Raw genomic sequence first — 72,089 nt, 5'->3', positions numbered from 1 at the left:
TGCCTGTCCATGGAGCCCCATAATCAGAACCCTGTTGCCACCATGAGGGACCTGTGCTGAGCCAGAACCTCTCCGTGTGTTGCTGGGGAGGTGCTGGCTGACATCTGATCTACTGATCTACTCTCATTCTCCCACATCCCCCTGCCCATTTAAACCAGAACCAACAGTGGGGGTTATGATGCCTCCATCCAGTTCATTCTGGATTTTGGGGGACAGATGGCAACAGGGTAGCCAAGGGCTGTCAGGAATGGTGACCCAGATGTCTTACTAGTATGCTAATATGGCTACAAATCAATCATTCTACTCCATAAATAGCAGACAGCCCAGAGCCCTTGAGCTCTCCAGCACGGCAGTGGGCTGCATGCCAGGATCTCCCCTTGAGTAAGGACATCTTTGAAGGTTACTCCTCGAGGTTGAGATGTTCCTTGCTGCAGCAGATCTTGGTAATGATTGTGTGCTAAACTTTGGAATATTAGCTGAGTGATGCAAGGATTTATCGTGTGCATATAATAATTTTGAAGTAAACCGTTGACCAAATGTAGGACTGGAACTGGATCCAGTTACACCTAAACTCCTCTCTGAGACAGAATTAAGAACAAAAGGAAGTCCTTTCTGAACATCATGACTCAACAGGAAGCTCTTCCTCCTTTATCCAACCCTGTCCCCTATGCAGATATCAATCTAGTCTATCTTGTCATGGAATCCTGTTAAACCACTATCACATTTACCAATGAATTTTGATAGCTCACTGTTTTATATCAATAAAGTACATTGCTGTTTTTCTATTAGGATTGAAGTGCATCGCTCCATTCATGACACGAGGACCTATTCTGCCAACTGTCTTGGGTGACCTCAGCTCCTGGTGCTCTTAAGAAGCATCTAGCCATTTCTACTTCCTAAAAAATTATTTTGGATGAAATATGCATTACTTTTGCCCTAACACACACCTGAGTGTTCAGAATTAATACTGAAATACTGAAACAAGGATGGAGCTGTATCTTCAAACAGTAAAGCAAATTGTTTTTTAGAAGTAGAGTGTCTAAATTAAAAGTTCCTTCTAATTTCTGCATAATACCACTTCTTTCTTGGTTTAAACATATCTGAAATGCAAGACTCAGGAAAATATTATAAAGCAACTTAGGCACGTTGTTCTCTTTTTAAATAAAAAAAAAAGAATAAATTGACTGTTTACTTGCATCCTGAAGTACTCCGATTTGGAAGTAAATGCATCTTGCTTATATTGGTAAATATATTTAAAATATTTTAAATATTTTTTCCTCTTTTTTTGCACCTTAGTGTATTTTAACATCAAATAAATATTGTCCTAAAATATTCTGTATTTTGGAGAATCTAAATGAAGTTTTGTCACAACCAATACAGAGAACACCATACAGTTTTATTAGAATTTGATACATTAGAAGTTATGCTGGTTTTTTTTTAGCTATGGTACTGAACCTGTCCTGAACCTTTTCTGGGCTATGAGATGTCAAGAAAGGAATCAGCATTTTATCAGCTCACAAGTACCTTCAGTGCTTGAGAGACACTGCCAACAAGAAAATGTTAATTGTTACAGTACATTCAGATAATCCAAAATACTTTGTTTATTGAAATGCTACTGTTGATTTCTGTGATCATCCCTCACAGGTCTTTCTTTCCATTCTTGAGCAATATCAATGTACAAGAAATTCTGCCTTTTTATTAGGGAAAAAAGAAATCCAAAGAATAGTATTTTTTCAATTGAAATCTATGCTCTTCCATTATCCCTGTGGAGCTATTTGAGTTTTAAAATTCAATAGGAAAGAAATCATCTATATAAAGATTTTAGGAGTTCTTGGAACATCAAATCATCAGTTTGATGGCTGTTCAGATAGTTTCTTATTCCAGTGCTAATCAAAACAGGATATACTGAACGCTTATTAGATTTGATCATAATCTTTTGAATTAAAATCTTTCCCCTAGGAAATAGTGTTTTGTCAAAATTAAACATTGTATCAGTAATGTTAAATTCTTTTGCTTTAAAAAACAAATAAAATAAGATGAGAAAGCAACAAAATAGATCCTTCACACTTATATGAGACAATTTTACAGTGATTAAACATAGTCTGGGATGAAGCCAACTTCTGGGACTCCTCCTTGCATAATACTGCAGTGATAGCTGGAACGTGGGAAATACTGATTAGATATTTAAGAAAAAACACCACAACGATGCTCAAATATTGGAACAGGTTACTCAGAGAAATTTTAGGATGTCTATTCTTAAAGGTATTCAAGATTCAACTTCCACAGACCACAGTATCTTGATTAAATTAGGTGTATTTTGAGAAGAGAGAGGGCTGAGTACCTCCAATTTTTTTTTCTAACCTAAATTATGATTTTTCAGTTCTAAAAGTGATGTAATTTCTGGCCAAAGCTAGTGTTACTTATCAATTACAGTAGAACTATGAGCCCTGTATTTAGGACTACTGCCTAGAACACCTATATCAAAGTCTCTTCCCTGACTTTGGGCTTTTTGGAAACTTGATCTACAATATTTTAGATCTTAATGCTGTGTAGTACCAGAATCTAGTTTTTGTCTGATACCATTTTATTTCATGAAGCATGGAAAATTTTTTCTAAACCTAAATATGAGTGGGATGAGACCACCATTTCTTGCTTCCATTTTTCTTTACTTTAGGAATTGTTAGCAAACATGAAAACCAAAGTATTCCCCAGGGACTGATGTATTCTCAAGGTCTAAGGAAACAGGAAGCTATTTTTGTAAATCTACTTGTAATAAACCTGTTCCATATAGTATTTTAAAAAATCATATTATACAGTTTCTCCTCTTTTAATCTGGTTGGCTTATATCTATTGTCTAGGGTTTGTTTTATATGTTTTAACTTTATTAAATTTATATTTGTTCTTTCTTTAAGGATTATATCTTATCTTTGCTTCAACCCTCTTTTTCTAATACCCTTTGTCCTTTTTTAATACACAATCTGGAATTCTATCTTTGTCAACCTTCTGATCTTTCAGCTGGATTTAAATTTAACTCTTTTTGTTAATGTTCCTGATATATCTGGTAATTCTGCAAAACTATTGATATTTCTAGGTAACACAGGCTGTGTCTTGACTACCAGATGTTTGTTAGAACATGTTCACTGTGAGGAACTTCTCCTTTATATCCAGGACAAATATTATCAACAGTCTGAAACAAAACAAGGTTTAGCAAGAAATACAGCTCAGCTAGTTTTCACATGCATAGAAGAGCTCATCCTGAGGGAACCTGCAATATGCAAACTGCTGCAGTGCTATCCCTGACTGGAAGAGACTCAATGGATGCAAAAAAGACACCTGGGTTATCGGTTACCCATGAGTTCACTTTACAATACAGATTGGTTTTGAAAGAAAAAAAAAACAAGAACATTTGGCTGTACTATAGAATACAGAGATCACTTTCTGATTGTAACCTTTAAAATAAGGTCAACAAGAAATCAGAAAATACAGTCTTAACCCAGTAAAATCAGAAAATGGCACTGAGGTTTGATACTAATCACTATACTGCTCATCATTTCTAATACCCTGAGAGAGCCCATCATACTCAGGTGCATCTTGTCCTGACTGTACTGTTATCCAGTGAGAGCATCTCTCACTCCTATTCTCGTTATACTGAAATTTGAGCTGTATTTTCGGAAAACTATAATTTTATGTCCTAGGACCTCCAGTTTTTGTTTCTCATGATGTGCTTGTATTTTTGATTATTTATGGTCTTTTCTGAAAATATAAATAAAAGACTGATGAAATGTGCCTGGAGCTGAAAATCATATTATTATAGTAATTTTTATTTCTAGGTTCAGCTTCATTAAATGAGTTATACTGTATGTAATGTGAACTCTCATGTCTTAACAGAAACAGCAAGATTTTTCATAGGAATTTTTCTCTTCTTCAAATAAATTCATAACCTGCTTAGGCTGTTTGTTTGGGGTTATTATTTGTTTGTTTCAATAAGGAAGTATAATTTATTTAACTCTTTATTTTCAAAAGCTGAATTACTATGGCGCATTTCCATATACGTAGTCTATTAATAACACACATGAGCAGGTTTTCTTCTGGAGTGATTATACAGTAATCCTGCAGCCACAGCTTGTAATTGGCTTGGCAATTCATTCAGTGTGCAGCTTTCAAATTCCTCTATTCTCACAACCTCTTCAATTCTAGTAAAATGATAACTTTAAAGATAATAGGTCCATAGGCAAATGGTACACGTAGAGACCTGAAGGCTCTATCAGCTATTTGTTAGGGAGCAGAAAATCAGTGCCAGTCAGTAGAGAAGGTGCTGGGGAAGAGTAATTTCTCCTACCATAATAATTTGAAATTTGTCTTTAATGTTTAAGATCTTGGGTCTTGGTTCATCTTTATTCAATGAAAAGTGAATTCTTAAAGGACAATGCATTTTATCATAAAATATGTGCCCAAGGACATATGAATTTCTATTTTGATACACTTATTTCTCTTTCAAATATTAAAATAAAATTTATGTATCTAATTTTTCAGATGTTTAAATTTAAATTACTCCCACTTACCCATGCAAGTCTATGCTTTCTCTCTGTCATGCAAAATAAAAGAACACAGAAATAAGTCAATAAGTCTGTCTGTAGATAAAATCTTCTCAGAGAAGGATGGGGAAAAATAATCTCTTGGACTAGCTCATTCTTCCTCTTTTATTTTTCCTCCACAGATAAGGAACTACATATGCTGCAGGATTCAAATCATTTCAAGATCATAACTGTGGCATCAGTGGAAGTTTCATAGTGAAATCAGCACAATTTAAAGAAAATTGTATGGCACTATTTGCCTTTGGAGTTTAAGACCTTCCTATACCACTGCAAGAAAATATAAAGCATTTCAAGATCTGTTTAATTTAATCAGTAGACATAACCTATGGCATACCATCATAGCTTGTGGTATACAGGTTACCAGAGAGAGTCTTGTCTACTGAACTGAAATTTCAGAAGTTTATTTAGGGAAAAAAAAAATACCCTTGTTCACACACAAACACAGATTTGGACAAAAGACTGAAAATAGGAATTTTTTTTTTTCTTGCAAAGCAAGATTGCATAAACAGTCACACACTTTGATCCATAGTCTATTTGAGACTTATGTGAAGTGAAATGAATTGCCTACTGTTACACAAAGAAGCAAATGTTGCGTATTCTGCCAAACATATCCCAGCAAGCATGTTTTCAATCCAAAATGCCTCTCCAAGCGGCCACTCAGTCTGTTTACACAAGTATTACATCGCAGTTAACATGGTCTCTTTTCTTTAAAGCACACTTTTATCAGCTGGCATTCCAACAGTCCTTTACAGTTCCATATTCACATGTCCAGCCATCAGCTGGCATGTGAACAAAATATTAACTACAAAATATAGACTAAAAGTTTTAAAGTTGATGTTTTTTGAAGTAACAAAAATACTCCAAGGATTCTAAGACAAGCTTCAAACAAGAAACTGAAATGCTTTCCTCCCTTTGACAATCCACAAGTCTCCTTTATATTTTCTGTTCCTAAGGGTAAATTGAGTCACTTTCATGGAAAATGTGTCATCAGGCCCTTAGCTGAAACATCTAAGAACCTAATCAGCCTAAGGTCATTCTAAAAATGAATCAGGAAAAAAGAAAAGTCTGTAATCCCTATGCTTCCACCAACTATACAGGAAGTTGTATGAGTGTTTGGTGTAGTTAAATACATTTAATCTCAATGTGTTTTAAAAATATTTAAAATTTCTGGGAGAAAATCAAGGCACATTTGAAACCAAACTTGAAAAAACCCAGTAATTCCACTGCAGCACGATTTTCAGTCCTTGAGTTGCTTACAGAGAAAATATTTGCTAAGAACCACATTTACCAACGACTTAACAATATTACTTGTCTAGCTCCTCTCAGAAAAATCTGCAACCAACAAATAGAAAGAAAAAGAAAAGACAACCCCAAAAGCTCAAGATTGTAATTCTTCATTACTTTTAGTATTTTGTTGCTTGAGCACACTTCGTATAATTACTTGGAAGTAATTGTCAAACTATTACAGTTTACATTAAACATACAAGCAAGAAAATCTACACTTTGACTCCATCTCAAATCCACAAGCTTTAAAAATGAAACATGAAAATAAAACAATGTGCAAAAGATCTTAAAACTACTATTTGTCAAGTTCCTGCGCTTTTCCATTTTTCAGTTCTATCATAAGTATGTAAGACATCTGCATCTTAGAAAATGAAGATAATTTGCAATTCAAACTCTAAGCTATCAATCAAACTCCCTGTCTTTCAGACCATTTAATATATGAGTATTATAAAATGTCTTTAGAACTGGCTGCAATACAGGTTCCTGACTGGGATCTTTTCATTGCAACCCTTGAGTAAGACTAAAACTGTAAAAGCAAAATTATAAATCTGTGACAAATCATTGAATGCAACTGAAAAAATCTGGGCCAGCTGCAGTCATGAGTTTAATTAAAGCTATCTGGAAACTACCAAGTCCACACATATTTCAAATTTTGCATGTCCCATCCTGTATGGCTGTGTGATTTACAATGCACAACAAGCATTCCTTTTATGATGGTCTCAATTTTTAGCAATGTGAATAGTCTTTTACTTGTGCTCTGATACCTTCTGGGTTTTTCTGATGGTCACAGCTAACAGGTCATAATTTCCTGCAACACCTGCTCTCAGGAGTGTTGCTTGGCAGTGACCATTCAAATAAAATTAGTATCACTGAGGGACTGGAGGCTATATCACTCATCTAGGAGGCAATCTATACAGTAATACCAGCTTACTTTGTGGTTTCAGGCAGGTTCTTTTATTTTTCCATCTGTAAAATGAAAATAGCAGTGGTTCATCTCCTTTTCTTGGGTGTCAGAAAAAATAGATCTGCTCTAGTTGAACAAGTAAAGGTAAGGCAATGAATTACATAAAGACAAACTAAGGAATAGAAAAAAAAGATTACATATAAAACACAAGACAGAAGAAAAATGTTAAACTTGAAAATAGAATAGAAGGGTGAAGTCAAGGTAATCAGTTCCATCAAGAAGAATATCTAGTTGGGCACTGGGAATGGAACTCACAAGCCTCAAGGTATATTAATCAGTATCTCACTGCCTAAATTTTAGCCTCTGATTTGGCTAAAGAATTCAGTAAACTTATGATTATGCCATAAAAGAAGGGGATTATGGAGAAAAAATATGGCATTTTGATCATAACTCTAAGCAAATCAAGAGGATAGTGTAAATATGTAAACTACTTAGGTGTATTTTTTCTGAATTGGATTCAATGTGTTTCATGTAATTCTGACTCATAAACGTTGGTGTTATAGCTGTAAAATTTCTTTCATCACTTTTTGATATTATGCTGAAATTTGGAGTATTTTAGTTCAATCTAAATTTGCTTTCCAAACAGGCAGAAATCATTCTTTCTCTTCCAGGGGCTGGTATGTACAAAGAATAACTAAGTATATTCATATTCTACAAGTAGAATGAGACAACAAATGTTTCATAGAACAAAAAAGGTCAGCTGGACCAAATAACTCTTCATTTTTGTTGCATTTCAATGGATGTAAAAGTGGAGAGTGCTTTTAAAGGAAGTGTTTTGCAATGTATGTTTCTAGGTCACAGGTATTCAGCTTGATTCTTTTCCACCAGTTTTGTGTCTGGATAATATAATAGAATCACAGTGAGGATTTCTGGTAAAAGAAATGGGGTATTAGTCCATGACAACATATTTATTCGATATTGTAAATATTTTAAAGGCTCAACTATTTTTTGCAAGTTGGTACATTTGATAGTTACAGCTGTTCCTAAAGGATATAGTAGGAGCAATGGCTTAAACATAAGCAATGGCTTAAATCCTGACATTATTTGTGACAAAAAATAAACATTTAACCTGTGTACAGTGTTCCTGTATATGTATATGTATCCCCCTGAAAAATACATATGTCTGCATATCTCTGTGTCATGTCATAAGTAAAAGACTGTATAAAGTGAGTAGATTCCTTTAAAACAGAAAGAGATGGCAAAGAAAGGCTAATTATCTTCTGCAGGCCTTTATAATCCTGTGTTTCTTAGTAGACAGAAAAGCTAAAGTGCTGTGGTCTGGCACTCTCTGTCTTCTGTCCCTGCTGTGATAGGTCAGCACCCAGTAGAAAAGAGGATCTGCACACTCCCTGATACCAAATCCTAGAGTGTAAAATTAGTGCCATAAATTTTATGCTATTATGCCCCTATCATTCTGGACTTCTTTAGAGGCTTGACATTACTCCAGACACTCAGACTTGAGAAGGAAAGAGGAGAATAACATCTCTTCCAACAAAGATGATGTTTTAGATCCTCAAGGGCATCAAGGCATGATGTCAGAGGAGATCAGGGAAAGGTACAGTGAATGGAAAAACAGACTGATTTAGAAGACAGCATTTCTAGGAAGGGTGGATGAAAAGCACAGTACGTGTCTTAGGTACATTTATGATTTCTTCTTGAAAGCAGATGAATCCTTACAAAATGTTTCCGTTTTCAGGATACAGGCTACATATAAAAAGTATAAAGCCATTGAACATTTGGTGATTAACATGAGGTAGAGCACAATTTTAACAGTCACCTTTTTATTGATGTTAATTCTCTTCACAAGGAAGGGGAAATGACTATCACCTGTACAGACTTTGCTGCTGTTAAAGCATTTCTTTATTGAAAACCACTCAAACAAGATCAAATTAGCTGGTGATAAAAATCTCAGAGATCTAGTGTGTGAGATATATATGGTTTAAAGGTAAGCAATATTTAATGCGTTTTTCATTCAAGCCTTTTTTTTTCCTACTAGCCTATCTTTGCTTTTACTTTTTCACTATGTTTAAAGTACTTTTCTGAGTGCTTGAAACTCTATACACTTTCTCTTGGGTAAATTAGAAGTAAAGGGGTTTTGCTGTTGTGCCTGAATCACGATTCAAAGGTAAGTGCCTGATGATTTGCCGTGTAGAGCAATTACATTTCAAATACAAGTTTGTCAGAAATTAGGTCAAGCCAGTTGTGTGAGGTAAATGCAGTGAAACAATACAAAACATTTCATATAATCTATTCAGTATATTCCAGTTTCTAAGCCTCATACAAATATATGAATTGCGGTTTTTTCTTAGATTATATTTACTTATGGCAATCATGTTTAACATGCCTGCTTATAATCCAATAGATTTTATTTGAAGGTGTTTTCTCATCCAAGACATCAAGACTAAGTTTGATATGTTGCCAGGTATTTTAATTTAAGAAATTCAATAACCAAGCTTCAGATGTTCCTCAGAGACAGTAAACACATTATTTTGCTTTGTGCATTGTTGTAATAAGAATTTAAACAATAAATTTTGCAGTAGTTGATATAAACTATATCCCTGCATTTCATTGTATTGTTACATACCAAACAGCATATCATATAGCTATAATTTCTATTCAAGACAAGTTATCTAATATTTGTAAGTTTAATTTCTACTTTTGGAAAGTTGTATTAAATCCTAGTTTTCTTTTAAAATACAATGTTTCAATAATTTTCTACAAAAAACTGAGCACAAACTTGACCGTGTAATACAGATACATTTATGATTTTCTCCAGAACCCTTGATTGTTGTATTCCCTTCCATACCTAGGACCAACTTCAATGGAAGAAGTAGAAATACTCCATAGTTAATCTAGCTGGTGGTTTTACAGTAAATGTACCTGGTTTAATGTTGAAATTTTGGATCTGGAACTGGTTTCTTTCTTCATGAATGAACACTTCGTTTTCATGTAATTCATTCAAATGCTTCAAACATCTCCAGTGTTTACAAAGGGTGTGTATGGCCAGATCCCCTGCATCAGGTCCATTGGAGAAGCTAGGTAACACTCTTAGTTTCTGGAAATAGATGCTGAGTTCTTTTGGTTTGACTGGCTTTGTCATGCATAGAAGATCCATGTGCATATTTAAACTCTCACACTGAAAAAGTAAGATGTTTTACACTTTAATTTTGAATTTGGGTTTTTGTCGCAGTTCAAATAACATTTAGTTTATGGAATTTTCATATCTTCTGTTCACTATAATTATGATTTAATAGGAAATATTTTCTGACTCTTCTATCCAGAAATTCTATAATTAGAATAAATATTTTAAAAATAGCTTTTATTTTAAAAAAATCTTCAGCTAAAAATACAGCTTTTTTTTTTTTCTCCAGAAATACACTACTACACAAGTGAAGTTCTGCCTTTTTACTATGCAGGTTTATTACTTCCCATGTGCCATTGCCATTTATAGTGAAGTTACCAAAACTGACCACAAAAAAATCTCAACAAGAGTCTTTGTAAAAAGTGAACTGTTGAGAGTCATATGAGCCTGAATAATGATAGCAGTGTACAAATTTCTTTAGCTGATAAGTGTGAAATAATATATGACAATTTCAAGTGACAAAATATTTCAAGTGACAAATTAATTTCCTATTAATTTATGAAAGAAAATGGATATTTCCTCCTTATTCATGTTCCAGTTCTTTACCGTAAAAAGATAACTGAGACGCAGAAGCTTTAGTTTATTTTCAGTGCTAAACTGCAAGTGTGAAGTAAGGCTAACTGCAGAACTCTGTCAGAATGCCTAATGTTTCCATTCTGAATAGATTTCAGGTCCAGCTAAAAAACTATGTTTCACCAGGCAACTAGAATAAAATGTAAAAAAACCCTCAAACAAACCAAACCAACAAACAAACTCCAAACCAAACACAAAACCCCCCTCATGATTAAGGAATAAAGTTCAAGGTATCTGAATTGACTACAAGCAAGTTTGTTATAATCAAAATGCTTGTCATTATATGTCTGAGGTGAAACCATCTATTAAAATTGTGATTATATGTTAAGGTTTAAATTCTCATTTTCATACCCTTATGCTCCACACCATGCTCCTTAGAAGAGCCTGAAGTGAAGCCTTGCAATAGGTTAAATAAAACTTCCCTGGGGGCAGCATGTCTTCCAGAAAACAGGCAGAGAGCTAGGACTTGCTAAATCTCCTGTCTTCAAACCTTGACACAGAGGTGAAGATGCAGCATGTAGTTTGACACAGAAACTGATTGCCGTGATAGATCACATGGCATCTCAAAGAAACAGTTATGTTTAACAGAACTCCTTTGTGCCCTCCTGTCACTGTCGTATTTTCTGAAAAATCCCTTGCCCAGGATTCTTCTCCCGGGAAGCTGAGAAGCCTCAGAGAAAAAGGAAAACAATATCATCTCAGTTGCTTCTCCTGTGTTTTGCTGCTTTGGAATGGGGTTTGGAGATTGTTTATCCAACAGGTGGTTGTTTGATTGGTTTTGTGTGAATAGTTTTAACTTAATGACCAATCACAGACAGGCTGTGTTGGGACTCTGGAAGGAGTAATGAGTTTTTCATTATTATCTCGTTAAGCCTTTTGTCTGTATCCTTTCTCTATCCTTTAGTATAGTTTTAGTATAGCATAATATCATATATCATATCATATCATATATATCAGCCTTCTAAAAATATGGAGTCAGATTCATCTTTCCTCCCCACGATGGGGGACCTCAAAAATACCACACCCTCTATCCAAAACATATGAAAGGAGTGAGATTTAAAAATAAACAGTTGCTTCAACTCACTGATCTTGCAATGATTTTTATGCTGCACTTCTCTGTCTCCACAGGATCTCTGCTAGGTGGTGAGCAAGGATTACACCTTGAATTAACAGTCCATTTCAATATATGATAGGTTTTTTCTTTTTCTTCAAATGCTTGATTTGGGACATGAGAAAACAAAGTTTAATCCTTGTACCCTTACATAAAGGCTAGATAGCCTACAAGTGATGATGGAGATAGGGGGAGTACGTAGCAGTAGCAGTCACATACAGAGATCCCGGGATCAGGGTCTCACTCTTGGAGGAAGGCAACTCTCTTCTGACCAAAGCACATAGAAGTTTTCTGTGCAAAGCCAATGTCGTGGACTAATCTTTTGGTAATACCTATTTGTAAAGAGTTGTTACTTAATTGAAAAACTCTAATTAGCCATGATTGTATTACACAGACAATATATTTTTTGTTTCTTAAGTCTTAGAGAGAATAGTTTTCTTTCTTGGGAGAAGAAAGGAAAAGAGAGCATTATTTAAAGCTGTCACACTAATTTATTTTTCTTTTTTTAAATGTTTTCTCCTCATACAAGCTAATCTGAACTTGACTATGAAATGCAGCTTTGAGTTGGCAGGCCTGAAGCCTGATTGAACTGCTGAAGAAAAAATACAGCCCTTTATACAACAAATAATGAAAGAAAGCTAGTTTAACGTTTCTGCAGTAGACTGGCATAAGGAATTATTAACTAAACTAGGTTTCTGGATTCATTATTTCTTGACAAAGTCATCACTGCACTCAGAATTCATTGAAATTTCAGTCTCCTGTTTAGTGTATTACACCACCAAATTACCTGCATGCCCTCATTTTCATAACTTCTATCATAATAGATGAAAAAAAGAAAGTGAGTCATTGCAATGGTGTTGTTATTTGTTCTGAAGTTGAGACAAGGCACAGTACTACTCCCTTCAGTAACTTCTAAGGATTTTGACAGATGATTCATGACTTTTAAAAGACCTGTCCCCATTGTATTTCAGAAATTAGGTATGAGCAAACTTGAACAAACTGTATAAACATGTTTAGATCTCCAAAGGAATCTGAGGGTTCTGTAATCCAGTGCTCAGAACTGAAGAAAAGTCTAAACATTTTCTCAGGAAACCTTTACATGTGAACACAAGGAGTCAAATTATCTTGATGCTTAAGGAAAGTGCATACAGTGCAGCAAATTATTTTTCTCCCTGGTAAGGCAAGATAAACCTCATTTCAGTCAAGGAAGTAGAGCAGATGGTAACATTAAGTAACATAAATACAAGAACAGATTCAAAAAATAATTGTAAAATAAGATTTGGATGGCTAAATCAATCTAGTATTTCTTAATGAAGTGTTAGCAAATATTTGAAGTTTTACTTACATACATAAGTAACACTTTTGTAGTTTTTAGAAAATAAAAGACTTGTAAGATTTAGTTACTGTAACTTTTCTTTTTGTGTTACTGGTAGAAGAAAAAACATTAGGATTTGCATTTTACCTAGTTTCTAAAAAAAATTGATTAACCCACATAGGTAAGCAAATCGACTGGGCTAAAATCATTTCAGGAATTCAGGCAGCCAAGGAGCAATGCAAAACCTTCTAGGCATGAGGGGAATAAGCTGCCAAGTAGACTGAAAGCCATGTAAAGGAGAAATGTCTTGTACATGGTGAAATCCATGTCTGTCATATGATTTTCATGCTATGATTCAAAATCTGTCAGCACTGAGAATATGCAAAGGATTTACATTTCATTATGATTCTTCAATGGAGTACAAAGAACTGTCAGAGGAAGGAAATTTGATGTGGAATTTATCTAGGCAAGCATTAACTCTGTGGGATTCAACCAATGAAGGTTGAGCACATCTATAGCACATATCTCAGTAATGGCACATATCAGAAGAGATGGAGAGTCTTTCAGTGAAGAGCAAGGAAATGTCTAAAGCTATGATTATCTCTGCATGTGATGTCAGCTTGGATTTGAATCCAAACTTGAGTTCAAACCTCTTTGTTCAAGTGCTGATGTTTTTCTGCGGTCTGATGCTGAACAAAGCATCTGGCTCCCAGTTGGGGAAACTCAGATCTGAGGCAGGGGAGGAGCTGGGTTTTGTGTGATGGAATGATGTGACTCTGTGTCTTATATTCAGATTTTGGCATTAGTTTTCCAGACTCTTAGATTTGCTGAGATTAATAATTAATTTAGATAAGATCCTGAATACTGTCCTCAAGCTCATTTCATTTGATGCATGATACTGTGATGCCTCTGTGGGTGAGTTAATTTTGTCTGTGCTTTCTTGCCATGATTTTTTTTTTTTTTTTTAAAGATGTGTATGACTTTTTATTTTTACTTTTTTTTAATCATCAGGAACATTTCTCAGTAATCATGGGTCTTTGAATATAAAGAATAGTCCTGTCATGATTCTATTTACCTCCCTCAGGGTATTTAGATGCTTTGATGTCTTCATACTGACTCTGGTGTGTCAAAATTTGGTGTGTGTGATTTCTTAGTTTCTCTCTGCTGGGCCTAATTCCTACAGACTGCTACCAGGTTTAGGGACCTGGTGAGCCTCAGAGCAAACCTTGTCAGTAAAACTGAGACAGAAGTTGCTTTAAGTCTTTTCTGCATCATTTATCACTAGATCCTTTGCCTATTGAAAAGTGAGATTACATTTTTGTCTGCCTTCCTTTTGCTGCATGTGTACCTACAGAAGTCTCACTTGTTGCCTTTTGCATTTATTTCTATTTCCAACTCCAGTTTCAACTTCTGGCTGTCATTTTAAACCTGTATGTTTGAGCAATATTCTCTTTAGTTCTCTCAGGTCACTGCTTCCCACTTCTACCTTCTGTTTATTTCATTTTTGCATTTAAGCTCCATCACATGTTCCCTATTCTTCTATGCTGGCCATCTCCCATGATTACTAGACTGTCTGCACATTGGAAAAGACTGTTGTCCTTGAAGATGAGCCAGCTTTCCTAGGCTATATAGGGCTGGTTTTTCATGTGCCCCCACCAATCAGATTCCAGAAGAAGCTAAATCTGTTATGTTTAAAGTCCAGATCTGTACCTCTGCTATTCAGCTGATTTTTAATTTTTAGAAGAAGGCTTTGTGAGGCTTTAGGCTTGTGGATCAGGTGGTCTGTAGCAGATGTTCACTTTGACATCACCCATGTTGGTTTGTCCTTGACCAGCTTGCTCTTTGCTCCAAGGTAAAGTTCTATGCATGTTTACTGCTCCATTGCACTAAATTCAGCCCCTCCTGTTTGTCTTCCTGTCCCCTCCATACTAAAGGGCCTGTACCCATCTGTTGTACCACTCCATTCATGAATCATACCCCATTATATATCTGTGATTCTAATGAGACTACAGCTCTGGAACGGTTCATAGGCAGTCTCTAATTTCTCCAGCTTGTTTCCCATGCAGTGTGCAGACACTTGCAATGAGTCTCAAGTCATGCAGCTTCCATAGCAGTAATGAGGGGGCCTCCACCTGTATGGATTTCTCTATGCACCACTTCATACCCCTCAGGTATATTTCCCCTTCACTCCTCTTCAGGTATTTTCAGTTTTCCCAACAGCCTTGTTTAAAGCCCACCTCAGTGAAGTAGCAGACCACTTTGCAAAGAGGTGCTTTCCTGGCTTTGTCAAATGGCTTGTGTCACTCCTCAGGCAGTTTATGGCAGCAGCAGTGTGAAGGTGGGGCAGCACCAGCCTCAGAGCTGTGGTAAAGCTGTGCCTTGGATTGTAAGTTCTCATTAGCTGTGAAAACTATGCTGACATGCATTCCACAGTATCTTCATTTGTCTGCACTGGTTTCTAAGCTTGCTCTAGTCAAGCTAATTAGGGCTGAAAAATGAATTTTCTTTGTTTTTACCAAATGGGTACTCAGGGTAGCCCTATTTTGATGCTACAAGAAGAGAAAGAAAGATTTTGTGCATTTATGAAATTGGAGGTTGGAATTCTGAACTCTGCATAGGCTGATGGTTTCTGTCTGGCAGAAGCAAAATGCCAGCTCAGTATCCCTGTGAAGGAGCTTCTCTGTGTAAGAAAACTCAGCTGTAACTGTGAGCCAGTGGGCCAACTGTGAGCCCTTTCCTTGATAGGGAAACTGAGTACTGTTGTCTCCTAAGGAGTTTAGAATTCAGTAAATGCCATAGAACCCCTGGGTGGTTTTTTAGAAGTCAGCAGCTCATAAGCCATGGTGCTACCTCGTGTTTTCTCTGTAGTGTTCAGTGACAGATCAAGAAGGAAGAGGTGCAAGTTGAAACACAGGAAATTCTACTTGAATGATAGAAAACATGTTTTTAATGTAAGCATGGTCAGATAGTGGAACAGGTTACCCAGAGATGTTGCAAAGTTCCTGTCCTTGGTGCCATTCAAAGTCCAACTGTACATACACAGCCTTGATCAGCCTGTTGTAGCCAACTTTGCTTTGAGTAGGTGGCTTGGAATAAACAATGCACGGAGGTCGCTCCCAGTTTCAAAGGCTCTGTGATACTCATTATTATCAGCTAAAAAATTGTATTTGTTCAAGATGGTGAAGTCTTCTGAATACCTTGCAAGCATTCCAGCCTTTTGATTTAATAAGCTTTGTTATGATAATTTTGGAAAGCATAGATAGGTGAAACATAGTGACACATTCTACTCAGAGTGACTGCTAAGAAGATCTGTTCTGTCTTTCCATAAATCCATCTAAGAAACCACCAATCAGAATTTAAATACTCTTATGTGTTGGTTGCAGTTAAATTTGTATTTATTTATTTATTTATTTCCTTTATCTGAGCTCTGGATTAAGGTCAAAAGAAGAAATGGTTAGTAAGCAGAATCATACTAGAGTGAGTCATCAATGATTTTATGGTGTTGATGCCATTCTTAGTATTTTAGACATAAGCATCAATGTCAATGTTCAAAATTAGTTCTATTGTTAAAACAGAGTCACTTTTTGAGGTAAGCATTTGTTTCATGACATTTCCACCATGAAAATCCTATGGGCCATTTAAAATATCAACATTTTTATGCATACATTTTTCTTGACCCATATTTTCTTAAAACCCATGGTTTATCTAATGACTTTTGTTACTGTTTTCCAGCATTTCTGAGCATAACATTCTTATGTAGGAGGAAAGAATACTCTTACTTTGGAGTATTCTTCCACTTCCTTTTTTTTCATCAGCCATGCTGACATTTTAAACACACATTTCATGGAAGGTAATAACTGAACAAATTGATTATATTCTTTTAATTGATGCTTTTTTTTTTAATATTGAGTACAATACCAATATTGCTTTTCTGCCTGAAGTAAAGCAATCCTTTTGGAGTCTGTGCATTACACAAGATTAGGACTCTTGTCATGTCTATTTATGCTTACCTTTAGTCATCTTAGAATATTTGGTCTGTCTTTTTCATCATCATCATGATCTTTACATTTCAATTCAACCTATAGTCATGAATTATTATTATTGTTCTTTACCTTCTCCTTCCCTTTTTGGATGTAAGGTATGTAAAAATAAAGATGATACTCTAAAGCCAAATTGAATAGACAAAATAAACAATATATCAGAGAAGGGCATCTATTATCCAACAGAGAAAGTATATTGATAGTTTGTTAACATTGTGGTAGCACCCTAATTTTCCTTCTCGATCCCCACTGAATGTGTGTGGATGTGGTTTCTTAGTTTCTATTGCCTATAAGAAAATCAAAAAGCCAACATAAATTCTTCTGGATAGGGAAGTATTGAGTGATGGTTGTGCTTTTGATAAAGGAATTAAGGAGAAGTAAGGAGATAAGCCTGATTACATCTGTGAATTGGCTCAAGTGAAAATTACAAAAAGGACTTTGTGAGAAAGCTGAAGGTCAGTGACAAAAGGAGGAGAAAAAAATTTCAGAATTGTACTGAGAAAGCAGCCTGACATGATCAGTTGCTGATATTCCTGGCTGAAGCCACTTCTTGTTTTTGTTTCTCTAAGTCTGAATTTCTTTTTGGCATTTATCCAGTACAAATAAAGTCAACAATGAGTCTTTTGAGCTCTCAGTCTGTTTTCATGATTTTTTTTCTGTTCTCTTTGATTGTTTTCCTCTCCTTTCTATCTCTGTTGAAATGTGTTTCCTTCTAGTTTGCCAGTGCCAGTTAGGTTATCACTGTATATTGTTTTTTGGCTTATTGGGAAAGTAAATCTTGGCAAGTTAACTTGAGAGTTCTGTCAAAAAACTTGGGAGTCATTGAGTCATCTCACCAAAATCCACTAGCTCTGTCACAAAGTTGAATAACTGTGTAACATTATGTAAACAGAAGCAAATGCTTATAAAAATGTTATCACTTCAATGAATTAGAGGTGCTGTCAAATACATCAGATTGTCTTTCCAATGGTATTTAAAACTAAAGAATATCTGCAGAAATTTCACTCAGCTGCCTTTACAATGAAACAAGTGATCTGATACTGGAAAAGGGTTGCCTATGAAGCTGATGCCTTTAAATTCACAATACTCTGAAGAAATTCAGTGCTATTTTTCAGAGATATATCTAGAAGACTTTATTATACATTGTTAGACTACTGGCTTCTGAAGCAAGTCACAAAGTCCACCAGGTCAGATCAAGATCATAGTATGTACCTTAAAAAAAATTTATCCAAGATATAAGCAGTCAACTTTTGATATTCCTTTTGATCAACATTCTGTTTAACAAAATCACAAGTTCTTTACATGCATTATTAATTTTTACACTGAAGAAATTGTAATTGCTGTGGAAAGAACCCAAAGCTAATCAGTACAAGATGTTTTCTTCTCCTACAGTTTCCCAAGAACCCATCTAGCTGGAATAAGCACATGGCATTGTGAAATCAGTGTTTATTCATGGGGACAAAAACCAAAGTGAATTACCACTTTCATTGAACAGACTGGAGAAATCCCCTTTAAGGACCTGAAATTCTCAGGGAAACTCAAGGCACAACGTGCCTGCAGAAGCAGGACCTTGTCTCAACAAAACTTTTTTAAACTTAGGTGGGCAAAACTTGGTGGCATTCAAAGTGCCCCATCCCTCCCCTCTAATGCAGAAAATATGGGAAGTTGGTGGTTATTCCCTGAGTTCCTGGTTCAGGTGCTTAAGCTAGAGCTCAGCCATAATGAAAGCAGTGAGCCGCAGCGGCCCGTCGGAACTCAGCACAAAGCCGCGGCTAAATTGTCAGTGGAGCGCTGCACTGTGCCACGCTGAATGAAACACTGTGGTTGCTCTGCAAATGAGGCATTTTTTTAAACTCATATTTATTGTTTATGAACAGCATTTTCTGACAGTCTTGGAAAAGCCTCCAAGATTTTTATAATGTCCTGCTTTTATGTTCCTCCCTGTAATGGGTAAACTGGCAAGGATATAAGCATCAGCAAAGGCATGTTGCTAAATGAGTATCAGTAGACATGGTCCTCAGCATATCATCCCTGTACTTTGTGAATATAATTCATCCTTATAATAAAATATTATCTCACAGCAAGCCACAGTGGGGCTGGAGCACCACACACTAATCAGTCTGTGGTGATTGCTTGTATCAGCCTGAGCCTGCTTGTTCTGCAGCAGAAACAACAAATCTTCTATCATCTCTGGCAATTCTGGTTTATGAGTACAATTATATGTAATAGGGCCTAATGGTATTAATATAAATAAAAGTAGAAAGTTTAAACAAATCCATGCAATGAGAACTTTAATTACTCAGCAGTACAAAAATTTGTTAGCCTGTTAATAGTATTGTGAACTGAGAACTACATAAATTGTTCATGGTATTTTTCTTCCTGCCTTGATTTCTTAAGAATTTGCAAAATGTTTAAGTAATGTTAAAGGCATAGCAACTTGCAACACACAATTTATTTTGTTGGAAGATTTATAGATTTACTTATGTTAATTAGAGTTTTGTTAAATTAAATAAATAAATTATGTTAATTTTCACAACAAATTCCTCCACTATGCAGAGTTCTCTAATAATGATGTTGAGGACTTTAGTTTAATTAGTGATCTTTTGGTTTTATGAGTGTTTAATTTTAAATTAGCTATTTTGTGATGCACACTCATGTTATCCTGTGGTAGACTGACAATGTCTGGCTGCCAAACACCCATATGCCACTCTCATTCCACCTCTTCAGCATGACGAGGGAAAGTATAAGATGAAAAAAATTGGTGAATCAAGTTAAGGACAGGGAGATCACTCACCAGTTACTTTCAGAGGCAAAACAGCCTTATCTCAGGGAAGATGAATTTATTGCCAACTCAAAAAATAGAACAGGATAGAAACAAAGAACTAAAACTAAATCTGCCTTGTTTCTTCCTAAGCATAGCTTTAATTTGCCATTCATGATTAATCTGCTTTCTCCCTTCTCCAGGCAATGCAAGGAGATGGGGAATATGGACATACCAATTATTTTACCATTTACCAGGGACTATCATTTAAATCCCATTTTACGCATCCATTTTTTTTTTATCTTGATTTTTATTTTTTTTTATCAAACAATAAAACCATAAATGCCTACATCATCCAAATCATTTATCATCATCATATTTTTAACTAACCTACCTCTATATTTCCTGCTAACAAAAAAGACAACCAACCACCATCACTAACCACATAAAATTAACCCCTAAACCAGCCCCTTTTCAAAAACCAAACAAAAATACAAACCACAATAACAAACCATCAATCACACCCCAAACCCCATGTCCTTGTAGCTTATAAAAAGCATGACACTGAAGATGTCAAGATGGCTGCCACATACATCCAAGGACAAAAGACTTAGTCCTAACCTTACTGTTAGTTTTTGCTAGGTATATACATGCAAGTATTCGCGTTCTGGTGTAGATGCCCTGGACACCTTAACTAGGTAGATAGGAGCGGGTATCAGGCTCACCACAATCGTAGCCCAAAACGCCTTGCAATTGCCACACCCCCACGGGTAATCAGCAGTAGTTAATATTAAGCAATGAGTGTAACTTGACTTAGCCATAGCAAACCTAGGGTTGGTAAATCCTGTGCCAGCCACCGCGGTCATACAGGAGACCCAAATTAACGTTATAATGGCGTAAAGAGTGGTCACATAGAAGTCGGTTCATAGTACTTCCTCTTTGCAACTCATTGCTACTTGCACTCTTCCTCTGCTCCCCTTCCCACAGGCTGCATTTTTCCATGGACTGCTCCATCATGCTTTACTTCCATGGGATGCAGTCTTTCAGGAACAGATTGCTCTAGTGTGGGTTCCCCAGAGGGTCACAGGCTTGACCAGAAAACCTACTGCAGCATGGATCTGCTTCCCACAGATCTACAGATGCTGTCAGGATCCTGCTTCAGTGCTCTCCATGGCACGCAGCTTCTTTCAGGGCATGTCCACCTGCTCCACTGTGGGGCTCTCCATAAGCTGTTGAATATCTGCTTTGCTGTCCTCCTCCATGGGCTGCAAGGTGACAGCCTGCCTCACCAAGGTCTTCCCTCCATGGGCTGCAGGGGAATCTCTCCTAGTGCCTGGAGCACCTCCTCCCCCTCCATCTTCACTGACCTTAGTGTCTACAGAGTTGTCACTGATTGACTCAGCTTTGGACAGCAGTGGCCCCATCTTGGAGCCAGCTGGAACTGTCTCGGTCCAGTGTTGGGGCATTCCTTGGCTTCTTTGCACAGAAACCATCCCTGCAGTCTCCACAGCCTCCCATCAAAATCTTGTCACATAAATCCAATACACATCCTCATGAAATTTTTAAAGGATTGAAATATTTGTAGGTTACAATATGTGCAATGACTGAAACAGCAGGTTTGTAACATGTTCACAATGTGAACACATGAATCCTGTGTCAAATACATGGAGCAATAGTAAGCATGAGAACTTGCATTAGGCACATAACAGATGTGGGTTTTTTTTTCTCTAGTGAAATACAGTGAGGATAAAGGATGGAAAAAAGTCATTGACACTGATGTGCCTGTGGAGCACAGAGATCCTTGAGCTAATCTTCACTGAGCTGAAAAATCCATGCAGAAAAGCAAAGAGCCATGTGGCTGCACCAGCTGGTGTCCACAAATGTCTTATCCACACATACATGCCCCACATCGAAACAACCAGGATTTGCCAGCTTTCCTGGCTTATGCTGGGCCAGTTTGCTGACAGCATCCCAGGAGGCCTCACAGGCTGAGCACATCCCGTAGTGACTGAGAGTTGATGGTGCAGCTGGGCAAGTGTGACACGATTCATACCCCGCCTTTTGGAGGGAAAATCACGCTGCTCATAGAAAAAATTCATATGGAAAAGACCCTCAATTTCAAGTCCAGCTGCAAACCTAACACTTCCACTTGTCCCAAAGTGCCACATCTACACATCTTTTACATATCTCCAGGACTGATGACTCAACCACATCCCTGGACACCCTGTTCCAATACTTGACAAAACTTTTGGTGTAGAAAATTTTCCTGAATATCCAATCTTAACTTCCCCTGGTGCAGTTTGAGGCAACTTCTTCTCACTCCTATTACTTCTGGTATTGATTTTTGAAACTGCAATGTGCCTGACAGAGTGGTTTTGGTTTTTTTTTTAAGTTGAGGTGTCTACTCTTGAAAACTCCCGGAATTGTGCAGCATATTCAGATACATTTTGGAATTAAAAATATTTTATTGAATTGCATGAGAAAAAGTACACTGTACCCTTGTTAAATTAGTTTGATGAATCCCAAGTTCATTTGATGTTGTGAACTTCCCATAGCTTCAGTTCTCCGAGTATTTTCACATCCAGCAGTACACTTGCCTATTACATTGTCATTACATTGCCCATGTTTCATTGATGAGCTTTTTTTTCAGAGGAACAGCATGCTCTGGCAGATAATCACATATTTGTCTACTCTGTCTTGTTTGCACCAGGATTTCAGATTAATCTCCAGGTGCCTCAAACTATCATTTTAATGTGAGCATCTTAGAACAGAGTTCTGTGACAAGAGGCAAATTTAGGTAAATTTACAAGGAAATTCTAATACAGAAACTAAATTCTGTAACAGCAAACTCACAAAATCTCCTTACAGAGCTCTGGAGCTCTGTGTAGAATATAGTAGAGATTTTATCCCTTGTTTTTTTTTTTGTAAGGTCACGTCTGGTGAAAGTCTCCTCATGCCTTTAACTGTACATCTGTACTTCCCACAGCATTAAAAAAGTGCTACTTCAGCCTCTTCAGTCAGATGCTTTTGGGAGTAAATGGAGGCAAACATCTCAAAAAAATACCATCTTCAGCAACATACTAACTTTGTATTGGATATTGGATTTTCATAAGGAAGATGCTAAAAGTCAATGAATTAGTCACACAGATATCTTTTCATTTCTTCATTATTATTTGGAATATTTCTAATTCCTTTAATAATCAGCTTTGGGGAGGATAAAAGCCTGCTTTAAAGCAGCAGATGGGAGAACATCAGGGATGGTTTTAGTATACCTACTGCCTTTGTAAACATGATTCTTTGATCTAATTTTAAGTTACATCACATTCCCAGAAAGTCCAATCCCAGTGTTTTCTTCTCTTTTCTTTACATTAAATTAAACTGTTTACAGATAAATCTATATTATTCACAGTGTATGAATAGATTGAGAGAAAAAAACCCATCACAATCTTTGTCTGCTGCCTGTCTATCCTTAAATGTAGCTCAGAAATATGAGTTATAGACTATAAAATAGTTGCCGCTTCTTGAAGAAAAGGAAGATTTTGCTAGGATGATCTCTGGAAAATGCATAATCATGGAAAAGTGAGTGTTTCCATTTCCTTCTGGACATGTGTGACACAGTTTAACTTAATCTTCAGACAATGGAAATATTTTAAAAAAATAGAATCATATACAGTGGTTTTTTTTGTTTCATTTACCATTTGAAGACTCACTCAATTTCACCTGCAGTTAGATCACATCTGATTTGATATTACCATCCCTTTGAAAAAAAGACTGAGGAAGACATGGTGCTCATTGTAGAAAAATTATCAATATTTTGTAGTATGAAAATGATTCAAAAGGTAAGTTCCTTTTTAAGCCCTCCATTGAAAATATGTAAACTTTAGATTTCAATTTTTTAGCCAAAGCACTATTCAGCTTGTTGGTGTGTCTCAGTTTTAAATCAAATTTAAGGGAAGATATTCTGGAATGAGTAGTCTCCTTGGAAGAATTTCAGTATTACCCTTATAAAAATAGGAAAATTGATGTTAATAGAGAAAAGGGAAAAAACCCAACAGTTTAACAATGGAATGCTCACTGGGCTCACCCCCTGCCCCACGTAGACACACACACACACAAAGACCCAAAAATGCCTGGAGAATTTGGGTTTGGAGACCCAAACACTTGCCTGGAGCAAGTGTTGAAGAAATACCCCTTCCCGACACGAGCTGTGAAATGGTGCGGACTCTCACACTGAGGGGAGTGGAGCTTCCATGAAGGAGTTCCAGCAGGACACAAAAGTTCATGGCTCTCTGGTGTCAACCTCTTCTCCATGGCAGACAAAACAGCCAGGTTGGGGCCTCTTGAATGCTTTCTCTCCTTAGCTTGGCTCCTCAAGGCTTGAGGCTGGAAGAGCGTGACACTGCTCCTGCTGGTCCTGCTTCTCTGGTCCTGGAACAGCAGCTGTTCAGTTCATCTCAAGGCAGCTCAAAAGTTGCTGCTACAGCTCCTTCAAGCCAGAGAAGGCAAAAGCTTTCTTGCCTGGGCCAACAAAACTAAGCTAAGCCAAGCAAAGCTGAACTGCACAGCACCATGGAATGCTTGGGCAGGGAGGCTTTGAAAAATGCCCATGAAAGAGCTCAAAACTTCCCTCTCCCTGGTGCCACACACACCTGGCCCTGGGCCTTAAAAACACAGCAGCCATTTTTTGGGCATTAAGGGGAGGATCATGGAGGAGATTATCATAATATGTCACTTCAAGACATGGTGCCACTTCGCAAGTGTGAACATGCTGAAGCAGTCAACAGATAAAGCTATTAGAGCAGCAGTTAATGTGGAGGGCTACAAAGATGAGGGTAACACCCCATCCAAGAACACCTGTGGTGGGTTGACCTTGGCTGGATGCCAGGTGCATGCCAAGCCACTATATTATTTTTATCACTTCCCTCCACAGCTGTACAGGGGAAGGGAAGATGGAAAACACCAAAACAAAACAAGCAAGCAAAAAATCATTATGGGCTGAGATATAGGCAGTTTACTAAAGGAAAAGTGAAGGTTGTGCACATGAAAGGAAAGGATGAAAAAATCCCCAACAATGAATATTTTATTCCCCACTACCTATCAACAGGTGATGTCCACCCACTTCCTGGGAAGCAGGGCTTTTGCACACACAGCAGTTGCTTGAGAAGGCAGACATTATAAATAATGAATGTCTCCCTTCCTCCTCCTTCCTCTTAGCTTTTATGTCTGAACAGATATAATATTGTATGGAATATCCTTTGTTCTGTTGGGGTCAGCTGCCCTGTGTGTCCCCACCCAAGATCTTGTGTACCCCCGGCCTGCTGGTGAGGGTGTAAGCTGGTTGGAGGGACAGAGCTGAGGCTGTGCCATCCCTGCTCAGCAGGAACCAAAACAGTGGTGTGCTAGAAACACCTTTCCAGCTACCAGTGCAGAGCGCAGCACTGGGAGGGCTGCTGTGAGGAAAATGAACTTGTCTCAGCCAGACCAAATCTAGCCCTACACACATCCTCAGCTGTGGTGATGACATAAGGCATGATCCCCAGCAGCCAGTGGAGCAACAGCTCCTGAGATATTGAAGACTTGACCCAGTTGAAGATTCAGAAGGAGGCTGCAGCCCTATAAGGCTCAAGCTGCAGGAAGCTGTGGGGTTTCTCTGAGGCCAGGGAAGATTAATTTGCCTCCAGGATGTCTGCAGCTGTTGAGGAGTTGTGCTGCCTAGTGAAGGAGCTCCAGGTGGAGAGCAGCAGTCTGTGTCTCATCAGGGAAGATGAGAGAGATATCACTCAGTTCTTCTTAGAGACCCTACTGTTTCAAGAACCCAAACTGCAGACTGTTGCAGAAGAGTCTGTGCCTGTCAGGTTGGAAAGAAGAAATTCCTTTAATAGCAAAGACTGTAAGCTTTGGTGACTTCAGACACCAGGAGGAAGACTCCTACTAGAGCTTAAAATTTGCAGTTACACAGTAGATTGACTGCTCTCTGGGCTGATGAGCAGGGAGTGTTGACCAGTGAAGCACTCTGAGCCATGCAGCAGAACCAAGAGGAAATGGTGAATGACAGCAGTGGGAGACTCCCTGGGGAGAACAGCAGAGGTCCCCATCTGCTGACCTGATCTGTCATCTAGGAAAGTTTACTACTTTCCATATCTGTCTTTCAGACAGATTTGTGGAAGTGCTGCCAAGGTTTGTCTGTCACTCAGGCCTGCTGCTCTTTTGTGTGGGTGCTGACAGAACTGTCAGAGGAAACCTGGATAGTATGGAGCATGACTCCATGGCTCTGGAGAGGGGGATAAAGAGCAGGTCTCCTTCATCCTTTTAGTGGGGGGGAAGGAACCCTCTTTCTGGAGGACTGATGGCTGCTTGGAGGAAACCAAGATAACAAGATTTTCACATGGAAAGGAATAACCCTATGTCCCAGTATAGGCCAGAGCCAGCCACATTGAAATATCTTTTCCCAGACATTCTATGGTTTGGTGAATAACATGCTGACCAAATGTCAAAGCACCCTTGCAGCAAAGAAGGTCAATGGCATTTTGTGAATACTGGAATATTTTAAATACCTGTGCCAGCAGGTTGAGGGACACGATCCCTCATCTCTACTTAGCATTGGTGAAACCACATCCGGAGTGCTGTGCCCAGTTCTGGGCTCACCATTATAAAAAAGATAAAGAGGAGCAAGTCCAGTGAAAGGCAACAAAGATTATTAAAGAACTGGAGCAGCTGTCATATTGGGAGGGGCAGAGAGCTCTTGACTATTGAGCCTGGAGAATTGCAAAGTTAGAATTATTTTAGCAATGTGTATAAACCCCTGATAGAAGAAATTTAAAAAAAAAAAAGAGATGGAATCTTCTCACTAGTTCTCAAGAAGAGAATATGAGACAATAGACACTACCTAAATGTGGGAAATTCCATCTGCACATAATTTTTTTTTCTGTGAATAAATTGTTAAAATTATGAATTTTTCAGAGACGAGTGAATAATACACTGAGTGAATAAGTTGTGCCAGAATCTGATTTTACTGTAGAATGGACCTATCAAGAGACAATTTAATAAAAAAGTCTTATACCAGAAAAATTTCCTTTCAACAACTAAATTTTGGTACTTTTCTCTTCCCAGTGAGTCCAGTATAAATCTGGAGGGAGCATAATGAAGATAAAGATATTATTTTATATTGATACAGGCATAAGGGAAAATGCAATGCTGTCAGTATGCAGCATTTGATTCTGGCTTCCTTACTTGGTTGCAGAGTGTGGATCTGAAAGGTCTCTGCCTCTGGGTTGTCTGGCTCCTCTAAGCAGAACTTTTTTCCTTTCATCCTTTTACACTATAACTTTTTGCGACAAGAATGAGTTGAGAATGTCAGGGGTGTAAATGGCAACTCAGAAAGAAGTGTAAATATTGATCTGATCCTTGGCATATGAATGTGGCTCAGAGATGCAGAATTTCTTTTATGCTTTCTCACAGTTCTTGTTCACACTGGTCAGATCTGCAAGCAATGCAGTGGAATTTCTCATATAGTATAAGGGCTAAGGATATAGCCTGTCATATCTCATGAAATTTTCTTCAAATTTTGATTATTAGGGCTTTATACAGTTTGTAAAAATTTTTGAAATATTTGTCAGTACTGCTAGATGGCATCAACAGTGACACTTGCAACTTAGTCGGACCTGGCTGATTTTAATAACTTAAAAAAAAAAGAAGTATGGTATGTTTTTCCTACCTATGCATATTGGACTCTAGCAACATTCACAGCCAGGTATAAAAAACAATGGTGCACAATAACAGGAAAATAAAAGATGTTGAGTCATTGACTCATTCAGTCACCATATGTGTCCCTTATAGAAAAATAAATTTCTTTGACTCAATTTCTCATTGCACTACCCTCATATCCCTAGTTCATCTGGAGTGTTTTTTCCTGGGAGATTGTTCCACTGGACATTTACATAGATGTACATTCACATTCTATGATGAACTATTTGGTAATAGTGGAGAAAGTTCATTCCATCAGTGTTCAAAAAATAGATTTCTGATGGTAAAACCTATAGGACTCGTAATTATTGCAGGTTGGCTGACTGTTTAAGGAGTCATTTTGGTTCCTTGGAGACTCACAAAATGCCAACACTAACTGCATCCAACCATAAAGCAAATAATCATTTGATTCACTCATACACATATGTGAAATCAGCTGTTGTTTTCATTGAAGATTTATTTAGACTGTCAACCAAACAACATGAAGTTCTGAGACTGGCAGAAGGAAAAGTCAGAGAAGAAGAATATAAATAAGCATTTAGGAAAAAAACTGAATGTGATAAAAAAGGTTAAAAATAAAAAAATTAGAGCCATTGACAAATATTGCAGTATGATAGTACAACAGAGGGAAGTAAAGATCCATTTATGAGTCAGGATTGGAAATATTAGCAAAACCTGGAAGTTGCAGAACAGTGTTAGAATATATTTTTGAAGACGTCCCTCAGCAAAGCAGAGATGCCTTAGGGACTCTTTTCTGCTGAGGATGTCAATGAAATATCTGATAATAAATTCCCTATTCTTCATCCCATTCTCACTGTATTAGAAACACATAGGTATGGAAAGGTATGCACACGTAGGTATTCATGTACTTTTATTAATGTTTACACAGAGAGACACACACACACAGACACACACACGCTAGCAACAACTGTCAAAGAAGCAAACAAGAATTTATTACCTAATTTTAATCACAAGTGGAGGCCTAGCTTCCTTAAATTTCTTTGAATAAAATCTCAAATAGCATTATCATATTGGCAAAATACAAAATAATTGTCTACATGACAAAATAATTGACTGGATTTTTTAATCAAAAAAGAAGTTTTGGCAATTCCCAGTTCCTCTTAACTTATGTAGTTTTTCTATAGGAAATGTGTCAAATTAAATTTAGTTTCTAAAGTCACCAGTGTGTAAATTTACCTGCATATTTTCTTGTGTCATTACTTTTAATGAGAACTCACCTGTTACTTCTGAAAGATAAAACATCATACATGTGACACAATTTAAAATACCAGGTTGGAAGTTATTGTTACATTGATGGGAGGTGGTGTACCTGAGATGGGGATATGCTTTTTACTGTTTATGAACAAACCTGCTGTGTGAGAACAGCTTTTTGAAGATGCTGTTTCTAATTTGTCATAACTTTTGAGCAGATTCACAGGATAGCATATCCCAGGGGCTGAGAGATAGAGTTAATAATAAATCTTACAAGCATTTAGACAAATATTCTTTCTGAACTGGTTGTCTGTGTAACTCATTGGCAGAAAATTCATGCAATTTACTATTTACAAGGTAATGTGCTCTTCCATCACTGCTCAGCATCTGCTGTTTTAAGGATCCTTGAAGTCATGATGTGAAGGCTGCATTAGGTGAAAAAACATTTTACAACTGGATGTTGCAAAGAATGTTTTTGTCAGACTTCGTTGTGAACTGCTGCCTCACAGAGTAGGCAGTTATAAATGACATCAGTAAATAAGTGGAGTAAAATGCAACACATGAATAAGTGTTTAGCACTTCTTAGAATTATGATCAGTTTCCTACTACTGAAGAAATAAAAGAAGTATTTGACAGATCATTTCTTGAGAAAGAAGAATCATATTATAGAATAGCACTGTACCACAAATACATTCTGGAATATCTTTTAATTTTTTACTTTTCTTTTTTATGAAAGGTGGCAAGTCTTTCAGTATTTTCTTCTATCCACTGAATGTGTAGTGAATATTGAATACAATACTGGATGAGATTTCTTACTTTTGTCTGCATATGTTTAAACCTTAGATATCTGAAGTGAGATGAAAAGATCCCTCTATTATCAAATCAGAAGTTATGGACATGCCTAACAAAGATCCATTTAACTGGAATCCTTGCCCTCCTTCACAAGAATAGAACCATGTTCTAGAGGGGATTTCTATCCATTAACTTAAGGACAGGATAGGATGAAAAGTTCTGACTTTCAATCATCTACAAAAAAGGCAGGCAAATCTGACAGGTTATTTCAAATCTAGCTGATTTAAAAGACCAATTCTTAACAGTATTGTGCGTGATTCAGCAAGAGTCTTAATATATTATGGAATTCTGAAACTTCTGGAAAAATAAAAAACCTTCTGCATAAGAAGCTTCTTAAAGGTTTCTTTTGTTTGTTTGGTTGGTTTGGTTTCTTTAGGTTTTTGGGGGTTTGTTTAATGTTTATGTACCAAAGAAATTAATGTTGATGGATTGGATGGAGATGGTGAGTGGATACAAGATCTTGCTTTAATTTGTTGTCTTCAAAAATAAATCCAGAATTTTAACTGAAAACAAAAATAACAATTTTTAAAAATGCATGAGGAGGAAAGATAGTTTCATCAAATAGTTTGAGAGACTTTGTAATTGTAATTGCTGCAGGACATGAGGAGATCAGAAAGATGAAATACTAATAGTTACTACTTTTACTCAACTAGAACAGGATCAGGCAGACATTTTAACTAAATAAATTTCAGCTGATATATTTTCCTCAATCCATTCAAGATAAATAATAAAAGTATTGGGGTCCTCTCAGGCTACAGGCTCTACTCACACCAACATTGTTTCAAAAGAAGGTGTTTTGTAAATTAAATTTGCAGGCTATTTGGTCAAGATTCAAGCAAGTGAGATTTCTACATCTCTTTTTGGAGCTATGAATACAAACATGTTTGTGCAGACAGATCTTAGACACTCAAAAGTCCATCATTTTCCATAGAGTGGGATTATTTTGCATAATAGGAACTGATGTTTATTCACTGGAAGTTGTTATTTTGCAATAGAAAATTATTTGAAAGAAAAGAGGGATTTTAGGGCTCTTCAGACAGACAACCATTTCTTTTTTTTGTCCTTATGTCAACCTTTTTCTCCTCTTTGCATTTTTCTGTTTTGGTTTGTTTGTTTGTTTGTATGTATGTTTGTTTTTCACCTCTTGTTCAGGATCAGAAAAAAGGGGTGGACAATTCAGCAAAGGACAGCACATTGTATACTTACAGGGCAAGAAGGAGTGGAAGGACCGATGAGGATGTTTAGACAGCATCCTTGACAATGTTAGTTACAAAACCTGAATACTAAATCACTCTGAGAAATTGGAAATGTTTTATCTTCAAAGCATGAACTTTTGATATCTAATTGCTAGCTGCATAATTGCCAAGGTTACAAGACAACATTCTTAAGTTAAAAATATTTCCTTTACTGTATAAGGTGTTTCATTTCTGATCTCAGCGGAATTATACATTATATCCATAGTTAGTTATGATTTTGCTTATGAACCTTAAAGCCTCACAACATTGCCTCTATTCTGCAAGCAGTATCTTTAAGTGGGTTGTGTTAATTGTGTCTTGAGGCCTGATAAGCAGATGTGTGTTACATTGCAGCCAGTGAAGAGAATTTTGCATTCTTACCCAACTGTGTTTGGCTCATACTAAAGCAAAATTACTGAAAGTTGCATTTCCAACAGGTGCATGTCCTACCTGTGCTGGGGACCCCGGAGCTGGATGCAGTACTCCAGGTGGGGTCCCATGAGAGCAGAGCAGATGGGCAGAACCATGTCCTGTAACCTGTTGGCCGCTCTTTGGATGTGGTCCAGGATGTGTTTTTTTTTTCTGGGCTGCAAGTGCATATTGCTGGCTCATGTCCAGTTTTTCATGCACCAAAACCTCTGAGTCCTTCTCATTAGGGCTACTCTCAATCTGTTTATCTGTTGTATTGAGAACAGGGTTCCTGCTCTGACCCAGGTGCATCACCTTGCACTTGGCCGTGTTGAACCTCATGAATTTCCCATGGGCCCCATTCTGCAGGCTTTTCCAGGTCCCTCTGGATAGCATTCCATCCTTGAGGTGTGTCAACTGCACTACTCAGCTTGGTGCTGTCTGAAAATTTGCTGAGGGTCCTCCACTGTATGTTACTCCAAGGAATGTAATAAACAGAGCAGGTCCCAGTCCTGACCTGCTGACACAACTCGTCACTGGTTGCCATCTAGACATGGACCATAACCCTTTGCATGTGACCATCCAACCAATTTCTTATCCACCCATCAAAGGCATCTCTCTGCAGTTTGAGAGAAGGCTGGTGTGGGGGACCATATCAAAGGCTCTACAGATGTACAGAAAAATGACTCCTGCAGCCCTTCCCTCATCCACTGATGCAGTCATTCCATCATAGAAGGCCACTGTGTTGGTCAGGCAGGACGTGACCTTGATAAAACCATGCTGGCTCTCTTGAATCATAGCAAAGCTTCTAAAAGGCTGTAAAGAAGGTTCCATGATCTTACCCAGCACAGAGGTGAGGCAGAGAGGTCAGTAGTTCTCAGTTGGCCTAAGTATAGAGAAAAAGAAATTTGGATCCCATCTATGCATTTCTAGTTTTCCTTCCTTTTAAAATAGCCCCTGTAAAATCTGGTTTTCAGATTTTTTTTCTGTGTTTAGTAGTTTTGTCAATTAATTTAACAGTAATACTTCTTTATTTGTGTTTATTATCTTTTTACTTTGTCATGCACAGTCAGATTAAGTTAGTTTGTAGGAATATATTGTCCTTTTCTTCACTTAAAAGCTACACTACAGACTGAATGGAATGATTTCACTTGACTGTAATGCTTGAACTACTTTACACTCCTGTGCTTAATACAGCTCTTGATTTGTATGATTCCTTTCAGAATTTTGTGGCAGCTTGACTTTGAATGTGGCTGAGAAGTCAGATTTATTTTCACTGCAACAATCTGCCACAGCATTTTGTGTATGTTTTTCTTTTGCCAAGTACACAGCTTTCATGTTTCCCCCCCCAACCCCCCTTAAAGGAATGGCTTTGAAAACAACTGGCAGTTTGCAGCTCTGCTATTCAGTGTTTCAGTTCTGGAATTTTAAGCTGTTTATATATCAGAATGTTCTCTTTTATGCTTAGAGCTACTGTACAGTTTAAAACATAAGCTGTAGCAGTCAGTGAGCTCTATTTTCAGTAAACAAAAAATTAAAAACAGAGGAGAAACAGGAAGAATGAAATGTAAATTTCCAGTTTTTTCAGCTACTTTTACTATTGGTTTCACATTCCTGAACCATACTAGGTCTCTTTTTTGAAGACAGTGATCTTTAAGATTTGGAAAGTCACACAAACCCTGAAAGGATTTATTAATTTTTAATTCTGAAAGAGGATTACAGGGAAATTGGCCTGTTAATGGAAAAGCAGAGAAGCAGTAGCATGTAACAAGAAATTTTTGCAATGATTTTGAATACGCTTGTTGCTTGTACATGATTTTTTTTAAGCAGCTGGAAGATTGACACCTTCATTCATCATGTGCAAGCATGTGATAGCAGTTATGGGGATGAAAGCATTCCTTATTTAGTTCTATCCCACTGTCAGCTCCAGGATCCTTTCCTTATTTTCTATATTTTTTTCTCTTTTTATTTAAAGCAAAGAACAGTAAATATTTTATTCCTAGCTTGTTTTACACAAAATCAATGTGAAAGTCAATATTTCTATATAGTTAAATATGTATATAATTTTCAAGTCAACACTTTTAATGGAGGCCATTTAAATGTTAACAGCTAAACATATCTGGGAATAGCATGGGAATGTTTCTGTGATTGAGATTAGTTTTCTGTGCTGCAAATTCTTCCTGCCTCTCTTTTAGCAGCAGCATGATAAGCCTCCAAAAGCAAAGGTGTTAATAGAAGCTGTTGCTCAGGGAAGACCTCAGCTCTTGGAAAGGTAATTTTGTACAATCGTATGAATGGTTTTGTTAAACTAATAGGGAAACAGATAATTGAGATATAGAATTCATCAGTTTCGGTTCTAACATGATTCGTTTTCAAGTCTAGTCCTTTTTATCTACTAAGTTCTAGACATAATAATAGGAGTAGGAATGTGGCCCTAATTTCCAGTCTCTTTCATTTGCTTTGTAAAGGCAAGTGTATGTGTGTGAAACCAGATGATGATGACAGCTGTGAAATATTATCAGTCTTTGAGTGTATTATCATCCTATCAGTATTATCATCCTTTGAGTGTACTGTCAGGAAAAAAAGGGAAAATAAATATTCTCAAGTTTCAAGGGACATGGAACACAGTTTGATGTGAGTCTTGCCACTGAAACTGTAGATGACTTGATATAAAATATGTTTACTGAATGCAGTAATGAAAATCCTTGTCAACTCAATTCAAAGGATTAAAGATTAATCATCTCACATTAGAATAAGAGTAGCTTTAATTTCCCTCTCACTTTGCTCTTGAGTTTTCAAAGTGTCTTATGTGAACAAAGCCAAATAGTATATGTAATCCAGACTATAACTTCTGTTTCTTCCACCTATCAAAAATTTTGCAGAAAACAAAAAAAACAAACACAAAGAAATCCAAACAGTAAAATATTTTGTCAGTCAATCAAAAACCTAGTGAAATAAGAATAAAGAACTAGCTTTTTTGGTTTTTTGCTTTTTTTTTAGGAAAAAAATTCAAAACAGGTTGGGATTTTTTTTTCTTTGAATATTCCTTTTGAAAAAAAAATGAACTAATTAAGTTTGGATGTGTTATTTAAAAGCAAAATATAGGTAGAAAAGAAAACTTAATTTTTTTCATTAATATATGGACTTCCTTATGATTGAATTATAGACAGTAATAGATAGGTTCTACTTCTACTTCTTTCAACAACTTATCTCAAATGTGGGATTTGAAGCTTTATCTTACTTGCCTTTTTCAAAAAAACTCTCAGTTAAAAAAGTTATGAAAAGTTTTCTTCAAGGATCTTTGGCTCCACCTTGTGTCCTTCGTGGTTTCCTAAAGAAGCTGGTATGTCATGACAAAATGTGAAAGAAAAATATGGATGAAGTTTTCTGCTTAAACTTAGAGGGAAGTTTCATGTTGGATTGTGTCATGTGGATTTGACCTCATTTTCCACTAAGGAGCAATGAAACTCAGAAAGTAGTGTGTTTTCCATTTTTTAATAATTACAGTATTTAAAAGACAGTAACATTTCAAACTGAGAGATACATAAACCACTCAGAAATATTTTCTATGTATACTAGCAAACACATTATTTACTGGAATAAATCTTCAATTGATGTAAGAGAATTATTGAATTTAAGTGGAGTTTGACTAGAGAGGTAGGGAAAGTAAAGTCTCAATAGCAATGTGCTCTGCTCGTTTAGGGTTGTGCTTGAAGAACCCAGTTTTACAAATTACCATTTCAGATTCAGCTTTATAAGTCAGCTGAAGTCAGTTTTATGGGTTTTTTAAAAACCCACTTTTCCCTTTTTTTTTATTGTACAGAGATTCTTTCTCCACAAAAGGATCATATGAAGGAGAAGTGTCTGGCCTAACATTAGACAAATGTTTTTCAGAGAAGTCACGCATAGAATTTCACGTATCCTAACCTGAAATCTGTATCCTAACTTGTTATGTCTTTCTGCTTCTCTTTAAAGTTATACTGACAATTATGTGCTGACTAATAACTGCTAGAAGAGCAAGTAACGAACGGGAATATTTCATAGAGTTATCTTTCTAAAATCAGTGTTTCCCTCTTCCTTTTTAGGTACTGACACTGGGAAGCAGTTTGGGGTGGGAGGATGGGAGGATTACCCTGTTAGAAGTGAGTATTACACTTTGTCCTTTCATTTATGTGCCTTGTCTTATGATGCACATCAGATCATCCAGAGTCCTCCAATGAATATCAGAGATACCGGATAAGAGTTTGGGCTTTTGGAAACTTCTCTCATGAACTTTTTAGAAGCTTCACTAAATGAAATGTGTGTCCCAGAGGAGCCAGTAATGACGTCAGGAAAGAGGAGTATCTCAGTCTTCTAACTTACCCAGTATATTCTAAGTGTAATAGATTACACAGAACAAACATACAGCAAAAAACATGTAAGTTTACACTCTAGGAAGAAATTGAACATGTTTGTAACAAACAAAGTCATCTTTGTGTTTTCTCAGCTTTCTCAATCAATTTCATTTCTTGCAGTATTTACTCAGCTATCTCCATTTACTCAACTTTTGTTCTTCAGTTAGTTCTAAGATATTATTAAGTTTGAGTTGTTGTTTTGGGCTTTTTTGTGGGATTTTTTTGGTTGGTTGATTTGGGGTTTTTCTGCCCTCTTTGTCTTCTCTGAGAATTTTTCTTGGGCAAGAGATACTACTGAGAATTTATATTACTTTTTCTTCCTAAAAAATTGAAACATCAGATTTGGTTCCATGATTTGTACAAACATTCACCTGTTTTTTTCTTGGTGGTTTGTTTATTTGGTTTGGGATTTTAATGCATGGTTACTGCTCTACATCACTGAAGAGATGAATTTTCCCATCTGAACTTTTATCAACCAAGCTATGCCATAATTTTTTATGCAAAGGGTTTTTTTACACCCTTGTTAAGGAAGGACATATTGAAAATAATTGCATTGACTAGAGTACTACATAACCATTACAAAATTAAGCTCAACCAGAGACAAAAAAAAAATGAGTGCTCTGTAAGGCAAGAAAGGAAAGGGTATGTAATTTTCCTCCAAATTACATATTTTTCTTCCCCCAGACGTCCTCCTCCCTGGGATCATAACAACTATTGTCTTCTCTGAAGTAGGGGAAAAAGAAGGACTCAGCAAACTGCTATGCAGTCCAGAACATGGAACCTTGTTATTGACATTGCTGCTTTCTTTGGCTTCTGTTAAAGAGCTGTCATTTCCTGATACACAAACCACAGATTGAATGCTGATCACTGTGGTAGCTACAGACAGATGTCTGTGAGAATAAATCAGTCTGGTGTACAGTTTTCCCAGTAACTTTCAAGGGCTCAAATGTTCAGCATTGCTGGTTTAAGAACAATGGAAATTGGTCTAGCTTACACAACTAGTTTTCTAGCTTACACAACTTCAGAATTGCTCTCAGTCATAAGAAGGAAAGTTACAATATAGTAAGGTATTTTGAGCTTGATTTTATTAAGAGCTGATTACTACAAGGTACCTTAGCAAAGCGACTTTGCTAGTAATAGTGCTACTATTTCTATGGGCATATTGATAACACCAAGACTCTTCACGTCCTGCCCAGAAGTAAAAAGACACAGACACCACACTCAATGCAGCTAGTCCCAGGTCTGTTGTTCAAATGAGGAAGAAGTCAGGAGAAGACAGAACTAGATAAAGCAACAACCAAAGCAAACCTCATAAAAAATGAAGGACTTCACATGGCAGAATCACGGAATATCCTGAATTGGAATGGACCCACAAGGATCATCAAGTCCTACTCTTGACCCTGCACAGGACTAAACCCAAGAATCACACCATCTGCCCAAGAGTGCTGTCAAAACAAAAATTAAATTCTGTCAGGCTTGGTGTTGTGACCACTTCCCTGGGGAGCCTGTTCCAGTGCTCAGCCACCCTCTGGCTGAAGAACAAAAACCTTTTCCTAGTATCCAACCTAAACCTTCCCTGACACAACTTCAGGCCACTCCCTGGGGTTCTCTCACTGGTCATCACAGAGAAGAGATCAGTGTCTGTCTCTCCTCTTTCCCTTGGGAAGAATTTGTAACTGCAATGAGGTCTCCCCTCAGTCTCCTCTTCTCCAGGCTGAAGAGACCAAGTGACATCAGATGCTCTTCATACAGCATCCCCTCAAGGCCTTTCACCATTTTTATGGCCTTCCTTTTGACACTCTCTAATAGCTTTATATCTTTCTTACATTGCGGTGCCCAAAACTGCCCAAATTCTCAAGGGGAGCCTGCCCCAGCTCAGAGCAGAGCAGGACAATCCCCTCCCTTGCCCAGCTGGCCATGCTGTGCCTGATGCACCCAGGCCAGAGTTGGCCCTTCTGGCTGCCAGGGCACTGCTGGCTTGTGTTCAACTTGCCACTGACCAGGACCCCCAGGTCCCTTTCCATGATGTTGTTCTCCAGCATCTCATTCCCCAGTCTGTCTGTACATCCAGGGACAAAGCAAATCAATTCAGACTTGAAGTCCATCTAATTTAAGTTAGGTTGTTTGCAATATTCAAAGCCAACACTTTGAATACTCAGCTTAATTCACTGAAACAGTTTTATTGTGAATGAACGCTATTCAGATAGGAAAATAAATAGATTTTGATTATACTCAGTTAAGGATCAAGCTGAGTCACGATCAAAGAGCGTCAATTACCTTACATTTATTTTCCTGGTAAAATTCAAGAAAATCATTAGAGTCTACTTCTATGTCTCTTCTAACAAGCTATAGCAAAATTTTTAATTAATCAACAATGTAATATTCATACTCTTCTAGCATGAAATAAAAGCAGAGCTCAAAGGAAGTGATCTCTAAGTGTATGAATATTATGATTGCAAATATTTTATTTGAGATTGTCACTAATAATCATTTTTTGAGATACTGTTGAAATGGTTAATGTTATCTATATGGCTGTTAGAGATCCCTGAGTCTCCCAAGGGCTTGAAGCAGAATGTTTCCTACCTTTTTCTTGATGTTCCTGAAGGACATTGGCAACTTCTACTCTCTAAAGTAAAGTCCTACTAATACACATACTCACAAAAGAATCTAGAGAACTGTATCTCTAAATAAAGTAATGCGGATTTCATCCATGAAATACCCCAAATCTAAGCCTTTAAAGTAAATCTCCCTTTTGCCTACCATGTTGTCCCCTTCTCATAAATACTTCTTTCCAGCCCAGGCACTTTCAGAGGTTTTTCTAGTTGAACAGACATCTAAGGTGTGGTTTCTAGTCCTGTGGGCAGGTCTCTGTCTTCTTAAGCACTTCCAAATTGCTGAACTATAAAGTCTTCATCAGCTCCTATGTTCAGGTATATCCCTAACAATATCCTAGCACTGAGAAGACCTGGATTCCTACCAAACTGGTTTAAATGGTAGGGCCTTCAGGAAGAAAATCCAGTCATAAGCAGCAAAATGGCGTCTTGATATGCTACAGACACATCCTCCTTCAGCAGAAATGTCTCAGAGTACAGCAGTGTTTGAAATGTCTCTATACTATTGCTTGCCCTGCCTGTTCCAATCTGTATTCATAAATGTTTTAATGGAGAAAATATTTCAAAGATCAAAATATTTCAAGGTTCTTTCCCAAAAGGCCCTTAAAAACACCAACGAGTAATGGAGACAAGGAAAGGCCATCAAAATAAGGGGAAACTCTTGGGAAGAGAATAAATGAGGGGTAGGAATAAATTCTTATTTTTCACAGTGCCAGGAGGTCACAGCAACAAAGGACTGTGGCCAGGAGTTGTGTTGTGGTCTGTCCTCTAAAAAGTTTCTTAACTAGTAACTCATTCAAGAAAATAAAGGCAGGAGCAAGGACTGCAAAGGGATCTTTCAATATTCATCAAGAAAATAGCATATTAAGTTCAGTTTAGATAAAAATGATGGCATGCACTTGAAAATGGACAGTCCAAACTTTTCATATATAGTGATGTACTCTGAGCTGATTATAAGAACACAGGAATGAAATCTTTGGGGAATAAAACAAACAGCTTATGCTACCTTCTGTTAAACAAATAATTTGTGTTAAAACAGACAACTTTCCCTATCAAAAAAGAGTAAAATATTTAAGTTTCTGAGGAAGATTTTTTTAAGCTGTTCTGCAGATCCACAATTTTGATTTTAATTATGCCTCATCTCTGGCACCTTTCGAGTGAATAGTTAGCTTCAGAAGGTTAATATCATGTAGGTTACTTGCCAGTCAATGGCAAGGAAAGCTTAGCCATCTTTTGTTCAAGCTCATTTAACTTTTTGGAGCCTAAGATTTCCCTCAGAAAACTGCAAAATAAGCAATGGCAGCCAATTATTCAAGTTAAGTGGGCAGTAAGAATGCATCATTTACTTTTTAGCCTTCATTAAGTCTGGGCCAACTGTCTCTCGGAGGTGGTACAAAGGGTGTTGCCTAGCAAAGTACAGCAAGCAAAGAGGAGAAGGTAAAGACAGACCCAGTCATCCTATGGCCAGCTTGGAAACAGAATCTATTCATATATGGGAAGATTTTAATAATTTCAGAGGATATTTGGGTAACCAATTACTGCTGACTTACTTTCAGAAAGGTTTGGCCTAATTTCAGAGAATGAATATAACATCATTTTTTAGAGCTTTGAATTTAGCCTATATGAACATATTGCTTTATTGCAAGAGACTAGGCAAATTAGAAAAAAAAAAGACATTAAACCTGTTGATATGATTTTGTAAATTTTTTTTTATTTTTAAAAATCATTTTTATATTTGTAATGAAAGCAATTTTGGCTGAAAAAAGCAACAAGGTTTCAATTTTTGAAATATTGCTTTGAGTAGTCATGTACAGAAATGAAAAAAACCCAACCTAATAGAAATTAGTTGCAGTTGGTTTCCAAAATTATTTAAGTACTTTAAAGGCTCACAAATTCTACAAAACCCCCACATTTTATGCTCTTACAAGGAATGAAAAAAACAAGCACAGTATTGTAATCAAATATATAGAAACTATATAACTAATGTTTTGTCTGCAAATATACTTCAGTGTGTTAAATTCTTTTGAGTGGTTATCAATGCAGCTTTCAAAGTTCATTTATGGTGGTTATGCTTGATTTGATATATTGATAACGAGATTTCAGAGATGGATCTCTGTTCTGAAATGCCCATAAATAGGAATGGTACCTGGGGCTTCTGCAGGTTTACATGATCACAAAACTGGAATCAAATCCAGAAAATTATGCCAAAGGAACAAAAATTTGTTTACATTGTCTTGCTGTTTGGCTGACAACAAAATGTTCATCTGTTTTGCCACTTATACATACCATAATTAGTCAAATTTTTTTTTGTAATCATCAAACTAATTTCTTAGAATAGTCAAAATGGTGACTGGAAAATAAGGGATGCCAAATGCTTGAATACTTGTCTTGTGCCTGTAAAAGTTAATATTCTTCCACCTGTTTATAACAGGAAAAATATAATATGGAGAGTAATGTAATTAAGGAGCAAAACAGATGGTATCTTCAGTGAGAAAATTATCCAGAGCTGTTGAATCCTACAGCATGGATTAACTCTTGTACATACAGAGGACACTATTCCAGCAAACTTGGATGAGTAAAATTAAATATTGCACATTTTGACTCAGCTGCTCAGCCAGAAACAGGGGCAAAAGCTTTCTAATGAAACCAGGTCCAGGTCAGGAAATGCTTGCAAAAATAATTTCTAGGCATTTCAGGCAAGAATGTGAATTTGAGACTTTGCTTTGCAGATCTCTGCCCATCCAGTGCAGTGATGACTTTGATGTTTTGCAGGTCCAGGATTTTTTGGGCTTTTGCACTCTTTCCTGCCTGCAGAGGTTGGTCACCATTTTGGCCCCGCTGTGAGAGTGGAGGATTGGCACATTTTAATTGTCTTTAAGACAAAATCTCCCATTGGAGGCAGGAAGATATAGAATTCAGTTTATGTATTTGTAGTATAGCCTGGGCACTCTGCAGTATATTTTTTTCTTCCAAAGATGACAGCTTGCATTTGTTTGCAGTTTTGAGGTCTGAGTCAGGTGGGTTTCAGAGTCTGATCCTGCCCTTGCTGCAACTAAAGACACTCAAAAAAGAAGATTATGTAGTATAATGTAGGGTAGCCAGCAATGTGATAAAGCTATAAATGAGGCAACATGCAGCCTGAGTGAGGAAATAATATGGACAAAAACACATGAATGATTTTTCTTTTGAAGGGGCACAAAACCATGGCCTAAAGCTCAGCTTTCCCTGTCCCCCTACTGCTACTTCTTTTTGTAAAAAAGCATAGCTACTGCTGCATCCTGTGTATACAAAAATACATTCAGTAATCCAACCCTAATTTTGTTAGGAAATTAAGATTGTAAATTATTAATGAACTGTGTGCTTGGCCTCTTGCAAACTCACTTGATCTCTCCTCACACTCAAGGGGAAGCTGTATAGCTGTGGGTAGAACAGAGATAGGAATGAGCTTGGAGCACAAACAAAGCATCTGTGTCCAAAATTAACTTGTGTTTGCCTGCCAAGGAAATTGTGAACAGTATGATACCACAGAAAAGAAAAAACAGCTTGTTTTTGGCATTAAAAAGACAAAACAAAACAAGATACTTAACAGACCTATTGTACTTTTCATAGGACATGATGTTTTTCATGCCAATGACTCCTGTATTTCTACTGGAAACAGAGTATCGGTAGCTGATGCATCAGGGGCTGCTGTTAAACCTCTGTACTCTCTGCCAGGTTTGACAGTTGTCTACTTACAGTTATCAAAGCCATGCCTTGAGACTAATAAAAATCCTGTTTTCAAATCACACACTTACACCTACAGGCAATGGGCTTCTCTCTTGCTTCCTTGTTATTAACGAAGATGGTGCTGCTGAGATGAAAGGCATTCTTTGCTGATATACAGATATTTTGTGCAATTAGTGTCCTGTCCTGATAGCTCTGGAATGAGCACCATCCAAATAATTCATGTTATGAAGAAACAAGAACTTTATTTTCTTGTTTGTCATCATGTGTAATGGTGAGAGTCAACTGATACAATTAACACTGGGTTGCTTTTCATCATGTAAATCCAAGCTAATCCTGTTCCAGAAGTTTGTCTCCAATTAAGAAACAGTGAATCAAAATATGGTAATTTCTACACTGCTGTGATGCCTCATGGGCTATTTTGTCATTTAATCTGCTTTTTTGATGGATCATAGGCCTCCAGCTCTCATTCATTTTAATGAGCGAATAATTCCGCATGGTCAAGGCTTTATCTCTCTTCGTCTGTTACCCACTTTGTGCTTTAGAAGAAGCTTTTCCCCCAACAGGTTCCAGATATATTCTGTGATGACATACAGACTCTGTGCACAAACACTTTCACTATTCTGTTTGATACTGGGGATTATGTGAAACTAAAAATTTTATTATGAGCCTGAGGCTTGATTACTTCCTCTATTTTTTTTTTTTTTCCACTTTCAGCCTCAGGTGCAGTTCCAGGAAAGAGACACACGTGTTCCATAAGGCAGCAGGACTGAACTTTGGCAATCTTCTGTTCAAAATAAATGCTTTGGGTAAAGGATGTCATCAAACCAGGGAAAACAGCCCATCCAGGCAGGTTGTCAGCAAACTAAATCATTGTGGATGTTGGTCATATGCTGAGGCTGATCTAGACTTAACTAACAAAGTGATCTACAAAATGAGTAGGAGGACCACTCTGTAATCCACCATTTTAAAGAGAATGAGAAAGTTCATTTTCTATGGAAGAAGGTAGGTGGAGGGAGGAAGAGATAGATAGAGGGAGGAAGAGGAAATATTCAAGACTGGAGAGAAGACTAGGGCAAGATATGAGACTGTTGTATTACTATTGGCTGAATATGCATATTGGGCTGTACAACAGAATGAGTTTCTTTTAAATCCTGAAAGTTGTCATGAAATCTGTGTATCGTGTCTTGTTCCACAGAAAAACTCATGGTACCCACTGGTTTAGACATTTGAGAATTTGAATTATTTTTTGTTTAATAAGACATACTGTTGACCAAAAAAAAAAAAGTATCAACGGAAGAGAAACACTGCACACTGTAGCCTACCGTATTACAAAATCTTTAACCATGCAAGTCCAGCATGAAGGATCAGAATGCTGCAGCCAGAAAAGCCAATGAATCCTTTGGCAAGGGCTTTAAGAGTTACCAGTCTGGAAGCAGGAATAGGAAACCTGGAGTATGAGAAGTACTGAATGCTCACCATTCCTATAAGGTGAATGGGAGTTAAAATAGCTGCTCATAATCTTTTAAAACCCTGAATTGTTAAAAAGGGTCTCTAAAAAGTGCTACAAAAGCATGAGTAAATGGGAAAAGAACTTATTAAAACTATGAGAAATCTTTTTATAAGAGCTAAGTATAGCTCATCCAGCAGTCTTTCACCTCTAAACTTGTTGGGTTATTTTGGTGTAAATCACTGTGCAGCTCAACTCGACCTAAAGCTTTATACCACATGAAGAAGCAGTCCCATCTTGAAATCAGTGCTTTCTATTTATGTGAATCTTTAAATATAAAGTCCCTCTGCTCATGCTTGCGTTTTCCTTTGGGCAGAGAAATTGCAATACTTGTGTGAAAGGCAATTATTCTGCTCTGGTGAGTTCTTTCCTTTCATCACTCTCCTCCCAAAGCACTTACTGTCTGGAAGTAGAAAGCATGCTCCCACCCAATTTCTTACCCCTGAATGAGGAAAGAAATGTGAATATGTTGTAATTCTGTTTTGACCTACCACACATGGTCTAAATTGTCAGTTAACATTTGCCTTGGATGGAGTTTTGCACAAACTTTCAACTGAAAATAAGAAATGCTTCCAATCAGTGATTTCCTTAGAGTGGAGAAGGTGGAAAATTGGTTTTACAAGCATGAAACAAACTGAAATGAGTCTTTTGGTGTTTTCTCTGTTAATTGAGTATGTGAAGAGCCTGCTGCTGATGAAAAATTTTCCCATTATTTTTGAATTACTCATACTCTGTTTATATTCATTAGATCACCCTCCACAAAGCCTGAAAATGACTACCAGTAATTTATTGGCCTGTAGGCAATATTAATCAAATGTTCACAATGTGTTTTGGTGTTTTAAGTGTTCCTTTCAGAAAGAAGTAGAACCCCATACATACCTGCTTGCATTCAACTTTATCTGAGATATTCACAAGTCCTAAGGGAATGAGGTGGTTTTCAAAAACAGGATGAGAAACTTGACAAGTACATTCAGAGATAGCATTTTCCTAGACTACTGCCAGAGCTCTTCACACATTTTATTTATTTTAGGATGTAGAAGTTTGTTTATTTTCCTTCCTGGAAAGAAAAAAAAAAAAAAAATAGCAAAATACTCAGTAAAGGAAGTAAGAATTGAAACTCCACCAGTTTTAATTTGAAATAAACCACTACTAATTATGGGTAAAATGTGGCTGTTGAGCAGGAAGGAGGGAAAAAAACTTACCACAAAACCATCAGTGATGAGGGTCTGCTCCCAGACCATTCTCACAGAGCAAAAGAAATTGTAGTTTATCATAGTAATAGTATAAAGATTTATTCCAAGTTTGGCAGGCTGATGTAACCCACTGTTAAGCAGGCCAGGCTCAATAGTTATTGAATGTCTAGAAAATTGAGTAGATTTCCTTTTCTCCTGGCAGCTACAGCTGTGTGCATTAATTTTCAGGATGAGCCTTTCAGCGGGCAACTTGATAATGGCTCCATCAAGTGGCACAACTGCTCATTGCTGGCATTTGGCACCGCCAGCCTGGGAAACTGGCGTCTAAACTTTGGCTAAGAGACATATTTGGCTCATCTTGTGGACAATGAGCTCTGCCAATGGCTTTCATAGGACAGTTGTTCAGAGATAAAAGATTCATTACTGCTAACAGGCCAACATTCATCACATGAATCCAAAGGATTTAGAGGATCTCGGATGCATCGCAGAGGGTGCCAGATCTTATATTAGAGATAGATGTTCATGACATGTCTCATGCTACTTTTTCCTGGAAATAAGAGAAACAGTTCAGTTTTAGGTTAGCACTGGATTTATATCCTCATGCAATGGAATAACTTCAGAAGTTCTCTTTTGGCTGAAAAATGAGGAAACAATGAATTTTGAGGTGTTATGGGGAAAAATGCCTTTATGCTGCCTAGGAATTGGCCTCAAAGGCTTTTACTCTTTTTTTCTTCAGTAGCTATAAACCTGTATATAACTGAATATACTGGATATGTTTTTTGGTTACCTTGCACAGTGTTTTCATAATACTTTATTAATTAAATGCCTACCATGTCAAGAAAATACTGCTTTGCATCTGATGGGGAGATAGAGTCAAATATAGCTTATGGAAAACTAGGATTTTTAGACTTCCAGTTAAAAAGCTTCACAGCACTATTATCTCTGTAGACAAATGCGCTGAGGAGTGTGAACAGTCTCTTCAACCAACAAAATAATTTTACTTAGAGTATAAACCATCTGGTAAGCTTAGGGTATATTTTTGAGGAAAATAATACAAACAAACCAGCCAATGAAACCCCCCTGTCTCCCCACCCCACCCATCCCCCAAAACAGCCAAACAACAAAGGAAACTAAAACTATGACTAAATTAAATGGACTTTCTAGTTGCAAAGGGAGAAAAAATCTTTGAATGTGTTATCCATTCTTTATGATAGAGAAAATCAGAAATTACAGATTTTGCATGTATTTTCATGTAAATTAATCTACACTTTCAGACTTTATTACCTTTTTCCATCCCTACTTGATCATGCTAAGATTGGTGGTAAAATTGATTTTTAACCTTGGCATTTTTTCTGTTCTTTTTCAAGGCATTATGTGGCATTATAAAGCAGATGACTACAATCTGTCACATGAATTTTTTTCACTAAATTCTGTAAAGAATATTCTTTAGTAACTAATAAAAATTCACTCAAATATAAAAGTGATAAAACATTTTTCAAAACATATAATCACTGCAAAAGAAAAAGAGAAATCAATTCTAGGCTATCTCATAGTTTAAATAACTCAGAAAAGCAGAAATAAATTGATGGAGCAATATTGGAGTGCCTATACTCCTTTCTTAGTGGCAGTTTTAAGGATTCAAGCATGCAACTTCATAGTTACTGTGAAATTATCTTGTCAAACTGCTAAATAACAGAGTGAGCTTCATAGCTATTTCATGTTATTTAAGAAAAAGAAATATGCACAGTATTTCTTGGCTTTGGATAGAACCAGTTCTTTTCACACAAACTTTGGACAACACTCCCCAAACAATCTAGCTAAAAGCCACTTCTGTAACTTAGTTAACCTATTAAAAAGATGCCATTGCACATTTTTGATAGGTGGGTGCCATCTCTTTACATTAAACCACAGACTTAGAAAAGTATCCGAACGGTCATGGAGGCCAAAACCCTGCTGGAAGCCAGCTGTGCAGCCAGATGTGATATATGTGATATATCTGTTTCTGCTTGTCCTTCCTTCTGACTGGAAGGTTGTATTTACTATTTATAGTAGAAAATAACCTGAGGGACTTTCCCCTTTGCTTCAAAAAAAAACTGTGTATTCACATGAATCAGTCCACAACCGTTTTTTTTTTAAATTACAATTATTTTATTGAATATCTCTAAAGAAAATCTGTTCTTTCAGAATTTCTAAACACTACAGAAAGAGACAATAATGGGTTAAAAAAAAAATTAGGAAGCTCCATAAAATAAAATTCTCAGAATCAAACAACACTTTCTTTCAAAGAAAAAAAAGGCCAAAAAAAGATTTCTCAGCATAGTTGCACTGCGTTATTATTATACATATTCTACTATTCTATTACATCAAAGACATGAACCTGAAATACTACCTTTATGAATCACATATGTTTTTTATTATTTTTTTGAAAATAAGAAACAATAGGGATTTTTTGTCTTTTCTGTCATTAAGGATGAGAAAGAACTAGCTGTCCTCAAAACTGTCTTTGAATATGTCATCAAGGGGATTCAGTAATCTAAATATAAGTATTTGTTGTAATTTTAGACATTGGATGAATATATCTCATAAATCTTGTGCTGTACCTGCAGGCTTCATGTAGAGGTCATGGATAACTGGGTCGTACTCACACTCAAGTGCTGAAACTTTATGTGCTTGAAGATTTCCCTCTTTAGCTCCATTAATGGGGAATAAAAAGAACTGAGGAATTAAATCTGCATATGAGATAGAGTTTGAAATAATGTCCTGCTCCTAATTTTAGCCTCTACACATTTTTAAAACAAATCAGACATTTTGCTGTAATCCCTGGCCTTCAATAGATAAACTTTTATAAATAGCATCAATTATCATAGACATTAGCAGCAGCAATACAGGCTGCTTTTCCCTCTGAAACTAGATTATCTCAGTCTAGAGATGTTCACTTTGTTATATTTTCCTGATTCCTTTATGATTTTCATGCTTCAAAATCAGTGAAAACTAAGAATGTAAAAGATATGTTGACATTTGTGTTTTGGGATGTGTGGTAGCATCAGAATTTTTTTAGTTGACTCAATCATTACCACTCACAAGTCAGCTGTAAAATCAAAAATAGTGTTGTATTCCAGAAGGTGTCAGTAGAGTATTAGAAAATAAAAATGAGGATGCTGTCTAAGCTCTACGGTATTAAGACATTACAATGGTAGAAATGTCTGTTTTGCATAGTGATTTACACAAAGAAAACATTCTCTATAACTATGACATGCTACTCTTTTATGATAATTTTAAAGAAGACTTATTTTTCTGTACTTTCAACTAATGGGTTAGCTATAAGATACTGAAATATATTCTGCTGAGGAAAAAGGCCTCAGATCTAAGTATTAATGTAAAACAAGGAACCAACAGCATCCTCTGCAAAGATGGCAACAACACTTCAACTGGACTGAGCAAGTAACCTGACAAGTTTAGGCTAGAGCATGAGAAACTTCTTGCACAGTTATATGTCACTGACAAGGTCTTTTATTGATCCCAGGGCCTTATCACAGCTTCAAAAGGAGTATAGAAATGGAGAGCTTTTGATTTATGCTCCTCTGTGTCTACTCCTGTGTTAGTGGTAGCCTGGTTCCCTCTCAAGTTAGTGGAAGAATTCTAAAGGATTGGCTCACATGAAGCAGTTCACATGACACAATGCTACAGTTATACACACATTTTAAGAAATTAAATTACAGAGCAGATAACTAGAATGTTCAATAATTGTAACAATTTAGGAGTGAAATGTGTAATTATCACTAGCCAATGCAACAACTACATTAAAAATGAGAGCTAGGGAAAGATGCATCTTAGGGTGACCCTGCAAATTTTTTGAGAGGCTTTTAATCTACATCATTGTGAAAGAAATGAGGCTAAACAGAAGATGGAATGTAGCTGTTTGTCACAGTTGGGGTTTTCATGCTGACAAAACCTGTCCATTCTAGTTTGTTTCTTTTCTTTTCTTCTTAGTCGAGAATATGATTAGAGCTTGGTCTCTCATAATCAACAATACTAATGACAACTAATTGCACTTCCCTTAAGTAAAGAGGGAGTGGTTGCAATGTTGTTTTTAGGCATAAAATGATAGAAAATGTACATCTAATGGAAGTACACTCTCATATACTACTGAGATTGTGTAACGTAACATTAACATCAATAATTTGAACTTCAAGTCTACACTGAGGAAAAAGTAGCTTATTGAACCCTTTCAAAGGCTGCCACATATTCACCCCATTGGAACTCACTTGTTCTGCACACCAAGTTCTCATGAGCTTGAGGAAAAAGTAGCTTATTGAACCCTTTCAAAGGCTGCCACATATTCACCCCATTGGAACTCACTTGTTCTGCACACCAAGTTCTCATGAGCTCCCCAAAAGAAAACCAATGCAAACAAATTGCCACGTGTAATGTATGCTGCATCCCTTCCCAGCCTCTTTTACAGTACTTGAAGAAAAATGGGACTAATGGTATTTTACAGGCAGCCTCCTGGCTCCTCAAGGCTGGTTACAGTGGCTGTCTCTTAAACAGTCTGTACAAGAAGGGAGGGTTCTTATTCCCTTCCAGAACCATTGTGAAGCCAATGGATATTGATCATTAGGAAGCAACTCACTAATCCCAGCCAAGACCATCCTAACTATTGACAATATTTTTTTACCATTTTAGACTGGAGCCAATTTTAGTTGCTAAGGTACCCTATGATTCAATTTTTAAGCTTTTTTTGGTTATGAAGAAGGATTAATCAAATAATGTCAATGCAATGAAAATTAAGTTCTCATCTCAATATGATTTCAGAGGCTCCTAATTAATCATAAAATATAGGGGTTTTTATTTAAATACCTTATGTTACTTTCATATTTTGCTAGTGAAAATGGTGGGAGACTATATAGAATAAGCATGAAATAAATTTAAAGTAAATAATGGACTGTAAAAGACACAGCAGTGTGAGGCTACACAATTAGGTCCTTATATTTTTTTATCTTAGAATTAAGCCAAAAATACTTCATCCAGGCATGATGAACCATGTCACTGTTTTGCCTTTCATGCTCATGTTATGATTTTGGCCATTGAAGATAGTGCTTGTATATGATCATGCTGTAAAAAAAAAAATCACAGTAGTCCAAACATGATTCAAAGCATTCAACATGATAAATATCAGCTTATAAGGTTAAATTAAAATGTTATGAGAGTATTTCCATGTTTAAAGTATGTCATGCTCTTCCATACCATTGATCTTAACATGACTTCATTCAAATATTACAGATTTTCTTCATTATTCTTCTCTAGAAAATTTTACAATAAAGAAAGATCACATTATGAGCCATTTTATTGGTTGTCATGTATCTTAAGCAACTTCAGAGCACTTGTTTAAATCATTTGAATGGGTCAAGACTTTGAAGTTTAAATAAGCTCTGAAGGGATGAAAGGATCAAGGACGAATTGCAGTTAATGATGTTTTCAAGTTCCCTCTTTAAGTGACTTTTATGAACAAAAAGAACTACAAAGATTTGCCTTTGAGTGAGTACTTTCAAGGTCTATAATTGAAAAGAAATGTACAAAACACTTTAGAATTATATTAGGCATGTATGAATATATTAAAATATGATTTCTCGGAACAGAACATCTGTAATTATCAGGTATATCTACACTTTAAGTAAGTTGATGTTTCTTATTCCATTTCTATTTTGTGTACATATTCTTTAAGTGAACCAAGGGGGATTTTTTTTGGGTTCCAAAGCACATTGCTCCCCTTACCAATGAGAAGGGTGTTCATCCCTGGCACTTGTTAATGAAGTCCTTTCCCCAAGAACTCTCTAACAAAAAGGCCTCCTCTCAGAGTGTCTGCAGGGGAAGTCAATTGGATTAACTAAATATTGCTTTCATGCTGGTTACAAAACATTTTTATATAAACTAAAAGTTTTTAAATTTTGACACTGCAGAGATTATACATTTATACTTGGAACTGTAGTAAGAAAAGAGCTAAATCATTTCATCAGTATAAATCTGCTTCATATACAATCCTCAGATTAAGGTGGAGGAGCCTTACTTAGAGGCATTGCTAAATCACATTTTATTACCTTCAGTGCCAAAGTTACAGAATCTTTTCCAAAGAAGAGGCAGTGTGCTAAGCTGTCTCATGAGGTGATCTGTCAGAAGAGGATCTGTAAAATAGACCAGTAGTGACAATGGGTTCTGAAATAAAACAGAACTGAAATACTATTGATAGATTGCTGAGAACCTTCCTTACAGCTATTGGGTTATCATCACCTCAGCCACGATATATAATAAAGCACAACAATATTTTATATTCCTTAATTTGGAGCCATGATATCTCAAGAAAGATTTTCTGACTCTGACGATGACTTGTGAATGAGGTAGTGGGGGCTAAGTACTCCAGTAACTTGAGGTTAAAATGTTCATTTTATGGAAGTATGGTTGTGGGTAATTCACTATTTCTCAATGTAGAGTTATATTTAACTCATCACTGGGTGATCAATGGGCATGATTAAGCTTACCATATTTTCAGAGAAAAACTTGAGCTAGTGTGATCAGATGTTCTTTGAGAGTTTGTTGTCAGTTTGTTCTAAGTATGAATTTTTAGAAACCTCATCTGACTTTTGTGGCTCACTGAAAGTACTGGGCAGAAGGAATCAATTACTGCTGTGTACACAGAGCTTTCTCAATCTGTAATCGAATTTTGCTGTGCAAAGAGAAGCAGGTGATAGGCAGGATGCAGAGTATTAGAATATCATTTTGTAGAGTACACGGTTTAGCTTTGATCAATTTTAAGAAGCTGCAGCTGTAAGGCTGACATTCTTAGTTTGGCTATTTTAGTAACTGATCATTAAGAAGTTTCAGAAAGAATCTTACACTTCTATGATTTACATTCCTGAATGATAAAATTGACTTATTTTTCTAAATCTTCTGCATTCTTCCTCCTTGTAACAGATTACATCTTACTAGCAAGATGGGCAATTTTGCAATCTGCTCTTTACTTCAGATAGACCTAAAATGAGCAGTAATTTTAGAATTAAGTCAGATGAAGCACAGCTCAAAGCTGAAATTATGTATCAAACCCTAAGCATTTAATATGCCATTATGATACATATATTTTAAAAATTACTCTGCAGAGATGCACATGAAAGAGGAAGTTCAGAAGTTCACCTGAGTGTAAGAGTTCTATGGAATTAGTGAAAATTTATATATATATATGATGACATATGCATTTTGAAAACTTCTCTGTCAGACTATATTGGGTCAAAACTTTTCCCACTGCACAAAATACAAGAGGGAATATTTAACTTTTCAGTGCACAAAGTGTAATGAAGTAGGAGGCCCTTGTAAATTAACTTTGCAAATTACTATGCTTAAAAACTGGCTTTCAATATGATTTATTTTCTGGGAATATTTTCTGGAAAAGTTCTGCTGCATGTCTGGCAAAACTGTCAGTCAATCCTTGGCATGGGTACAGAGCATAAAATATTTCCATGGGTACAGGGCATAAGATATTTCCAGCTGGCAATACAGGTGAAGCTATCCCATTTTAAGGAGGAGTCAGATTTTAATGACATGGTAGAGAGAGACATTACACCAGATTACTTGTGCTCAGACAAATAACAGAAAGAGCTCATGACCAAGCAACATGGGCCATCTCACACAAGCACTGATTTGAATAAGCTCCCTTCATGTCATAATTTCCTTGGGAAGAACTTGCTGGAATAATCCAAAAGCATGAGAGGTACTGAGGCAATAGTTAAGTAGTTAAGGAGCTCAATCTCTGCTTGGTTTATTACCTTTGTTTAAAGAAAGAGCCCTTTATATAGGTATAGCCCATGATATAAGTGAAGAATACCATCTGTATTACATCCATCATTAAACCAAACTAACAAGAGTGTACATAAATCTTTTGAGAGCTTGGAATCCCACTGGGGCCCAAAAATCATTTGTAAGATGAATGCTATTCACTGTATTAAAACAGAAGCTTAGCAGAAAAATGGATTATTTTCTTCCTTCTTCTTGTAAAAACAACTGACAACTACTTTTTTTTTCAATACCATGAAAAAAACCAAAACAGGCAGATTAATTTTCTCCATTCTCCTGAAGGAGACTTCTGCTTTAAGTATAAGCAATCAGACTACAAGCACTATGTAAAATTGGATTGCTAAAAAGCTGCAGGTGGAGGACAAAATGGTCTTATTCTGCTCCACAGGGCTGCTGTCAGTCTAATCTTGGCCCTCTTCAGGCATTAAAACCTCCCCATGATTATCTTCCTGGCTAGAAATGGGTCCAACATTTTGCTGTTATATTTTTTAATTTATTTGCTTCTTCCAACAGATCTTTGGCTAAATTTTCTGTCTTCATCCCTTTGAACAAGCTGAGAGACAATGCTCACTACCAGATAATGTTACTGTTATCATTAATTTGGGTGCAAATGTTTTTTTTTTAAGCTTTTTTTAAAAGTCCTTTGACCAAATAAAACTTCTGTTTCTAATAATGTAATGTAATGAACTCTTTGGTCTGTGGGCTTAATTTGGTATCTGATGCCAAAGAGATGCACAGCCATAGGTACAAATGGAGTTAGTTTAGACAAGATACCTTTCTCAGCTTCAAATATCTGAGATAAAACATTGCTTTTACTCTTGTTCAAAGACTGAAAAACACGTCAGGCATTTGATGTGCACTATTTTACACCATTTATTTGTGTGCTTGTTTCCATTATGTGTTTGACTGTTCAATATTTGTAGCACAATACAAGGTTTTATTGTTTTGGGTTTTTTTAAATTCTTTTGTCTTTGAAAACTCACTGGTTTGCAAGGAAATTATTGTGTGAACTCTAATCTATCGCAGAAGTTAAAATATTTTGCTTTTGTTCATTCTCTACTAGCATTCAAAAGAAATCAGAAATAGTTCTTTTATTTCTGTTGGTGTGATGTTTTTCCTCTGTTTTGAAACAGTCATGCAGACATGCTTAATCCATAGATTTGGGGGTTTTTTTAAAATTTTGGTAGTATCCTCTGCAGTCAGATGCCCAGAATCTGCATTGTATGCTTCTTTTGCAAGATGAGATTGAAGGCAGAAGATTCCCTAAGAGTCCTATCAGGATATAGGGATAAGAATACCAATGTGGAAAATTCATCATTAAAAAATCAGTTCAGCATTCACAATCAAATTGTGTTAAAATGCAAAGCTGGCTATTTAGCATTTCTCCACAGACTACAGGACTTTTGGTCCCTGCTATTGGTGTTTGGGACAAATGTTTCAAAGGTACATGAGCATGAGATTAATTGATATGAGACTGATGTGTACAGAATTAATTATTATGAGAGACTGAGAGATAGTCAATATGAGCATAGAGATATATGAAATAATATATGAAATAAATTAACTGATATTTTGGGAAAATCCAGAATCTCCTTGTACTATCATCTGCACCACACCATGGAAAATGGTGTGCAGATGATAGTGATACTATTTAAAAAAAAAAAAAAAAAAAAGAAAAGAAAAAAAAATTACTTTTAACAGCCTTTTAACTTTACTGAGCTAGTTCTACCGGTAAACTGGAAAATATTAAAATGGCAGCTTTCTCCAAGCCTCATAACAAAAGGGAGACAAAGAGATAAATAAATTTCAATGTTTTACCTGCTACATGAGATAAATTGTTTACATTTTGAATTAAAACACTTGACTTGTGTGTTGAAATAAATATAATTTAAGTAGACAGGATTCATCCCTACTTATAGTTCTTGGAATGAGTATTACAACTAATTAGTATGAGGGCAAATGCTTTGGAGAGAAATGTCTGAAAGCATGTTTGTTAACTTTTCAGACTAATAAAACATCTTTCATACTGGCTGTACAACAAAAACATTCTGATGTCAAAAATCTGCATAATATCTGGTACATAGATGTTTGGTCAGGTTACTGCTCAACAGGATAAAAAGCAAGTCAGATAGTTAAGCTTTGCATTTTTCTATTATTTTGATAAAATTATACATGCTTTAGAAATTAAGATATGTGAAAAATAGCTGCTTTTGTTCATATTGATAGATCTGTACTTTTAAGCAGTTCTTCGGAAATACTCAAATAAAACTGCAACAAAAGACTGAAATTAACCTCCCAGATGAGCTTAATGAGATTAATGAGTCTGAGATGCCATAGGTGTCCTGAGTAATGAGTCCAAAGTAATAAAACAGACCCACAGAAGCATGAAATTAATTTATTCTAAGCATGGAAAATGGTAAGATTTTGTTGATACCGAGTATTTTGTCAGGTTGAGAATCATTACAGACTCCTTATTCTCTGTCATAAAGATGGATGGAGCATAGGCATCAAAACTAATACTGTGGTTTTATAAGATTTGAATCTGGTTTCTTTACACATAGCTTACTGTTACTGAGGGTGGAACACTGGACTAATAAAATGTCATAGGAAGAATACTATAAAAAAGGAGACAATGTCCCTTCTCTTTCTTTGGCACATTTTTAAGCTGCTGACCACTCTACCCTGGCCCAAGAAAGGATCTTGGACATTTTGTTAGCTTTAAGCATGTTTTCCTAAACCAGACACATGAATTTTACATAAGTGGAAGGTCTACTGCATTTAAGTTACTGCCAGCTCCTACCCAGGAAGAATGAGATCAGAGGAGATAATGTGGGGAGTTTTGTGTTTATGAAGGCTGTGCAGTTTTTCTCACCATGAAGCACTGATTCTCTGCAACATTAATTTAAACTTTAGAGAAAGTCAATTTGCTATTTGCCATTACTGTTTCTTCTTTGCTATATCCCATTTATTTAAGTAAAATCAATGTTGTAACAGGTGTACTCCATATTGTGTGCGAGGGCTGTCTTTGTAAACTCTTTTCTAAGTAAAACTTCCTGCTTATTTTATCCCTCTCATTTAGCCCTGGTCAGTAGAGATATGCAACAAAGCATCTGTCCAAAAAGTTCTCTGTTCCAGAGAATAAAGATTACCTGGGGAAAATAAAAAAGAAAAAAAAATTGAAAAAATAAACAAAACAAACCTACATACCAAATAAAAATAACATTTAAACTCATTCCCAGAAATCTACATTTCAATTATTGCTGTCTCATTTTTAAATGACTACTGCCCAATGAGACTTTACAGATGTCATTCAGTAAAGGAAGTTTCACCAAAACTTGAAAGTTTCTTACTATAAAAGTAGGGGGAAAAAAAAGAACAAATATTATCTGAGGATGGCTTGTTCAGCAGTAGTGGGTAATTTCAGTACATTTAAGTTTTATGCGCAGAAATGCTAAAATTCAGCACCATTTGTTTAAGACATTCGGCAATGGACTCACACACAGAGACTGACACAGTTTTTACAGACATTAATAGAGTCAAGCCATATTTTTATATCAGTCTGTGGCCTGGAAATTTAGGTATGGAAAGGACTCCAAGAGATTAGCACCTTCAGGGAAGCATGCACATACAAGTTGTCCCTTAAAGGCAAATGTATAATCTTTTTTCTTTGAATACCTCCAGTAAATGGTATACTTCATGCTGCATATATTTTTCTCTTTAAAGCATCTTTCCCAACTATTAGAATTTGAACAGTCTTCTTTCTTGATGTGTAGATGTTACATGGAGAACTCTGTTCATCAGTTACCTAAATTTACACTCCTCTGCCCCAGAGCCTGTGATTCCCCTCCACTCTGGCTTCTGTTCCCACTGATTTTGGATGACTCGTAGTGACCCTCCTGCCTCTCTAATCCATTCCATGCTTTTCACCACTAGTGGCTTTGCCTTGCTCCACTTACTCCTCTCATCCCCTCACTCTTTGGTCCAGCTTTTTGGTCTTATCAGCTTGGTATGTAATTCCTACCTCAGTCTACCATGCAGATATTTACCAGTGAGTAAATACCAAGGGCATAACATGTATAAGGGAAACTGCAATCATGGCTAAGATCTAGCATATGCTGCTTTTACAGCCATAAGGGTTTGTTGGAATTCTATGACAGGAATGCTAACCTGGAGAAGAAGTGAGCAATCACAAGAGACATCAAGAAGGGAAGAAATAGAAGATACTAGAAATGGGGTTGTATGTGCCCCAGATGCAAATTATCGTTTTAGAGTGCTGGGAATTACTGAAGATAATAAGAATTTCCAGAAGAGTCTCACTGAGCTTCTGCTGCCCTGTGATAGAGCAGGTCTAGCACAGATGAAACCTGCAGAAAACTTAGGTGATAACTCACAAGATCCTAATTAAGTGTGAACTCTGCTTCTTTTAAAGCTTAATGATTTTTTAGTATATGGATGAATACACTGATACATATCTAGGGCAATTAAAGGACTACACCATATTTCAAAGATGTTCTTTGTCAGCTTAGGGCAAGTAGATTTTTTTCCATGAAAGTCATTAGATTTTTTTTTTTTTAGCAAAACTAATTATTTCCCACCTATCTCCCACCAAGAGCTTCCTCATTCTACTCCATTACAGTTAACGCTAAAGAGATAAATTTTGAAATAGTCACAGGCAGTAGAACAGGATTTTTAAAAATTCATGAATACTGGCAATCCTGAAATATAACTACCGCGCATATGAAGTAAATTCTTTTTGCTTTTCCCTTTCTAAAATAAAGGAATCATTTATATTGAGGATCATCTTGAGTATAACTTAATCACAGACTCTTAGAGAAGGTACCTAGAGCATGACTACTAGGCAAATTACCACAGAATAATTATCTAAATTGATTATCAAAACAGCAATTATTCTGAGCTTGAATAATTCTGATTTATATGAAAAACCTAAGAGCATATTGCATAGCAGCAAACTATACTATTTCATATGCCTATTCCTCTTGAAGATAATTTTTCATGCAGTGAAGTTAGAATGTAAGAGCAATGTTTTGTAGAAGGCATAATTAAAAATATACTCTGTCATTTGGTATGTGGTTTATATTCTGATGAATTTAGCATCTGAATATATGCCATCATTGTTGGAAATTGCTGACATGGATACAAATGAACTGATTTTTGTTCCTCTATAAGCAAACCAAAGCAGATTTTGATATTAATGTTTTCAGCTTTGAATTTGAAAGTCTGACCTCAAATTAGAAATTTGACCTCAAATCCCTGGCCCATCATAACCATGGTGTATGGTGAAAATCAAGCTGAATGCGTGAGAAAAATCATTGTCTCCCAGATGCTGAACCCTGCTTATTCAGTTGAGAACACCAGGTCAGTGTCCCCTCTTCAGTGCAAGGCAACACCAGCTGAAATACTTTAATTTTCTTTTAACCATGAACAAACTGAACTAACGAGATACTGCAAAATTCTATCTGATTGTTGTTAAGCATGGTCCTCAGATACAAATAAAATGTTCTCAATGGAACATTAGTAACAGACATTTTACCCACAATACTTTTCATTTTTCCAGTAATGCCTAGAATTTTCCACGTCAGCTAAGTACGGTGAAGAGGTTTTGATGCCATACGGTTTACAGAACCATCTGTGCACTCCAAGGACTGTCTTGATGTGCACTCAAATGCAAACTTGTTTTGTGAAAGGTTAAAGCGGCAGAAATATATATCAGAAACTATCTACTGGTATTCCCAAAATGAATCTTGCAGCTGTTCCTGTCAAATTATTTTTGTTATTATTGGAGAAGACCATTTAACTCTAGAAGAAAGCTATAAGCCCTGTGATAATAATATGCTGCAGGCAACCAGAGAGAATCTGTCTCACTTTGAAACAGAGTAATAATTTTCAGCTAACAGTGTAAATTTTTGGGGTTCTTTGCATAAAACAAGATTCATCTTGCAATAGGATGAAAAGTCACAACAACTCAGAGAATAATTGGGAAAAGAAATATTATTTTAAAAATTAAATTCAAGAGGCTCTGGTTCTAAAAAACAGTTTGCTGTTGTATAATGAACTCATCCTTTCCTCACAGGAACTTTACTGCAACCATGTTCTTTTTATAGACTTGTTGCTGGTTTTCTTTTTAGTCTTGTGAATTTTTTATTATTTCCTGCACAGAGGCTCATCTGCAGGAGCTGCAGATTCCCTCTTTCATTTGCTCCATACCTGACTATGGATGTAAAACATGAGGATTCAGCTTTCCTGCTTCAGGATTAAAACTTGCAACTCCTGATTCTATCTGAAATGGTAGAAATTAAAATCTAATTCTAGCTCTTTAAAGGAATGATTGAGATTCACTTTATTTAGTCTTTCTTGTTTTAATCTCACAGATGTCTTACTCTGTTTACAGTTCACGGAGAAGCCATTCCAGAAGGCAGTGGTTCCAGGCTACCGTAGAGCACAACTGGATGTGGAGGGAATCCAGAAGGCTGTCCTAGATTAGGCTTAATTTTTAGAGATCTACATTTGGCTATTATGAATCCCACCCTTGTTCCCAGAAAGATAATTACAGGCTGTGGATCTCAGGTAGATGAATAGAATTTTTGAGATGTATTTTGCACAAGGGTTTAGGTGCAGCTAGAAATTACTGCCTGTTAATTACTGTTGTCAGGTGTTGTTTGAAATGCATATTTGAGTCATCTATACACAATTGGAACTATGGCACAGGACCTACAAGAAATCCACTTCTGTTTGAAGTGGCAGCTGCAGTCTTGATGAGTTAGATGAGTCATCTCAAATGACACACTAGGTGAGTAATCTTGAATATCCCCTAGTTTATAAATAAACACTTAGGGAGAAGTGATTTTCAGTCTTTTTTATCTCTGTGGGCTAATTCATCTTAATTACAGATGAAGAGGACTTCTACAAAAAGGAATGAGAATGTCAATTTTTATCTTTCCTGTATAGCAGTGCAATCTGAGAGTTCTTGGATCTAAGTTTGAATCTCTTGAAGAAAAAATTGGAGCTATGTCTCTTTTTCTCTATATAAGTGTTGGAATGGCTAACTTAGTCTATCATAAATAGGAAGGAAGAAAAGAAACAACCTTGATTACCATTGTCTCTGAATTTGGAAAGAAATATGCTGTAGTCTCTCCTCTGACTTTGAAATGACTACATATAATGTCCTGAAATTACAAATTTCTCAATGCAGAGGGACCTTAAGGACTGAAGTAAGGAAAAAATTAGAAAGCAGGATATAATCAGCACGTTTTAATGGGAAGCCTTGACAACTTGGCACTCAGTATACAAGTCTGAAAATTGAAATCTGAGACTTGTATTTTTCCCTGTGCTTTACATAAGGATGTTGAATATGCAATTTAGAGTTTATATTCTGACATAGAGGTCATATGTCTCAATCTTATTTTGTATCTAACCCTATTTCTTTCTTCTCCAGTGGTTTTCTGCTTTTTGGATAAAAAAAAAAAACCTTTTGCACAACTTTGGCAACAGTGAAGAAGATACAAACAATTGGATCTGACATCAGAATTGCCTAAATGTAATGTAATTTTTTACATTTAATTAATTTCAGTGAAATTTTGCTAAAGTAAAACAGGAAGGAAAATTTTTTAGTTGTAATTGGCCATTCCTTAAACTTTATACACTTTCAAATTCTTTTTTTTAATTTATTTTTAAAGTTAAAATGCAAGGGTAAAGTAATTTGAATTTAAAGAAGATATTCTTCTATTCCCAATTTGTCATACATTTTATCCAAGTTGGTATCTTGAAATGATGGTATCTTACCCATTTTCCTGCCATAAGGAATGCTGATACATCAGAATCCATGACCATTCTTCCTCCCTCATGAATACAAACAGTCAGTATTACTAAAAAATTATTTTTCTTCTGTTCATATTATGAAAATTATTTCTTTTTTCTCCCTACTACTGAATGCCTAGCCTCTCTTCCCCACCTTTCAATTTTCGTCCAATTGAAACATGATGAACAAATTAATTTGGATCAATTAAAAGTAATATAGCTGTCCTAAGACTGTGTTGATTTTCTGTCTTCCATTTCTCTTCTCTTAATGTTTCCTTCTATCTTCTGATTTCTTTTTCTTTTATTTCTGTATCTTTCTCTTTTATGGCAGGGAAAAAGCATCTCTCTTTCTTTTATCCCTTTACTTCAGCAGTGATTTTTCATTGCCTTCATAGTTGTTCTGTGAGGATTTGCAGCTGCATTCCCATGACTCCTCTTCACCCTGGCAGCCACTCACAATTTTTGTCTTACAATTCTTGCCTGCTTGTTGTAAGGGTGGGTGTCTCATTACTAGTCTGCTGGTGTTTTTGTTAATTAGTAGAGACAATGTTAATTGAGGAGTCATTTTGTTAATAAGCGTGTTAAACCTCTAAATACATCCCGTATGAAGTCAGCATTTTCTGCAATTAGAGCATTTTCCCACTGAGCTGGCTCATGCAATTCATAACAGTTTGGTGCCTTCTAGCTTGCACTCTCAGCCTACCAAGCACTACAGTTTGGGTATAGTGGCAAACTTGATGCTAAAAATCAGAGCAATTTCTGAAGCCTGAATGAAGAGTCAAGAAAATCTGGGTGAGCCTGACTCACTCTTAAGTAAAAGTGGTCTGCTTCATGTCTGTTGTTGCAAATCACTTAAAATTCAGTGGTTGTCCAGAGATAGTTCAAACTAAGACAAAAAGCACTCTATTCAGTTTTGTATTGATAACTCTCACCATACTACACTATTAAGGCATTACACTGTTACTACTGCCCTATTAGGGTGTCCTTTAATTTCCACAATTTCCTGTTACCATGGAGAGCATCCTGGCACAGAGGAGCTCAGAATAAAGTTGAATGCTTTTTAGCATTTAAAATAGATAGCCTCAGTTTTAGACTCTGTGCTTAAAATATTGCATAATCTTTGGTTCATTTCTAGAGTGCAGCCAACCACACACTAGAGCTTTTAGGACAGTAAAGGCTGAGAATAGGAGGTTAAAGGATGATAAAGACTTTTGCCCAAGAGAAAAATGTTTGTGATGAAGGCAGAGCATCTTACCTGGCTGCTTCTTATACTTAACAAAGCAAACAACATCCCCAGAACGTGATTTATCCCACCCCTAGCTAGAGATCCCAATACCCAATGACCCTTAACAAACTAACAATGGAATATGATATATATTCTAACTCTAACTATGGAATATGACAAATATTAACTATTAGTGATTAATTAACTAAGAGAGGGACAGGGGCTCATTGGGGACCTTATTGCTTTCTACAACTTCTTAAAAAGGGGTTGTAACAAAGTGTAGGTCGGTATCTTCTCCGTGGTAACAAGAGATAGGACAAGGGGAAATGGCCTTAAGTTGTGCCAGGGGAGGTTTAGGTTGGATATTAAGAAAAAATTCTTCACTGAAAGGGTGAATTTGTTCCCAAAAATGTAGCAGGCTCTTCCTATCTGTCTGACACTACACATGGTCCTTTAAACACCTTCCAAAACAATTGTTTTGGGTCTTTAATGATAAATTTTATAACCTTTTTCTTTATCAAGTGTAATTAAAATACTTATAATGCATGCAAATCTTGAAAGCAAATATAATACTTTTATATTGTTTATATTAAAATAGAAGTGTTTGTGACTCTCACTGGTTAAACATTGGTATATTAAATAGCAATATGACGCAAGTGAATGAACACAGTACCTGACAACACAGAAAAAAAATTTAGTTAGGATTTAAGTTATAGTAGAGATAAAGAAAGCATGAGTCTCTCTAGAAAGAAATACTTGCAGAAAATGATTTTCAAAGCTTAAAACACAGAAATTGCTGTAACCAAAAGAAATTTTCGGCTTCTATCCCACATTTATTATTTGGATGTTAGTAAAAAAAAAATTTCCCTAGTGTAATGTTTCTGCCACAACCCTTTTTACTGTTAGCACATTTACATGTTAATATGACTATTTTTGATTTGACCTATGACAGACTGGAAAAATGAAGTTTGAGTTTGATTAATTTACTTAATTGTAGTCTTAAAGATCTGGAAACAATCTGCATATTAACTGTAGGTTATTTTCTTTCCTAAACAGCTTTAAAGAACAGAATAACTCAATTTGAAGGAAGGGGCTGGGTTTTTTTCCACTGACAATTTGGTAATTAACTTTATATTCAGTTGAAATTATAGAAAATCTAAGATAGAAAATCCAAATAGAAAATATGGATTATTTTGGATTATTTTGAAAACCTACATTTTAATAACATCTCTTGGCATTAATTGACTAGTAAATCCAATTTTTGCAAATAACATTTATATATAGATACATATACATATTTGTGTGTTTATGTCCTGAAAGGGATAGAGAAATGTAAAAAACATAATTACACTGATTTTAAGTAGCATTTTCATGAAAAGAATAGGTTTAATTTCAGATTAATATCTTGCTATTTTTAATTAGTAGGCTGTTATGGGAAAAAATGTTGCTAAACAGGCTGCTCACTTTAATAGAATGAACTGTAATAATTTTTTAGTAAAAGGAAAAATACTGTAACTTGCAATGATAATATTAAGGGGCTTAAAAATGTTCATATTTCCAGTTACTTATACAGTTTGCTGTTGGAATGCTTCAGCAAGGGGCTTTTCAGTTTTGAGGTTTTGTTGTTTGGGTTGTTTTTTGACAGAATAGAGACATTTGATCTATATTTTTATTTTAAAATGTCAGGCTATTACTCTGAGTCTCACCTTCTTTTACCATTCCAGATAATACACCTGGTTTTCTGCACCTTGATTCTTTGAAGAGGTGATCTCTTTTTAATAAATAACTTGGGAGAATCTCTGATGTGCTCCTAGGTTGTGCACAGGGTGTGTAGCCCAGAACTTGAGGGTGAAACTTTTACAGAGATGCTCAGGCATTCTTACTGAGTTTGTTGAGGTAGAACCACTATTTGCTTCTTCAAAAACTTGTTTTATATAGAATTCTACTAGTAGGTTTGACTTAATTCTTATTAAAGATGGTATTTTCAAAGTAGATATTGATAAATTGCTAAATAATCTAGCTCTCTTCTACTAGATTGGGACCTACTCCTGTGATTTCCTAAGCCATAAACATTTTATTTCACTCCTGGGGTCTCTGTAGGAATCATGAAACTAAAGTATTCCTAAATAATGCATGGGTCATCCTCTGAGTCAAGGGAATAGCCACAAAATGCAATGCAAACTAGATAACATAAATATGTGATTTGACCCACACATTACAGAGTGCTCCAAAGCTGTCCCAGCAGATTTGGCACACTCATTGCTCCCTAAATCCCACCACTGGTATGCAACACATGCAAGAGGCTCATACTATATAAAAAAATACTTTGGTGGATGCAGCACTGCCTTTGCAGTGTTTTGTACACATTAAGCTGGAGAGCAAAATCAAGAATAAAAAAAAAGATTAAAAAATACAAAACTATTAGGTCTTACACAAATGGTGGATGAAGCCAGAAGACCCAGTGCTGTAGAGTTCATACATAGTACACAGCATCTAATTTTCTATGGAAGAAAAAAATCACTTTCCATGCTACAGAAAGCCTTGAAGAGTGTCATTGCAAGCCTCTCCTCATCACTTGTCCTGACACTAAGCATCACTCCCTGGGACCAATGCACTTAGCAATGTACATTTAGCTAAGGGTGTGGCTTTAATGGTAAAGGAAAAAGGGCAAAAGACCTTGGTCACATAGGGCTAAGTCTATTTTACAGGATGCCAGGGCCTGTTCTCACTCCCTGCAGGCAAGTGCCAATGCCTGCAATGTGTCCATGTCACTGGGCAGGAAATCACATCCACAGGGTCTACTGAGAGCAGCCTATAGCTACTGCTTTTCCATGAACAAAGATCATCTGGGAGACCAAAGATGGTCCAAGTGTAATGGATGTGAGCAGAAAGTGTCACTTGGCTCTAAGAACCAATGCTTAGGGCCAAGAAATACAAGAAGGGCTTGTACTTCTTGTACACAGATTTCTTTTCATTATAAGGTTTCATGAAAAATGAGTCACACATTTATTGCTTATTCAATTGTTTACTCTAGCATTTTTTCATATAAAATTTGTTTACTTCAGACTCAGAGGTGGTCTCTCAAATGAAATATCAGAGACACACTGTCATTTCTGTCTTCTGTGATTCAATGCTTCTTTTGTATACTATTATAAATCACACTACATTTGCTTTATGTCATCTTGTGTTATAAGTTGATTTCAGATTTTTGCCTAACATCACTCCCTGATCTGTTTATATTTCATGTTTTAGCCCTCCTGCTGATTGCAAAGTAAGAGTTTCAGACCTTCATTTTTCTTTAGACATGGTGGCTTACTTTTTTTTTTCTTTCAAAATCTCATTTTGGTTTGTATATCCATTTACTCATTTTTTCCAGTTTGCCTTCATTATATTTATGTCCTTGGTAGAGTTTAAAAGGTTCTTTGAATAAGTGCAATCTGCAAATACTATTACTATAATGGTTTTTCCCTCCTAAGTGGTCTAATGAAGTTGTTAAAAAAGGACAGTTGTGACACAGTTAGCAAGTTCTCCACAGGTCCTAACACAATGTATTTTATCTCAAGACATCCAGTTTATAAGATCTATTTATTAAGAATCACTAAACATGGCAAGTTCTATTTTGCATTGTTTTAGGTATTGCAATTTCTTTTAATTAAATTATTTTAAAAGAATTTAAAAACAATTTTAATAGAAATTTTAAAAGAATCTCTAAATTCTTTTAATTAAATTAACTTGAAACTCTAAAAATGTAAAAATCATATTAAACTGCACTGTACTATGATTTTAATAAATCTATGAATAAAGGAAGAAAGAAAAAGTGAGAGATTTATGAAATTTCCAGGCTTAGAAGAAATTAAATTTATCATTACAGCATTGAAAGCTTTTCCTGAAATTGATTTTGTTCTAATATTTCTAATGTATATAAAAAACAATGAAAACTCATAAAGTTATTTGGTCGCCTTTTCCTTTCTTGGCTAACATTCTGAATTCCAAAATTGGAGTCCAAAATTCAGTCCAGACTTTGAACACCCTTTGTTCATATGTATTTTCTGAATAAGGTTCTAACAAGCATGTGCAGAAATGCCTTTGTCTGGGAACCACTCAGAGAGTTTTAGTTCTTTTTTTGTACCTGACATATCCACAAATAATCTCTGCTTCCTGGTCTCATTTCATAGATACTTTCACAGAATATCTACTGGATTTAAGCCAGCACAGGCCTCAGCCCTGCTCCTCTTTGATTGCTCAGTGATTAAGTAATCCATTTAGGATATGGGAAACCAAGACTCAATTTCATTCTTTGCCTCACCGTTTCCGATGGGAATGCACTAAGGATGTGTTCTGTAATGGTGTAATTTCAGTCCACCCTGCTCAATCAGTTCCACTGTGCATTGGCTGGGTGAATATTCATTAGGCCGGAGAGAGAGAACGTGCAAACGCCAGTAGAAGATTTTGGCCCTTGGCTAATAGACTGAAAGCACAGCCTTGGGGCCCCTGAACAGGGGGTTTACAGAATGTGCTACCTCAGAGTGAGGTCCAGGATGGTGCTACTTAGGTGAGATGCTGCTCTTAGCTTGCCAATGAGAAATACTACAGAGATCTTACCTTCCACAGGTCACCTGTGGCTCATACATAGTCTTAGAAATCATCACCAAACCAATAACAATCATTAATTTAAAGAATAAACTAGAGATTAAGCTTTTTTAACAGTACTAAATAACAGTTAAGTATGTAAATATAAATATATAAGCATATTGTTTTTAATGTAGATAGGTATATTCTTGAATCTTCATATTAAAAAAGACATCTTCTCATCAGAAAAATTTTCCAAAGACTATTGACTGAAGATCTCGGGACCACAGATTCACCTGTATTGTGTTTATTTATTTTAATAATACTTAACATTTTCAGCATTTTATCTACCTCAGTTACTAAAGAAAGGTTTTGTTGAGGGTGTGTGTAAACCCAAATACTAAAATCTGTACCATCACATGGTGGTGCTGTTGGATAAGAAAAATCTAGAGAAAAACATTGAGAAAGATTTTTACGGTGAGTTAAATAAAATTAAAAGAACGACAGCTTCATTCACCTCTGTCATGTCCAATCTTTCATTTCTTCTTTTGACACAAAGGTTTTAAATTAGGCAGAATCGGTATTCCTGTGGCTTGTATTTTTGATATCTCACACAGTAGATACAGATCTTTAACATGAATTTTATGCCTCTGAAGACTGACAGTTAATGAGGCTATTATTTTCATTTTTAAATTGGCCAAATGTGGGACATAAAATTGGTGGTTCACATCTCTTGCTGTTACCTTTCAGTGCAAATTTTATTCTTCATCTTTTAAAACCTTTTATAATATAAGGTGAATGCCTAAATCATCGGATGATTCAATATGGTATTTTCTATTGCAACAAGTATTTTGCTAAGCCAATAACCTTGTTTACTCAATATAAATGGCATGTTTTGAAAAAAGAATGAATACCAGCTCAAATTGCTTTGGCTGATGTAACATCTTGACATTGAACTGCACATTCAGAAGAACCTTGCTATCATCTAATTTACAATCTTTCTTCAGAAATGTCCTTTTTTCTAAAAAGATGTTCAGTGCAGTAGCTGTAAACAAAGTCTTCAATTTGACAATCATCTGTGCTTATAATAGTTCAAGCTACAGGTATTGAAAATTTCAGCAGAGCTCCATGGGATCTTTCAGTTGCTGTGGAAGAGTGTGGAGATGTCCAGTTTTAAAATTACTGAATAGACTAATTATATCTTTCCTGATTGATAAAGAAGCAGGTAATGACATATTTCAGGTGTGATATGTGCTGAAATTATTTTTTAGTTATGGAAGTAATTGTTATGTTAACTCTTTTGGTGGATTTTGAACTTCTGGTGCTCCCACTAGTATTACATTAGAGCACTGCATGTGAGGCCAGAAAATATGTCAGAACTTTAGCAGGGATTTTCAATGGCAAAATGAAAGTTTTTGAATTGTACTTTGCTTCAAAGAAAGGGTCTCAGCAGCTGCATTCTTTGTGACATTGGTAGGCAGACACATCATTAGCATCTTTGACTTACAAGAATAGGAAGCCTGAGGGTCTAAATTTTACCCCTTCACAGCTAAAAGATGAGGCACTCAGACGGTGCCTGTGGCCAACTGCTGTTTTCAATATAAGGGGCAGAGTAATCTCTCAGTTTATTTCCACCTCTCACCTTCATGCCCCATTTTGGGGGGCTCCATTGGGGTTTTTCAATTTTTGTCTTTGAATGCAAATCCTGAGTGAGATCCTGACTAACCTTAACTCCCACTGAGACTTGCAGAATTTGTAAATGCAAATTATGTTATCAGCACATTTTTAAATGCAGACTATGTTATCAGGACCACTTGGGATCTGGTTCAAAGCCTTGATGTGTTTGATTTATTTTAGATGTGTTTGATTTGTATTTTATTAAAAGAAGCCCCTTCAAAGGTAATGGATAACATGCTTCAAAGACAAAATGCACTTGTGATCTCACAGAACCAGCATGGTCTAGTGGGTAAGTATTAACCAGGGAAAACAAGGTTGGAATTTCTGGGTATTTCCATCATCATTCATTACCCTGCTGAATTGCCTGCAGCAAGCAGTTCCCGCACTGTGGTTTTGGTGGTTTGTTTGGTTTTTTTTTGTTTGTTTCTGTCTGTAAATAGAGGTGATTGATGACAAGCTGATGTCAAAATTTGGCATTGTTACCCCACTCAGAAGAAGATAGTGCTTCTTTCCATTGGGCAAAAGGAACATGAAGAGAAGCTAGAAATAAGCATAAAAATTCTGCATGTTCTGTATTTCTTTATACCCATTTGTATCTAAATACAGCAGTATTTTGTCTCTTTCTTCTTTCTGTGTAACTTCTGTATTCTTCTTTTGTATTACTAAGTATTTCTAAGCTAACTGTTGTGTAGAAAAACTTTTTCCAGAGAAGGCTAAAAAGAGCAGTAAGTTCAGATGCAATACAGAAATATACATTTCTCACTGTACACATATTTTTTGTTCCTCATCCATTATTCAATCTGCTGTAGGAAAAGCTTGTACGCGTGACATGAGACTAACAAAAACATTGCAGTCATCAGTATTTTCAATTCCTAGCATCTTATTGTTTGGCATCTAAATCTGTGCAAGCTGTTTTCTTCCTGCTGTGGTAAACAATCCTGTTTTCTTACCATTCTCTTAAACATTGCAGTCATGGAGAATAGCTGCCTCTCTAGGGAGTGTGTACACTACAGTTTGCACCTCGAGTCTCAGAGTAAACATAAACATTTATGCTGTTATGTCAGTAATATAACCTCCCCATTCCAGCTGAGTATTCCCCTGATTATGCAGCCACATTAGCCCTCTCAGCCACAGCACCACACTGGGAGCTGGCAAGATCATGTTCAGCTGTTTTTAACTTGAAGGAACAGATTGTTAGAAAGCAACATGTCCTCAGCTTTGTTGATTTAGAGCTTGGGTAAACCTCTATGAAGTGAGAGTTTGGGGATTTCAGTGAGATCAAATGCAGCCATATTCTAGCCTAAATAGGAAATATTTAATGCAGTATTACAGTTTAGCTTGCCTATTTAACATCATTTTGGGATGCTCATGTCTCCTACCATGCTAGGCAGCTGATATTGTCACTGAAGTGAGCAGGAAGGAATTGATAATTAAACAGATAATGAGTAGTAGAAATTCACTAGAGAACATGGGTGATATTTCCATCTCTGTCTTTTTTCTACACTTAATTTTCTTTTTACTCTGTTGTCTTGATGCAGCTGCTGCAACTGAAAACCTTGATTGCAGAGCTTTAGATTTTTAGAAGATGGAGGGCCAGGTTTTTGTGATGCTGTTCCCATACCAAGTGCAAACTAGCCCCAAAGCTGCTGTAAACAGCCTGGCAAGTCCATTACAGTGCAGAGGTGATCCAAAGCTAAAAGTGAGCAGGGATTTTTCTCTCTCTTCTCATGCCTGAAGCTGGGAAATACTGGCATTACTCTAAGAAAACACAAATGGCCAATGTGTTGTTTTGCCAGGAGTATTTCACCTTGCAAGAGAAGAGAGTTCAAAATAATTTCCTTTTTGTAGTTTGATGAAATGAAGACTAAAGGTGCTTGGGATTCTGTAGAAGTCCTAGTTTAAAAATAGCATCAAAATTGAATTGATAATCTAAGTGCCTGTTAGTGGGAATTTTGCTGCTAGTGTAAGCCAAAGGGGCATCATGATGCTCTGATTCAACACAGAGCCTTTTGGCACCCTCTCAAAATGGTTGATATCACAGTTGATATCCCTCTATCAGCTGATGCCCAGTACCTCACCTCCATTTTTCAGTTTTATGCAGAACCATAACAGAATAAAAAGAAAAATACCAATGTATTTACACTGTAGTATATTTATCTGAACTCTGCCTTTTTTTTTTTTAGCCACAGATCTAAAAATGATGTCTCCATTTGCTGCTTCAGCAAGGTAATCTCTGAACTCTATAGCCTGTCAGGGTCCCAATTTTTTCCTAATATTTATCCCTTTTCTGTAACTTCTGCTGTCCCAGGGCTTGGGCACCCACACCAAAAACTGATTCAGGGACTTGATCCAGCTAAGGACTAATAAGTATTTTCTTCTCTCTCTCTCTTTTTTCTTTTTTAACTTCTTTTACTCTATGAATTTTCATCCGTTCAGCTCCCATAATGTTTCAATACATGATTACACAAGACATAGTGCCAGTTCAAGGCAGGAGAGTGCACAGCTGGGGATGGAAAAGGCAGCTGAGATCACAGCAGTCTCAATTTAGATTTGTTGAAATGATTATGGATATGCACCTTTCATTTCCTGAATTTTAGCTGCTGCTGAGAGAAGTGATCCCTGGAGACAAAAATATTTTTAACCAGACCAGTTCATCATGCAGTTACAGGAACTTCATGCACTTGGCATTTAGAAGAAGGTAGAAGCTAGAGGCAAGCAACTGAGGGAATGAAGAATATATCTTCAGTGACAGTGATGGTTCATTTAATCTTATAGTGATATTGAAACTTTGTATGTTTTAAATGAAATGTATTTTAATTTTAAAAAATCTGTTTAATTTCTTAACGAGTTTAACAGAGCTACAGTTGTGTTTCTTGAAACCTTATGTGTTTAGGATTTTTCCAGAAGAATTTCAACCTGGCCATTCCTCACAACCTCCCCCCTGCTTCTTCAGTCTCTATTCTTTGCCTTCTTAGCTCCTCTAGATGCACAGAATGAAATAAATTATATAGGAGAATAGAGAATGGGTTTTCATGATGTTATTATCTAGTAGTTTGCAAGATTTCGAAGTTGTCTGTTTTCAGTTCAGAGATAAACAACTCTGATTGTCTCTAATCATATTAGTTGCCTTTGAATACTATTCAAACATGTACAACATGCAATAAATTGGAAATGACATACAGTGAAAAGCAAATCTGCGTGAACTTGATACTTAGGAATATGTCACTATTCTTAATATGAGCTTCTATCTGACTTGCAAACCCCAAGGATTACAGTTCCACACTTATTAATTATGAATGAAAAAAATTGGCTTGCTGTTTTCTAAGGTATTACACACCACTAAAAGTACTGCTTTTCTGAGTCTTGTCTAGGACATAACTGTAACATGGTTGCAAACTAGATTTATTTTACATCCTTCAGGCTGAGCTCCTAAAATGAAATGTAATTGATCAAATTATGTATTGTGAACAAATCAGACAAACATGGGAATTTTTCCTTAAAGAAAATTTTTCAATTTTGTTTTCATTTTCTTGCTTTAATGGAATGAAATATGATTATGTCTAAAGTCCTCCATCTCACAATTTTACAAAATAGGCAATTATAAAATTGATTTTAACAAAAGTGAAAATAGGAAAGTGGGAAAGAAAATATTTAACTAACACTGCAAAAGGAATCAAAGTATTTAATATGAACTGTGATTCTGATGCTAATTCATAAACCTCTATTTAAAAGTTAACAATTTTTGATAAAATGGATATATGTAAAGCCTCAATAAAAGTGATTTTTTTTTCCCAGAAACATAAAGGTTGTAGTTAAGACACATATAATAGAAATGGAATTAATGGAATTCCACCATATTTTTTAAACCCTAACTAGGCACTTTAATACACTTTTTCTCTTAGTTCAATACCAGGTTTTGCATTCACTGATGAAGCTTTTATAGAGTAAATTTTTAGTTTCTTCTGTTATTTGAAAGTTTATGGTTTAATTAAATTACCTTATTGATTAGCATAAAATAGTCTTCTAATATACAGCTTCCCATAACTTAAGCATTTGCAGTTCACTTGACTTGCTATTTTTTAGTTACAAAAAAAATCTGGCTTATGGCATCTTCTATTTTCATTAGCATTCCTAGGTGAAAAAAAGAAAAATAACATAAACCCAGAAGTCTATCTTTTATTACAATGTCAACATTGGCATTTCATTACCTAGCAAAGGTCTCCAGCTGACTTCATCAGTGAATAGATTGGTATAATTTCTCTCTAACCAGAGAATAAAGTCACCAATATTTTACAGT

This window comes from Agelaius phoeniceus, chromosome 2, assembly GCF_051311805.1.
Source record: "Agelaius phoeniceus isolate bAgePho1 chromosome 2, bAgePho1.hap1, whole genome shotgun sequence".
NCBI classification, from domain to species: domain Eukaryota; kingdom Metazoa; phylum Chordata; class Aves; order Passeriformes; family Icteridae; genus Agelaius; species Agelaius phoeniceus.
Note: the sequence above shows the minus strand (reverse complement) of the source record.